This window comes from Lytechinus pictus, chromosome 16, assembly GCF_037042905.1.
Source record: "Lytechinus pictus isolate F3 Inbred chromosome 16, Lp3.0, whole genome shotgun sequence".
NCBI classification, from domain to species: domain Eukaryota; kingdom Metazoa; phylum Echinodermata; class Echinoidea; order Temnopleuroida; family Toxopneustidae; genus Lytechinus; species Lytechinus pictus.
Window position 1 is genome coordinate 15017350 of NC_087260.1, and position 68686 is coordinate 15086035.

At 36.6% G+C, this 68686-nt stretch overlaps 3 protein-coding genes across 4 annotated transcripts in view; 2 read left to right on the forward strand and 1 right to left on the reverse strand.

The window, feature by feature from the left end:
- The first annotated feature begins 9763 nt into the window (after window positions 1-9763).
- On the forward strand, window positions 9764-35633 carry LOC129278759 (protein ECT2-like). 2 transcript variants are annotated; one of them, XM_064111036.1, is made up of 20 exons: window positions 9764-9875; window positions 13776-13981; window positions 14670-14752; window positions 15754-15933; window positions 16468-16665; window positions 17758-17859; window positions 18571-18670; window positions 19217-19332; window positions 20939-21001; window positions 22909-23155; window positions 23816-23958; window positions 25441-25626; window positions 26172-26282; window positions 26828-27006; window positions 27564-27768; window positions 28408-28525; window positions 28959-29125; window positions 29608-29693; window positions 30232-30418; window positions 30814-35633. In XM_064111036.1, the coding sequence occupies exons 2-20, from the start codon at window positions 13894-13896 to the stop codon at window positions 30904-30906; spliced, it is 2652 nt and encodes an 883-aa protein (XP_063967106.1). In that variant the 5' UTR covers window positions 9764-9875; window positions 13776-13893; the 3' UTR covers window positions 30907-35633. The 2 variants fall into 2 exon arrangements, with proteins under 2 accessions (XP_063967106.1, XP_063967107.1); XM_064111037.1 differs by having other exon boundaries at window positions 9814-10233; window positions 30814-31738.
- Window positions 35634-36757: 1124 nt separating this feature from the next.
- Window positions 36758-51307, reverse strand: LOC129278461 (uncharacterized). Its single transcript, XM_064111330.1, has 9 exons — window positions 51076-51307; window positions 47569-47682; window positions 46986-47144; window positions 45830-45963; window positions 45272-45371; window positions 44555-44655; window positions 43745-43926; window positions 42110-42250; window positions 36758-40611 (listed from the first exon to the last, which is right to left on the reverse strand). The coding sequence occupies exons 1-9, from the start codon at window positions 51160-51162 to the stop codon at window positions 40493-40495; spliced, it is 1137 nt and encodes a 378-aa protein (XP_063967400.1). The 5' UTR covers window positions 51163-51307; the 3' UTR covers window positions 36758-40492.
- Window positions 51308-59785: 8478 nt separating this feature from the next.
- LOC129279143 (rhodanese domain-containing protein CG4456-like) overlaps window positions 59786-68686 on the forward strand; it is a 15119-nt gene continuing 6218 nt past the window's right edge. Inside the window, exons 1-3 of the mRNA XM_064111122.1 lie at window positions 59786-59940; window positions 63390-63587; window positions 65235-65432. Of these exons, the coding sequence (XP_063967192.1) occupies window positions 63410-63587; window positions 65235-65432 (376 nt within the window). The 5' untranslated portion in view covers window positions 59786-59940; window positions 63390-63409. The remainder of the gene's footprint in view (window positions 59941-63389; window positions 63588-65234; window positions 65433-68686) is intronic.

A 68686-nucleotide genomic window follows, 5' to 3' on the forward strand; every position in this document is an offset into this window, starting at 1 on the left:
AAAGATATTTATTATGTGACTCTCAAAAAAGAGAGGGGCACACTTGTGTATGAATGAAAAGAGGGCATGCACCGGAAGTGCCCCCCCCCCCCCTCTGGATCCGCCCCTATATGATACAATATTATACAAGATATTTCTTCTCTTGTGAGTTGTATGAATTTTACAGAGTAACACGACACAAAACTCCAATTTGCATATCTTCTTTCTTCGTATACTTCCCTTTTCTTCCTCTCTCCCTCTTTTCTTTCTTTCTTCTCATTTTTTTTTCACTCATTGGAAAAGATAGGGGCGATTTATTAATATTAATATAAGTTGGAGATGGTGAGCAAATTTTCAGGTGTTAGAAGAAGTAGTAGTAGCAGAAAAAAAGAAGAAGAGGAAGAAGAAGAAGGAGGAGGAGGAAGGGGAAAAGAAGAAAAAAGGAAGAAGGAGTAAGAAAGAAAGAAAGAAAGAAAGAAAGAAAGAAAGAAAGAAAGAAAGAAAGAAAGAAAGAAAGAAAGAAAGAAAGAAAGAAAGAAAGAAAGAAACATAATGATATTATATTAGCTTGTCATTCAGAAAAAAAAGAATCATAAGAACACATTTCAAGATGTACGGCTAGAAGATGGAGTTGTTTTCTAATTGTCTAATGCCAATTCATACAATAACCGACTAGTCTATTTTGGTCTACCACTAGTTCGCCCAATATTCACATTGTCTGATTGCAATTTAGTCCAATAACCATTTGGACCTACATTTGGACATAGACGAAGTGATGATTAGACGAAGTGGTAATTAGGACAAAATGGTTATTGGACCAAGTGTTTTTTTTTTCTTCCTTAGATAAAGGAAATGAAACCATTCTTGTACTGCTTGACTTTTCTTCAGCATTCGATGCAATTAAACATGATGTATTATTGCAGAGGTTGAAAGTGAGGTTTGGCATTACGGGTCTTGCCTATAAGTGGTTTGAATCATATTTGACACAAAGAAAACATAGAGTAGTAATAAACGGGTTAGAGTCTTCAGTTCATGAGCCTTATGTAAGCGTACCCCAAGGTTCAGTGGTAGGTCCGCTGTTATTTACCATGTTCTCATCTCCTCTATATGATGTGATAGCGTGTAATGGATTATCTGGGATGTGTTCCCGAGGGGGCACTCAGTATATAATGCATAGTGGGCAGTGTTGTAGTCAAGGCATAAACCTCCAAGGCCAAGGGTTTAATTCCCAAGGCCAAGGCTTCAATACCCAAGGCTGAGGCCAAGGCATGGAAACCCAAGGCCAAGGCCAAGGCCTGAAAACCTCAAGGCCAAGGCCAAGGCCAAGGCATTTCAAACTTTAATAGGTGAGAGCGAGCGAACTGAGCGAGCAAAAATTTTGACTTTTGTACATGAAAAACAAAAATAATTTCATGGTAGATTTAGACATTATTTTAAAATAATAATATAGTTACCTTTGTATATATAATTATTATTATTATGTTATTATTTAATTATTATTATAATTTATTATTTTTTATGTGATTTACATTGCAATAATTATTATTACCACGGTCATCTGATCCTGGCGTGCCCGTTCTCAACGTATGTCATTCTCCACTCCCTGGGACAGGGGTGGCAGAACGTATTTTATTTGGGGGGGGGGGGTCTAAACCAAAAAGGGTACTTATATGTCAAAATTGGCATTTGGTGCAAATGTTTTCAAAATGAGATTATCAACTACGTGAAGTAGTTGTGTATTTTGTGGAAATTAAGTTGACCAAAGCCTTTTTAGTGATTTCTCATTGATAAGACAGATATTTTGATTTAGTGGTTTAAAAAAAAATCAATTTTGAAGTTGAAAAACTTGATGTTTGGTCAATTACAGGGCTAATCACTTTTAAAAGGACATCATTGCGAGATGTTGCCAGCGCGAATCATAAGCAAAAACTTTTTGACATTGTGACATAAGAATTAAATATTCCGGGGTGTTTTTGTACTCATGAAAAAGATGTGCATCTAACTAAGAATTAAGCGCGAGCTGAAATTTTTAATATACTGACAGGTCTGCAAAGTAAGCTGTTAAGGACTGCATTTAGCATGTTTAGTGACTCATAAATATGACACATAACTCACTGATCAAATAATGCGAGCGCAGAGCGCGAGCTCAAAAATTTGTGATATTCCAACCTGAAAATTGGACATTCTAAACATTTTTTTGTAAACAGGAACATATTGAGTACCTTACATGTACCTAACAATAATTGATGCAAGTGCAGAACGCGAACCAAATATTTGTGATATTCTAACCTGAAAATTCTTAACATTTTTGTAACCATGAATAGGATTAATACTGTACTAAACAATAAATGATGCAAGCGCGATCCAAAATTTGGCGATTTTCGAACCTAATTTACTATTTAAAAAAAATAAAAAAAAGAGGTCGGGGGTTCAAACCCCGGCCGCGTCAGACCAAAAGACGTTTAAAGATGGAAGTTGCTGCTACCCTGTTTGGCGTTCAATAATTAAAGGGATAGAGCCTTGTCGATCTGGCGCTGCACAGCGGCTGCCGGGCCCACGATCAATTGGGCAAAACAAATTTTAGGAGTATTTCATTTCTGGTGTCTATTTCGAACAATAAAATATGTATTGAAGGAGTAAATGTGATATTATTTTCTTAACATATTGTCACAATCTATCACAAAAATTAGCTTTTCTTATAGTAAGAGGGTGAAAAATTTTGCTCGCTCACTTCAATTGCTTTCAACTTTTTTGGCAGAAATTTTGCTCTATATATATGCCATGCTTGGCCCCTCAAAACTTTTGGTTCATCATGCCATTGACATAACCCATTTGGATATGATAAAATTGAAGATTGTGTTCAAGTTTACCAAATCTTTTCAGAATATCATTAATACTTAAAACATTCTTCTTGGCCAAAGGAAATAATACAATGAAAGTCCTTGTTATTATTCTTTATGAAAAATTGTTGTCAAAATTAGCTGTCAGATCTGTCAGAATTATTCCTGTCATCAAATCACTGTAATCTTTATCATAATGAATATTACCATCATTATCATCATTAGTCATGATTACAACACGTTACCAATAAATAATGCTATTTTTCATCATTACTGTTTTCTTTGTCACATACATGAATATGATGATAATTCTTGATGATGGTGATAATCACAATTTATGGCACTGCTAGTACACTTACTACTGCTGACTGGAAGTAGTGCCATTGAATATACAGAACAATTACTAATAACATAGTAACATTTATAATTACTTAATTATTTAAAAACAAATGAAAGTACAAAAAACAAAATGCCTTGAAAAAGCCTTGAAAATGCCTTGAAAATTCAAGGCTCAAAATCCTCAAGGCCAAGGCCCTCTCAAGGCCAAGGCCAAGGCCCTCTCAAGGCCAAGGCTTGAATGTTCAAGGCCAAGGCTTTGAAAAAGTAGGCCTTAAGGCGCCTTAAGGCCAAGGCCGAGCATCAAGGCACTACAACACTGATAGTGGGTATGTGCCGCGAAGGGGACCCCCATTATTACACTCAAATTTCCGTTCCAGGGCATAGCATTTTCATCTTATTAAGAAAAAGAACGAAAAAAGCCGCTCCGAAGCATAGCATTTTCTTCTTATCGAGAGAAAAGAAGAAAGAAATCCGCTCCAAAGCTTCGCATATTTTTGTTACGCCGTTCCGGTCGCATTGATCCGCCACAATGAGCTGCAATTTTGGTGAAAAGCGGCCGCTGAGCGCTGTCCGACCATCGCCTCTGCGCGAGCGCACCCCGCGCCTGGGCCTCTGAGCTAGCTGCATACCCGTTCCATTGGGATGCACACGCAAGCGACCCGTTCCAACCCAGAAGGAAAAACCAGTTCCACTGGACCAGTTAGACCAGTATAATTTTAACTGGTAACTCTGGAAATTGGAACATCGGTTTACTGGTCTAACTGGTCTAACTGGTCTAACTGGTCATACTGGTCCAGTTAAAATTTTACTAGTCCAGTTAAAAATTAAACTGGTCTTGAATTACTGGAATTTTATACTGGTCTTGTTTCTGGTGGTTGTTACTGGTCTCATTGGTCTTTATACTGGTATCCAATTCAAGCTGGTCTTACTGGTATTTTCTACTGGTCCTCAAACTGGTCGAACTGGTCCTCGTACTGGTCTTACTGGATAAATTTATTACATGCATTTGGTTTGTTATATACCATTGTCAGTGAAATGTGATGGAAAAGATGGTTAGTAATTTTTTTTTTCTGCTGTTATTTTAAATGTGATATATGAAATTACACATTTTCATTGTGAATTAGTTCACACACTTATTTGGAAAGTTTTTAAACAACAATGAGTGCCATTGCAAGGATATTCCATTCTAAATCCTGATTTTTCTTTTTAAAATAGGAAATATGCAAATGAGGAGAACCACGTGATCAGCATCATCAGAATTACTGGTCTTGGCCAGTTTAATTTCAAACAACGAATTACTTTAGACCAATTGACTATATCAGAGGAATATATATTGCTTTGATCTTAATCATAATTAAAGGAAATAATTATTTTAATGATAATGTTAATACTTGATAATTATGATAATATTAATAATAATTATTACAATATCGATAACAATGATAACAGTAATATGAATGATGACAACAATTTTGATCATAATAATCATAATAATAATAATTATGATAATTATAAGAAGAATGATGATAACAATGATAACGATAATAACTTTCTCTGAATTGCAAAATTCATTTTCCATAATTCGTCAAATGATCTGACTTGAAATAAAGTCATTATTTATTGGACCAGTAACACCAGTTTGATGAAAAACAATTTAATTGGTATTACTACTTTGCTTCAACTGGAATGCAATTGTTTGAACTGGTCTCCAGTTGATTTTTACTGGTCCAGTTAAAAATCAACTGGTCCAGTAAACATAATACTGGAAACCAGTAAAAATCTACTGGAAACCAGTAAAAATCTACTGGAAACCATTTATTGGACCAGAAACATCAGTTTGATGAAAAACAATTTAACTGGTATTACTAATTGCTTCAACTGGAATGCAATTGTTGGAACTGGTCTCCAGTTGATTTTTACTGGTCCAGTTAAAAATCAACTGGCCCAGTAAAAATATACTGGAAACCAGTAAAATTCTACTGGAAACCAGTAAAAATTCTTACTGGTCTTACTGGTTTTTCCTTCTGGGAAGGACCCCCGTTTTCACCAGCATTTGTAGTTCCGAAGCCCGTTCCGAGGACCCTCCTTTTTACAATAAGTCCGCTCCAAGGCCCCCTGTTTTTGTCTCGCCCGCGGCACACACCTACCAATATTTTGGTCGAGTGCCCACCCCCCCCCCCCGGATGTGTTATGCTGATGATCCGCATGTATATGTTTCTTTTAAACCATGTAACATTGATGATGCAATCTCCCAAGTAGAGAAATCTGTAAGGGAGATCAAACAGTGGTCCATAGCAAATTGTCTGAAATTGAGTGATCAGAAAACAGAGACCTTACATCTGTCATCTCGATCGTTTTCGCAGAAGTATGAAACTTCCAGTGGTTAAGTTTGATACGTCATCAATTATGCCCACGTCAACAGCCAGAAACCTAGGTGAGATATTTGATGAAAATATGGTCATGAACAAGTTTGTTTCTGCAAAATGTAAATCAGCATCTTTTGTTCTATGTAAACTTGGTAGGGTTCGGCAATTCTTAGATGCAAAGACTACCAAGCAGCCTGTCCAGGCTCATGTAATATGTCATTTAGATTATTGCAATAGTTTACTCTATATAGGATGCCCGATTTCCAAATAAACAAATTACAAGTAATTCAAAACTCTGCAGCACGACTAGTCACCCGTAATATAAAACATTCCCACATCACACCTGTCTTAAAATTACTACATTGGCTCCCAGTCCAGTCGCGTGTAATGTTTAAAGTACTGCTTGTAAAAAGGGGTAACTTATCAGTGCCTCCATGCAATGGCTCCAAAATATCTTATTGATTGTTTAGTTAAGTATGTGCCATCTCGTAATCTTCGATCAGCTCAGAAGGATCTTTTAAATTGTCCTTGTGTTCAGACCAAGTTTTATGGAGAACGATCCTTTGCCCATGCTGCCCCTTCACTTTGGAATACACTCCATCATATGTAAAGAACTCTTCTCCACCCAAGTTTAAATCCACTTTGAAAACATATTTATTCAAAAAGACTTTTAAATGAGTTTAATAGTGCCACGATTTCCAGCAAATTTCTCTCTTTTTTGGGGGGGTGGTCACGGCATTGGGGAGCACCATCAAAAAATTGAGTCACTAAGTGGGCGCGCGAAGCGCGCTCAATTGCCACGTATACTGACCTAACAGAGATATTTTAAACGGATATGTATCTAACTGATCAAATAATGCAAGCGCGAAGTGCGAGCTGAAAATTTTTGATATTCAGACCTGAAGAGGAGCATTCTAAGGCTTGTTTGTAGCAATTCACTAAGACCATACGTATTTCACTAACCAAACGATGCGAGAGCGAAGCGCGAGCTGAAAAATTTTCAAACGTAAAAAGGGAGCATTATAAGCACATTTTTGTAATCATGATACGTACATGTCTCACAAAACAAGCAATGCGAGCGCGAAGCGCGAGTTGACATTTTATGTATATATTGACCACTTGAAACAGGGACATTTTAAGGGCTTCATGAGGAATTCATGAAGAGCATACATGGTCATCTAATGCAAGCGCCAATCGCTTGCTGATTTGTTTACACCTAAACACATGAGGCACTTGTTGTAGTCATTATCATGAACATGATACGTACCTCACTGATCAAATATTGCGAGCGCGAAGCGCGAACTGATTTTTTTTTTATATTCAGACCAGAAAAAGGAACATTTTAAGGACTATTTTTAGGAATTCATAAAAAGCAGACATATCTCACCAATCCACTAATGCAAACGTAAGCACGTACTAGAATTGTTTTATATTGAGGTGGCAATCATTTTAAGTGTGTAGACATGATAAACGGCATATGTCACTGCAACTCGAAGTGCGAGGAAATATACAGTGCGTATAAAAAAACGGGACAGTTTTGAAAAGTCTATAAAAAATTATGATATCTATATTTTGATGTTAATAGATGCTCTGAAATCTTATCTTTGAAATGCCATTAAAAAAAAATAAATTTTGTTCATGCTTGAGCGAACACGGGACCTTTTTTGTCGGGGGTTCAAAAAGAGGCTTGTGCCAAAATGGCAGAAATGAAAAATTTGATGATAAGACTTCTTGCTAATCAGCAAACTTCCTCTTAACCTTTTCATTATCTTTGCTATGATTTTTGAACTATGCTGTCAAATTTCATTTAAAAATTTATCTATTTACTTGAATTATTTTGCTTTTTCATTATTTTTTTTTTAACATTTGAATTTTCCTTCATTAATAAAGAAAAGAAGACTTTTTGTCAACCAATGCAAGAATATTTGCATTATTAATTGTGATAACTTGTAATTATTCAAATTGTATTTATTATGTGAAACAAATTATGTTATGGTACCTAAAAAAACATGAATCCTATTTTCAAGTGGTTTGAGCAAGTTTAATTGTGTGCTTGACAGGACAAACAGGAAATAATTCATGTCTTTCAATGGCAATGGTGTATTGAGTCAATTTTGAATGAGCTAGATATGGCAGATCGGATAAAATGCAAATAAAAATGTGAGCGAGCGAAGCGAGCAAGCAAAAATTTCCACTTTTTTATTAAAATATCAAATTTTGTGATAGATTTTGACATAATATTCAGAAAATAAATCATATTTCACTTTCTATCTTTACTTTTATTTCCTTTCCACTTTTTTTATTGGGGGGAACACCCCGAGCCCCCGCCCATCTGTATGCCACTGTTCAAAGGCACCATAACCTTTGTAGCACACAATAAAAGGATTTTTGAAAAAATGTATACGCTCTTCCATACTTCGGTTGAAAATTTTTTGTTTTTGCTTTAGAGTGATTGGTTAACATTGGTTTGACTTTTTAAAAATCTGAGCTAGAAGGTCACACTTGTCACCTGTGTGTGTGATATGTTACAAAAATGAAGCCCAGAAAAAATTGCGTTCGAAAATAATTATTTAGTGCTTCAAAAATTGAAATATAAAGTGACCGAAAACACCATCTTAATTTCATCCCATACACTTATGTGTACTATTTAGGCGTCTTGTAGACGCCTTTTTACAAAATCGGGGTTTGCCTTGTAGTTTTAGCTTTTCATTCTCAATAATGGTTGTTTTCAGGGTTTATTAGTTCTAATACATGCACTTGTACACATGTTTCATCTTGGTTTGAGAATTTTTTAAATCGGCTGCTCACAAAGTTAAACAATACCTTTAAGAAGGAATATTGAAAGCTAAAAGAGAACATATTGAAAGAAACAACAACAGAACTATTCAAGCAAATGAAGATTTGAAAATGAATTTTAACCGTATGATTCGAAAATTATGGCAAAGATAATGAAAAGTCTGCTGATTAGCAAGAAGTCCGATCATCATATTTATCATTTTATGTCATTTTGGCGCAAGCCTCCTTTTTAGCCCCCAGACAAAAACATTCCGTGTTCGCTCAAGCATGAACGAAACTATTTTTTTTAATGGCATTTGAAAAATGAGACTTCAGAGCACCCATTAACACCAAAATATAGACATCATAATTTGAAACAAAAAATGTATAGACTTTTCAAATCTGTCCCGGTTTTTTTTTATACGCACTGTATATTTGGTGTATATTATTGACTTGTCCCGATTATACCGACTCAGTGGCGGATCCAGGGGGCACATCTGGCCCGTGCCCCCCCCCCCGCCCCCTTGAGAGCCATAATCAAAATTTTGATGTAAATATGCCGTTTTTATACGTGCCCCCGGCTCCCTAGCTTTTTGAAAGTCACAGCCGCATGGGAATATGTCATTGAAACATATTTAGTGAGGACCCTTTTTTTTTTTTTTTTTGCTTTTCAAACTTTACGTAGGCGAAATGAAGTTCATTTTTTGGTGAAAACCTATTTTCTTTTGTTCTTTTGTTTTTCGCTTGTCAAATTTTTATTTTATCTTCCCGTATACTGAACGTTTTCCAACGGCCGGTGGGGGGGGGGGGGCTGGCTGAGTCCTTTAAGGTCAAGTTTACCCCGACCAAAAGTTGATTTGAATAAATAGAGAAAACCAAGCAGGCATAACGCCTAAAATTTTCAACCAAATTAGATTTGAAATAAAGTAAAATGACATATTGGATTTGTCAGTTTGTAAAAAAAAATGTTATCATGGTCGTATAGCGCAGGGGTCGTGGGCGAAATTTTACACAGAGAGAGTTGATGATGTTCTTGGAAAAATCAAGTTATGTTTCACATTAAGATATGGAAGCATTCATATTTCCCCTAAAATTTGGAATGACAGTGCGAATAAAACTTCACACCCCGTGGCCCGTATTCACAAAGGTCGACTAAAGTTATACCGGGGTTAAATTTAGTGGGGGGTTAACTAACACCCGGGTATAAAGTTAGTCCACTGCGCTATTCACAAACGGTGGACTAACTAATCCATGGACTAACTTTAGCACCCGGGGTTAAATTTAACCCATGGTTGAGTTATACCCCGGTGCTAACTTTAGTCCATGGATTAAAATGACGTCAAATGACGCGTTTTATACCCCGGTATAACTTTAGTCAAGGAGCTTAGTCGACCTTTGTGAATTCGGGCCCCGTGTCTTTGTTATGACTCATCGATTCGGTACGTCATGCATAAAGAGCAGTCATTTGTAATCAGCCAATCAAATCGCTTGATTTCGGGATTAGCGGCGAGTTTGAATGCGGAAAACATGGCAGCAATCGATGCGTGCAAAGGAAAGAGTTGAAGGCGATTGACAGGTTTGTCTTTGTTTTATCATTTACGTCTTACTCTTCCAATATGCATTATGATGGCTGATGAATAAGTGTTAAATACATTTGTAATTCATAATTTAAATGAGTTTTAGTTCACTTATTTCACAGATGTTTGTCTGAATGAAGTGGCAATGAATCTGATCTGGATTTTTTTTTTACGTGTGGGACCGGTCGTTTGTTTTTGTGTATTGTGGTTGGAATAACGTCGCCATGGGCATGGCATGAATGATGTGAATGAACGTGAGCACTGGGGATTAAAACTTGGAATTGGATAACATGATGCCTGAACTTGAAGGCCAAATGCTGTAATGTTTTAAATCGGATCAAATTGAAAATCGCATCGGTAGGCAGTTAATTAAGTAGGCCTATATAGGCCCTAAGTATTATAAGTTTAGGGTGTCTGAAGCCACACTGAAAAGTGTCACTGTCGGCATAAAACAGGCTAATTCAGGGGAAAATATGGCACATTTTTTCGGGGAAGTTCTTCTTCTTCAAGCTACACTGCCTCCTTCAATCCTGAAGATTCTTGCAGTATTGTAGTACCGGGGACCGGCAGGTGCAATACACCGGGTGAACACCCTACTCTTTGACGAAGAGTGTATTGGTTTTAACGTGCATAGGTTGTGACTCTCCTATACACGGGACCAACATTTGCGTCCTTTCCGATGGACGGAGTGTTTTCCAACTGCATTCACACCCGCACTGAACACAGCGGTGAGGCACGCTAACACACAACGCTAGCATCAGTTTTATTGTTAGACGTCTTCCGGCATGCTGCGGGACTCGAACCCACGCACGTTGAGATCTACGATCTTTTCCGGAACAGGCGCCCTAACCGACTGAGCTACACTGCCTCCGTTGGCTACTACTTACTAGAAAAATGTGATCTGAATTGATTATTAACTTGTGTTTGGCATGTATGGAAAGAGAAAATTCAGGGGCTTCTTTTGACAGTAAGGACAAGTTTATATGATCATTTTAAATAAGGATTTAGAGATAAATTGCAAACCCTTATTTTTGTGTGTGTAGAGATTGCCATTTCTCCATGCATTTTCTATGGGAAAATGAAATTTCTGTTTTGCACAATTTTTTTCACTTTGTCGCAATTTTTCATTGTGATCTGGTTTCCAAATCTTTATAAAAATCATACCATCAGATAGAGCATAAAAAATCCTATTGGACTCTTTATGGACAAGTTTTTGGCATTAATAATAAATTTATAACAGCTCTCGGAAGCTAAAAATTTGGATTTGTGTGTGTCCATTTCTTAACTACACAGTCTATGGCAGAGAAATGCTGAAAATTTACCTAATTTCATTCTTCTTTTTTGCAGCCAATAATTGGATTTTTTTCAAAAATGTTACATTTCTGTCAGTCTGAAGGTCATTTCTCTTCAAATTCACAAAGAAAATGTGATATTTTCTTGAAATAAGAAAAAAAAAAATTTCTCCAGACACCCTAATAAGTTATTAAGCTTCTTGTTCTAAAATCAAATTGGAAATCACTACGTCCGACAAAGAAAGACAAGTCAACAATAACCGTGAATTACCTCAACCCAGGCGATGGTTCGTGTAGTCCCCACTAACATTACAAGTTAGACCAAAAGCTTCGGTCTCTGTAGTGTTATGTTGGTTGTTCCGCTGAACTCGATCCGTTGGCTCCACTCACCAAATACAGAGACCGAAGTTCTAGCGCGATCTGTACAGCCAGTACAGGGGACTCAATCGAGTCAATGGCCATGGCATATGTTTATGTACTTAAGTTCGGATAAAACAAGGAAGTGAAGTTGCGCGACAGCCGAAGTATGTCAAAAAACAGAATAATCTCTATTTTTATTTGGTACAAATTACAATTCTTTTTCAATACTTTTATGAAATAAAGACAAAAATCGATGAGCCCCGTCGGGGGGATTTTGCATTGTAAGTCCCCTAATGGTGGCTGCACGATAGCGAGCCGTCTGTGTACAAGGAGAAATTTAAAAAAATAAAAAAATGTTTAAAAACTCCTCGAAACAGACGGCTGCCAGCTGTCTTAGTCCCCACAAGACCAGGAGAAGTCCGTGTAATACTAGTCAAACATATATACTCTCCAAAATGGGGTCGGAATAGCACTTCAAATAAAAGGGGAAAAGTAAATTATGCACTTACCTGTACCTCGATTATAATATGGATGAAGGTCTATCGTGACACAGCTATCCGGACATCGAGGCACAAACTGGACCCTCAAAAAAAGAAAAAGTTAGACGTCTATGTCCCGTTCGTTTTGGTATCGATCGGCCATATTGATTTTAATTTTGACAGAAGGAAAACGAACGAGAAACAACTTTTCCTTTTTTTGAGGGTCCAGTTTGTGCCTCGATGTCAGGATAGCTGTGTCACGATAGACCTTCATCCATATAATCGAGGTAAGTGCATAATTTATTTTTTCCCCTTTTATTTGAAGTGCTATTCAGACCCCATTTTGGAGAGTATATGTTTGACTAGTATTACATGGACGACTCCTGGGCTCCCGCCCGCTTCGCGGGCCGGAGCTCCCTGGGTTAGTCACTTAGTGTATTGTGTGACTGACTATGAGTGAGAGCATTCTGAATACCAGCATTTAGATCTACAGTACTAAATAAATGGCAGATAAAATGGGTGATATGAATAGATGGTGTCTACCGGGGGGCTATTCGAAACATGATAATAGTGTGCCACACCAAAGTAAAAAACATGGGGCTCTTGAACTAAATGTTGGCCTTTAAAAATAAAATGGGGGTCTCCGGAACTGCCCTTGAATCAATAAAATAGCTAAAAATGCATTGCTCCGGAACTGACCACATTAAACTCACATGACTCCTCGTCGATCGAGTTCGCCGTCCTGACCGGCTGAGTAGTTCATGATGGGCGCACACTGGAACGAGAAACCACAAATTTGAGGGTCTCTGGAACGGGAAAAAATAAGAATTTCTATGACTTTCTAAATTGGTGATGCTCTGGAACGGAAATTTAGGCTGAAAATGGGGGTCTCGACTGCGGCACATACATACATGTATGCTAAGCAGCCTGGAATAATTTTCCTGGTATCGCATCACAATTTTTGGAAGACTGTTATGCATAAAGTCTTTTGTATAGCATATTTTTACATACATGTAGGACTGTACATTACTTAGTTGAGAACTTTTCTCTTATGACCAAAAATGCTATTCAAATTTGTAAAGCAAAATTATTCCCTGCTAAGTATCCCCCAACCCCCCAGTCAAATATATTGCTGTACACATGCGTGACCAAAGAAAGTGCGTTTAAAGGGGTGTTTTTTTAGTTTTGGACAAGGGCCGCGCGTGCACTCGTTAGTCTTTGAGGGTATCAAAAACACCGATTAGAAAAAAAAGGTGGTTTTGAAAGACTGGTCAATGGTCAATTGCGGGGTCAAACGTATTTAAGGGTATGTTTTTTCCCCGGGGCTTTTACCTCCTCATTTCTGAAAAGTGTTTGGGCCCAAGACAAAACTTGTTTAGGCATTAGGGGTCATAATTCTGACGACAACTTGTTTAGGAGCCAAAATGTGTAAATGAAGCCCGCAAAAAAACTTGTTTAGGGGGTTATGTTGCAGACAGGAAAACTCGTTTAGGGGGTGTTTGAAAATAATTTGGTCAATGGTCACTCATGTGTACAGCAATACATTCGACTGGGAAAAATCAGGGAATTTTGTTTTCTTGAAAAGCATAGAACCGTGGTACGTGTAGTTGTTTAACTATGATGACCAACAATGCTAATCAAATTTGGTCAACAATATTATTTCCTGGATTGTCAGAAAAAAGTTTGGTTCTGTCTTTTCTGCTCTTACCAACATATGAATGACATGTTTTAATTATTATAAATATTTTCTTTGATTTTTTTAATCTAGGATTTTGACACCCTGATTACTGTTTATATTCCGAGTAAAAGGACATCAAGGATTTCCTGTATCTTGAGCCTTGAAGTTTAATTTAACATCATTATTTGAAGAAGAACTGATTTGGACAATGGCTGGACCCATGGAAGTGACAGATTCTCAGCTGAGTTGCAGTACGACATTCAGTACATCAACCATGAATGATACCACAAGAACAAGTGAGTATGAAGATGGCAAGGTGGGGTTTCATTGCTTTCATAAAGCTATTCGTAAAGTTACTCACAATTGGAACATGTTCATCGACCTGTGCTAAACTGCTAAGTCAGAATAGGGATATATCATTTGCCATGTAGCACAAGAAAGGGTCAATTATATTACAATTGTGTTGTGTAAAAATTGATTTTAAAATCCAAATGAAATTTGTGGTGTACAGGTTCATTTGTAGTTATAACATTTTTAGAAATGTGCAGATTTTCTTGTAGAATGTTGACACTCTTCGGTTCGGTACAAATTATTAATTTCATGAATAGAATTATTAAATTCACAATCTCGCATTAATTAATCAAATTACCCCATCCCCCACCATAAAGGGGTGGTTTGTTATTAGTATCCTTAATGTAATAAGATATTTGAATAGCTCTATTTTATTCACATTTATAAAGAAATTTACCACCTTTCTTTTAAGTTAGATAGATGCTGTCATTTGAAATAACAATTGAATTGTAATTTTAAAACCTTCATATTTGCAGGAAAATACACTGTATACTTGTGGAGTACACCCTTGGCCCACTGACCAAAATACAGAATTGGAAATCAATAGCCATAGTTTTCATTTATTTTCATGCAATTCAACTTACAAATCTATAAATTTATTTATTTTTCTATGATGATTTTTTTCTTTATTAGGTTCATTGACTCCTGTGGATGTAAGGTTTTGTTTGATAGGAGCCAAGCTAAAAGATCATACCCAGCTACATCATGCATTACAAGTGAGTATGGCATCTCTATCTATGAGATAAGTATGTACAGTTGAGGCCAGAAGTTTACATACACCCAGGAAATTCAAAGAAAAATTGACACTTGTCAAAAATGAAATTTACTGTATATAATAAAATATTTGAGCTATCATGATGAATTTGATATCAAACAAATAAGTATGTCATGCCCCTTTATCACATCGCTTTGTCATCAGGAGCTCAAAAACATTTAGGTGTCATTTTTTGCCAAAAAAATCATATTTTAGACAAATTAAAAATAAAAACTAGGACAAAAACCTTTCATATTTGTGCTAGTTACTTTCAACACAAACATTTCTGATTACACTTTTTAGTTCAGTGGTGACAAATCATGATAGAAAATATGATATACTTCATAGATTTGACATAAATATATTTCTGTGAAACGATGTTTGAAAATATAACAAACAATAGAATATATTTGGCACGAATATTGCCTTTTTTTTCAAAGGAAATTCCACCTAAAATATACTTTAGTCCCAACGTCATCCCTTTCATGTGAAAGAGCTTAATACGCTTTTTCATTTGATACCAAATTCGGCATGGTAGTCTTGATATTTCTGAAGATTAAGTAAATTTTATTTTTGGCAAGTGAACAAATTTCACTGAATTCCATGGGTGTATGTAAACTTTTGGCCTCAGCTGTTTGTGAGTAATAATAGCTGGATTTTCTAGCACTTTTCCCCAGAGGATACAACGCAGCTATTTTTACCCTGGCTTTAACTCAAGTTGCTGTTTCTTCAGCTGCGGCGCTCAGTGAATTCAAAGAATTAATCCTGCCAGGAACCCATGCCCCTCACCTGGGTGGAGTGCAGCACAATATGGATAAATGTCTTGCTGAAGGAAAACAAGCCATGGCTGGTATTGGAACCCACAGCCCTCTGTTTAGTACCTACAAACAAATGACTTGGAGATTTGCGCTCTTTTTGAGATTTTATCTGTAAAGAATTCTTGCCTATTTCTCCGTTTTGCAGAAAATGAAGATGCCTTACGTGTTCTCCGACACCGGGCAAGAATATACCGTCCAAGATGAGCAGGCGGAGACCGTCTTCGTCATGTCAGAGTTTGAAGGAGAAATTTTTGAATCGTTGTCAAATAAAAACCGTCACATTCTAGGCAGCACGGCAATATTACAGAGTGCAGCTACAGATGAGGTTGGTTGGTTTATTCCTTTATTGTAGTAATATTTAAAATGCTGTCTAATTAAAATAAAATTCCTCAATTTAGATTGTAATCATTGAATTATGATCATAAAAGTGGAAACTTAAATGAATTATATCAAATGATGTGAATACTAAATTGTGATATGTTTTTGTTTAAATACCTTGATTTTTAATACTTCTATGTTGGTTGTTTATATGACTGCTGAAATACCAGAATGTTTGAACTAGAAATTGAAACTTGACAGTCTAATACAGAATCATTTGTTTTAATCACATTTTGTAAGGGACTTTTGCCAAAGACATGTGGTATGTCATTTTTACATGAATCCTTATCCCATGAATACAAGATGACTGGAATTTACAACATCTTTTCTTGTTAAGGTGAGATTATATTAAGTAATCATTATTTCTGTGAGTTCATTCTTGACTTCTATGATAAAGAGTTGATAACAAAACATACATCCTTGATGTGCAGTTTGCAGCAAATGCAGTACTGTAACCATTCTTTTTATATAATTTGTTCAGCATCTTCCCTGTGTGACGAGACCGCTGTTCTGTCGGCACATGGACAAGCTGGTCATCTGCTTCACAGGGTTCTTGGACAAGGCTGAAATCAAGCAATTGGTCGTCCTGGTTCACAACATGGCCGGTAGCATCCGCAAGGACTACGGTCCTCGCGTCACGCATCTCGTGGCTAACTCATCCAGCAGTGAGAAATACAGGGTAGGTGGAATGATGAATTGTGCATCGGTGCACAATCGCCGAAAACTTACAATTGATTTTATGTCGGACCGATTTTCATGATTGATTCCATAGGTGAATCTGTTTAATCATCTGTAAAAACATCTGACAAGTCCTTTCATGAAACTCGTCCTGGGTACACTTTTTATGAAGATTTGACACTGCAATCAAATCCAATCAGTTGCAGTTTTGAAATTGATTTGTGTCCTGTAATATTTAAAAATACATTCAATTTCTCAATTGATTGCAGACGGTAAGTGTTTTTTGCAATACATTTGCAAAAAGTTTGAAATTATTTTGAATATTTTTTCTCTTTAGGTGACAGGTCCTTGAATACATACTTAAAGCACACAATTGGAATCAACAATTGTGAAATGTATTTGCAACTTTTTGTTACAAGACCTGTTCATAAATGGTATCTGTAAAGTCCGGTAATCAGAAAGTCTTTTTTTCACACATTTTGAGTTTTCTAGGATTTTGATTTAGAACGGTCTCGGGCGAGACAAAGACAGACCAAAATTATGATCATCAAGACTGAGACAAAGACAGAAATACTTGTCTCCAGAATCAGCCGAGACAATTCATCACACAATCTTTGTCTAGAGATAATGTCTCAAAACACCCAAACATTGAGGGATTAAAGTAAAGAAGTGAGATTAACTCGCCAAAATTTAGTTCCTTTTCGGTGTCTTGCCGATATCTTGGCCTCTGAGTCTTGTAACATTTCGCTTTGAGACAGAGACCAAGACTGAGATGAGACTCGTGTCACATAAGAGAAATGCCTCAAGACAACCATCATTTGAGTGTTATCGACACGGTCACAACTTTTGCAGCTCAAACGATTCTTTGCTTTTAAAGATCCCATCTTTCAAAGCGAAATTAATACTTGGTGATCTTGCATTTTTTTGTGCTGTGTAGCCCCAAAACACCGGAATAGTTAGCTCTGGAAAAAAGCAAAGCACCATCAATGAACAATTAAGAATCAAAAACTGAAAACATGGCTATTTGATTTATAGTTCCTGCGCTCTTAAAATCTTTGATTTCATTATCTCTATACTCTCTGCTTATTCTTAGGTTGCTGTTAGTTTAGGCACTCCGATCATGACCAAAGAATGGATCCACGCTACGTGGGATAGACGACATCAGCAAGATTGCGGTGCGACATCAGAAGAAATGGTGAGTTTCGTGATTTTTTTTTTTTTTTTTTTTTGATTTAGTTTGATCAGTAAATTGCCACTTGGGTCTCCACCCACTATGTCTATTTTCCGTTTGTTCTCTTCCCAAATTGACCAATCCTAGCTCATCTACAATCGGTTTGTCTACTATTAACCATTTGTTCTAATTGTCACTAATCCCATTTACCATTTTATCTAATTTTGTTCAGTGCGACTTATATCCACTTAGTCTAGTATCTGCTTGATCTAATGCAATAATCAACTGGTAAATGCTCTGATGAACTGTTAATGAAGCAAATATGTTCAGTGTATATGACAAAATGCAAAAAAAGTTTGTGGTCAAAGTGGAAGTAAGACTATCTTGGTCCTTTTACACAAAAGTTAGAGATTAATTGTAGGCTTGATTCTCACGGTTGATTGTACTTTGTAGTCAATGTAGTCAATCATTGAATAAATTATCAATGATCATTGTTGAGCTTCGTGTTAAGGGCCCCAGGAATTTAGACCAAGTGACAGTTAGCCCAAATGATGGGTTGATGAAGTGACAATTGAACCAAATCGATAGTAGTTTTTAAAAGTCTCCAACCATTCAAAGAGTAGATGAAACACATTTGAGCATTGCTTTTTTTTCAGGAAGACGAGATACAAATAACCAAGCAACAAAACACATTCAATAAGTTTCTTTGTTATCTTCCTTGTTTTATTTTGCCAGTTGAAATATAAGATGCCTCCGTTCTTTGGATGTACACTTGGTTTTGTTGGCTTTACGCAAGAAGATCAGAAGCACATGGAGGAAGTTACACAAACACAAGGTAGGTTGGATGGTATTAATCCTAACCTCTAGTGACAGTAGGTCTGTGCTCAACTGTGCAACACAAGCAGTCATTAACATTATTAATCTTCAAAGGGTTATTCTGGTCTGAAATTGATAGTGTAGCATTTTTCTAGCAAGGTAAAAATTTGAAATGAACCGCAATGACAAACTATTAAAGATAAATAAAGAATAAATTTTTCATTAAAAAAAATGATATGTCCTACCCCAAAGTTTTGTTCCAAATTTCTGCTCCAAGAAAAAAAAAACCACGGATGAATCTTCATGTGTAAATGAGAATTGTTGCTGTAATTCACTTGTTAAAATACAAGAGAAGTTTTTTCACACATATATGAAAAATGTGAAATAATAATAAAGATCAGTTTGTGACTTTGAAACTTTTCAAGAAATTCTCTCCTATGTACCAATATAGTCATTGATAACTAAGAGTGCAATAATCTCTTTAAACCTTCTTCTTTCTATCCAATCTTCTACAAAAAAATGGTCACTCGTTCATTTCTCTCTTTTGTGTTGTTGTTCATCCAAGGTGGAATCGCAGAATCGACTGCAAACGATTCCTGCACACATATAGTCGTTGACGAGAACACAGTGGCTGAACAAGCCTTGGACTACCCAAGCAAAATCAAAGTGGTCAAGCAGGAGGTAAGTTCTTACAACTAAGTCAGACCGAGTGCTCCGATATCAGACAAAATATTTGCCATCATTTTCGATGTGATGATGATAATTCTTGTTAGTTTTGTATCGAGGACAAATTATCCATGATATTTCATGAAAAGAAAGTGATGTATTTTGAGTGTAGTTTCAAGGTATACCATGTATTCTTTCATGGACGTATATTCATTCTCCCGGAGACGACAAGAACACACTTATCCAAACATTGAGTTTAGGTTGTCGTTTACAGGACCAACACCATGCCCCCGAAAGAATGCATTGTGTACCGTGAAACCCCTACACTCTCCTTCTTCGCCATGAAAATTTTTAGAAGTTAAATGATGTATTTTGCTTGTTAACACATGTTGACTTCTAAAATTCTGTAATTCTGTCATTTATATGGTCAGCAACTTAGACTAATTAACTAAGATGTAAATTTTTTTCCAATGTTGTTGGTTATACATAAACTAGGCGTTTATATGGTGGGAAGCTGTGTGCCGAGTACCTAAGGGAGTTTACTTTGACAGAAACAGAATTCTCATTGACCCTGCTCAGGAGCCTTCCACAACCGTCAGATGATAAAACGGTCTAACTCGAAAATTTGACTTTTTGACGTAAATTCACTCTCCTTGTAATGTGAGGGCGCTCTTTCCAATGTTGCTATCGAGTACCTAAGGGAGTTTACTTTAACAGAAACAGAATTCTCATTGACCCTGCACAGGAAACTTCCACGGCCGTCAGATGATAAAACGGTCTAAATCAAACATTTGACCTTTTTGACATAAATTCACTTTCCTTGTAATGTGAGGGCGCTCTTTCCAATGTTGCTATGGAGAAAATCCCATCATGTCTTGATTTAGAGATATTTTCCGCTATCTTGGTACTTTTTTGTATTTTTCCTTCAGATTTGATGGTAAAATGTTCTATCTTTGAGTTAGCCCATTGTCGGTAATATTGTTTGGAGGTAAAACGAGCTATCTTTTACATAAACCTTTTAACCTTCTTAATTGAGATTTTTTTATCATTGCTGTCAGATGGTAAAATGGTCTATCCTCGAGTGAGACCAGTTTACCGCCACGTCACATGGCCGTCAGATGGTAAAACGGTCTATCTCGAAAATCGCTGAAGAATGTTGTGCATTGGGGTATGATGGTAAAATGGTCTATATAGAAAATAGACCATTCTACTATCTTATGATGTGTAGTATGAGTGTATACATGTGCTGTGGTTAAACAGTCTATCTACACAAAAATCTCATTTATTTAATAACTAAAACCCCAAATAAGCTAAAAATTCTTCAGCTATTAGTGTTTATTGTGCTTCTTCTTTTCCCATTGCTAAAAATGTATTATTTCCGTCTCATAAAAAAGCTCAAACCTCTACACTTTAAAGTCATTTTTCTCAGAACAGCGATTTTCGAGATAGACCGTTTTACCATCTGACGGCCGTCCACTTCCTGTAAGAAAATGCTGGATTGATAGTCAAAGTGTAACTTTTCACTGAATGTTTCACTGCATAGAGACATCATTTTGGTAATTTTTTTACCCTAATGAATGAATTAATGTTTGATTTGTTTATGTTCCTTTTTTTTTCTTAGTGGTTCTGGGCCAGTATTCAAATGGACGCAAGAGCGGAGGAAAATCTATATACCTTCAGAATGGTAAGTACTTGAATGAATTTCATTCTTGATTTCAGAAAAAAATGATAATAATGATAATTAGGATAGGATGCGAAAGATATTGTATGTTTGAATTTGCCAGCGCCATAATGAGGCTGCGATGAATGCAAGGAATGCTCCCCAGGGAGTGCAGATTGTGCACTTTTCGTGCAGGATTGAAATGAATCCAATGACCGGGGTAATAATATGCTGTAACGCGCTTTGAGCCATTCTGGGAAAAGCGCTATATAAAAATTGGCTATTATTATTATAATGATTTTTAGGTCTTACTCAAGCTTTTGCTCAAGCAGCCTTTGCAATTAATCGTATTTTTACATTGTAGTCCCATTTGGTGCAGGCCGCCGTATTTGTTTAGAATTTTGCCCCTTAATTTTTCATCATTCCATCGAGCGGTGATGTATGGGGTTCCTACGCCATTGCTCCAGTCAGGACCCAATTTGCAAAAATTACCTGCTTATCAAATGGTAATATGGATCCTAATCAAATGATTGGCTGGAATCTATCACATGACCAGTCATTTATTTTAGCTAATAGGCCAATTTGCTAATGACTGGTACTAATAACTTGTACTATTGTATTGACCAATCATGGTTTTGGAGATGAGGATGAGTTATCAAATGATATGGATCCACGTCACCAGGTGGGTGTTTCATAAAGCTGTTCGTAAGTTAGGAGCGACTTTAAGAACAACTGGTGATCCTTTCTTGTGGTAAATGGTATATTCATTGGCGATGGTTTAGCGCATAAGAAATGATCACCAGTCGCTCTGAAACGGCCCCCAGGCCTGCCAACTACTCCTTTTTTTCCAGGAGTTACCCCGTTTTTGAGATCTTTTATCAACCAAAAAGAGGAGCACTCCATTTTTCCATTTATTTACGATAAAAAATAATTAAGCCCATATAATTATGTATCTGTGTGGTGGGGTATAATGGGTGTAAGACTAATATATTTTTTCAACATCTCTAATTTCTCAACGTTTAAATCAGACTTGCCAACCAGTACGTTTTTGGCGTATTTAGTACGTTTTTGCAACCAAAATACGGCAGTACGTTTTTTCTTTAAATTTTTTAAACACAAAATCGTAATTTAGTGAGAAAAATCATCTCTATATGTCTCTATTTCATAAAAATTACACAAATATGGTTATTAGATCAATGTAATTTCAGGTAACTTGTTTTTTTTTCAATAATTTTGTTTAAAACCAAGGTGAGATATACACATGTTTCAATGTTTTTTTTTTCATCTGCAAGAGCAGTGCGCATTTTAGCTTGCATGCAGCTTGAGCACCGCGATGAGCGAGTGCGCCACGCATTTTATTATGAAATACACTTTTTTGGGGGAAAATACAGTTTGTATTTAATCACAGAATACAATTTTTCATTCCCTGAGGTTGGCAGGTCTGTTAAATGTAAATGAAAATAAGTGAGGGAGACACAACTGACATCGAGCAGAAAAATTTGTACCGTTGGAATAGGACTCCTTTTTTTTCTTTTCAAATGTTGGCAGGCCTGCATCACTATCCTATGAAATATATAATACACACCATTTTGCTCTGGCATTAGAATGATTACCCAACGCCAGTGTGTTGTTTTAGTATTATAATGATGATTCGATGTTGTAAGGGCAAAGTGTAAGTGCACCACCTTGTGTTGGTCTCTTGGCCATGGTGCACGTAGCCTGATAGTTGCTTAGTTTATTTTCTTTCTTTTAACATTAGTTGGGCCTTATTAACCCATGGCGCAAACTTGTTACCTTTGAAACAGTCCAAAATGTCCTTGGTGGGTTTGAACTGTTCGATTGATACCTTGTACAGTGTATATTTTTTACTTATGCCCTCGATCCTGTGTATTATTGTCTACTATTGACTGGACATTATTTTTTTCCCACAGCAATCCACCCCGGCCTCTCTCCATGGCACGCCCACCCTAATGTTCAGTGGACCCAAGTCCACCCGCAAACGTCGTCTCAAGGACAGTATCGCCGCTCTCAGCTGCGACACCGACCACATGGAAACTCCCACCATGCCTGCGCAGAAGAGACGATCCAGCTTCAATGAGGGCGCTAGCTGCATGTCCATCTCGGCCTCGTCCATCCTTGACTACAGTCAGACACCTAACAGCTCAGCAGCACTAGCAGGTATGATAGAACACTTGTATTGAGGGTTAGGAAGCTTTTAAACCATGATTCAAGCAAGCAGTGTCTGAATTAGTAATAATTTTCCAATCATCATAATGGGTAGAGTTGTATTGATACTTCAGGTGATTTTTTTTTTTTTTTTATTCAAATATATTTTGAAATAACATATATGTATCATTCTTAGATGTTTATAGCCACTGGAAGTGGGGTAGAATGCTTTTTGTTAACTGTATCTGCCCCTTGCATTCCTGTGGTTAATTTCTATTAGGTTTCGTCAAGTCTCTGATTTGTAAGTATTTGTATTATTTCATTTGCAGAATGGATATAAAAAATGACCCTGAAAAAAATCAATATGATTGGTTTCTGATATTTTTTATTTCCATTTTTTTTATAGCTGAACCATTCTCTTATTGAGCCAGGACCCCCCCCCAAAAAAAAAAAAAAAAATATATAAAATAATAATCATGAAGAAAAATCAATTTGATTGATTTGTGATATTCCTTATTTCCATTTCTTATTTTTAGCTGTACAATATACTCCTATGGAGACAGAACCCCCCCCCCCAAAAAAAAAAAAAAAACAGCCAATAATCATCATGAAGAAAAATAAATATGATTTTGATTTCTGATATTCCTTATTTGTCAATTTCTTGTTTTGTAGCTGAACCATGTACCCCTATGGAGACAGAAACCCCCAAGAAGCCAGCCGTACCAGCGCAGCCCCTATCAAAACGACACATGACAGTCATGGAGTTGCTACAGACTGAGATCAACTATGTGAAGATCTTAGATACCATCATCACTGTAAGTACTGGGCCCCGTTTTACAAAGAGTTACGATTGATCCAGTCAATCGTAACTCTATGGAAATCCATCAGTGTCATAATTTTTTCTACAGGAAATGTGCAAAATGTCATTTGTAATCAAAGGAGAACACACCGAACTGTCAAGAAATCAATGAACTTATGGATATACATTCATATCTAGAAATTTTTTTGAGCAAACATGCATTTTCTATGTTGACTTTGCTGGCTTTCCATAGTTACGATTGATCGGATCAGGATCAATCACAACTCTGTGTAAGACGGGCCTTTGGATGCTTCTTCAGGCTCCCTGATATCCCAATGATTATGACACTCCTAGATCTGGGGCCTGTAACACAAAGCTTAGCAATCATCGTAGAACATTTCTTTACAATTGATTGCATTGACTACAATTTACAATTGTGAAAAATCAAGCAATTCAACTTTGGAAAGCTCTACACCAGGGGCCCGTCTTACAAAGAGTTGCGATTAATCCAATCAATATCATCTGTATGGAAATCCATTGATGTCATCATTTTTCTACAAAAAAATTGCACAATGTCCTTTGTAAACAAAGAGAAGCACACTGACTTTTCAAGAAATCAATGAATGTATGAACTTACATCATATCTCGAAAATATTTTGAGCAAATATGGTTCATAGGTGATGACGTTGCTGGCTTTCCATAGTTATGATTGATCGGATCAATGGCAATTCTTTGTAAGACAGGGCCTAGGAATTTTTCTTGGTCACGTTCACTAATGAATAGAAATGCTCATGAAATTTTCTCTATCCATTTTTGCAGACTAGACATTTTTTTCATTCAATTGTTCAACCTAAACATTGCTCAGTTTTGTTTGTATACATTAACAAATTACTGGAAACAAGGTATCGTCTTATTTTTATGTTAAATTTAGTGTTAATTGAATATGCAATCAAAACTTGTTAGTACGTATTTATCAAAACAGAATATAAGACCTCTCATTCTGTCAAAAGATAATTCCATTTTGAATACCTGGGCCCCCGTCTTACAAAGAGTTGCGATTGATCCTATCAATCACAACTATGGATGGCCAGCAAAGTCAACATATAGAATGCATGTTTGTTCAAAAAGTTTTCTAGATATTAATTTTTTAGAATTTGGTGTGTTCTCCTTTGTTTACATAGGACATTTTGCAAATTTCCTGTAGAAAAAAATTATGACACTGATGGATTTCCATAGATTTAAGATTGATTGGATCAATCATAACTCTTTGAAAGACAGGGGCCCTGCTATGCTTAGGTTCAGACTACCCTAAGAGCCATGTATGAAGCCATTGTGAATCAAATCGATAGTAAGTCCCCTCGTCATGACTTAACTTTTGGTTGATGGAATTTTCTAACCTCGTTCTCTCACTCCCTGTTGGAATAAAGTTTGCTAGATGATGTTATACCTGTGTATATCATGCTATGAAGGTAATCTTCTTGGAACTCTTGCACCTCAGGTGTTCAAAGAACCGTTGGAGACAGAGCAGACCGGTGGCCCCATCCTAGCCCAGGAGGAGATCAAGACCATCTTCAATCGTATTCCAGACATCTATGCCGTTCATTGTAGGCTCAAGAACGACATCCAGGCTCTCATAGACGACTACTCGGAGGACAAGAGCATCGGTCAAATATTCCTGAGACATGTGAGTGTTTGAAGATGCCTTGACAGAAGTCTGAACCGCTCTCAGTCGCTTCATTGAGCAGGAATCCCATTCAGCATCTTTTCTCGTCAAATCCTTCCGTAGCATTTGATAAGCAACAGGGCTTTAGAAAATCGAAACATGCAGAAAAGCTTCTTTGAAGATTCTAATAGATGCAACTTTTGTGAAGCTGCCTATTAAAGACACAGTGCAACTTTTGTTTTGTAACTGATATACTACACAAATATACAATGCCCGAGGATCTGGCTAAAACTATTCGTTTTCTGCTTTCTGTACACTCTTAATGCAACAATCGTAAGACAAGGGATATATATATATGCTAATAGCTGGCATGGGATTGGATTACCATTTCATGCAGAATAGATGTCAAAGATTTTCAATATTACAAGGGTCTCAATATAATGTAATTTTCATTATGTTTCATGGAAAAAATATTCAAATGAAAAGAAAAGTTTTTTTTTCTTGGAGGGGGGTGTCATTCTAATTCATCATGGAATTAAGACGTCAATTATTTTTTCATGCTACAGTCCACTGATATGGGGAAAGCATACCCACCTTTTGTAAACTTCTTTGAGATAGCCAAGCAGACGGTGGTGCAGTGTGATAAACAGAAGCCTAGGTTTCATGCATTCCTCAAGGTAGGGTAGAATACTGGTGGTGGTGGTGGTCATGATGATGTTGATAATGCATGAGCGCTGAAAGGCAGCTCAAGCTAAAGCCGGGGTAATAATAATAATAAGAACGCACCTCGGAATAGAATATTTCTAGATAGATGGCGCTATATAAATGCCTATTATTATTATTATTATAATGTGATGAAGATGATGATAATGTTTGTGATGGTGGTGGTGGTGGTGACGATGATGACGATGAAAATGTTGATGATGATAATGTTGATGATGATGATGATGAGGATGAGGATGATGATGATGATGATAATGTTGGTGGTGGTGGTGGTGACGATGATGACGATGAAAATGTTGATGATGATAATGTTGATGATGATGATGATGAGGATGAGGATGATGATGATGATGATGATGTTGGTGGTGGTGGTGGTGATGATTTATGTATAAGTTAACCACGTACTAAAAAGGCATGAAATAATTCAAGTGATAACTGCAGTGTTACAAGCTATCTCCAAATCTGATCAGAGTCTCCCCTTTTCTGTTGTTTTGACCAGATTTGTCAGAGTAAACCGGAGTGTGGTCGGCAGTCCCTGACAGAACTCCTAATCCGTCCAGTCCAGAGGTTACCCAGTATGATCCTCCTCCTGTCTGATCTGTCAAAGAGAACAACCGACTCGCATCCAGACTACAGGCATCTCAAAGATGGGCTTGAGGCTCTCAAGAAGGTCACAGAGTAAGTGATTCGGGGGGGGGGGGGTCGCACAAGACAGGCACCTTTGGCACCAACTTTGGAAGGCCTTCCTTCACCTTGCGATGGGCTGAACATGGCTAATGATGATGATGATGAAGATGATGGTGATGATGATGATGGTGATGGTGATGATGATGGTGATAATGATGACAGTGATTCACATCATTCTGCTCTGGAAAATCTTGAAAAGGAGGAGCTTTTATTTGTTCCCCATTTTATACATCAAACAACATGTAGATATGAATTATACTATAAAAGCAAAGCATTTCAAGATGATTACATATTTTACATGAAATATAGAATATGAAAAATTTTGAGCCTAAATAAAAAGCAGATATAGAACAATTAGGCTCCCTGTTCATATCCAAATGTCAGCACTCGATTGCTTCTGTCAAAATTTCCAGCCATATTTTTCTGTCAGAAACAAATGTAAATGAGTTTCCTTGGCACTTTCCCCCATTTGAAACCTTATGTATTATAGAATAGTGATTGCAAAGCAGACTTGACTTATTTAAGAAATAAAATGCATTTTCCTCTAGACAAATTAACGAAGACAAGCGGAAAACGGAGGGCCACACCCAAATGTTTGACATCATGAATGAGATAGAGGGCGTCCCAGCTCACCTGCTTTCAGCGCACCGTCATTTCATCACGAAGATCGACGTATCCGAGATCGGGAAGGGAGACTCGTTCGGCGAGAAGGGCATCTGTATTACCATGTTCCTCTTCTCCGACACACTCGAGGTGAGTTCTCCCGGGAGTTGCTCTCAGCCAATCAGATGCTAGGATTTCAGTAGCTTATGACAATTGTCAATGATAATCACTGACCGTCTCGTTACATGAAATGCTCCCAAGATCGCTGTTCCGAGTAATGGAATCCGCGAGGCACACTATTCCCGGCTTTCACTTAGAGTTTGTTTCAATTTGATTGTATAGTTAGATGCCCCTTGTCTGCACAGTTTGTGCTTACTCATACACTGTATCTGATTCTAATGTCACAATAGATGCAAGGAACACAATCATCTATAAATTAATTTAATGATATTTTTTACTGAAAAAATAAGGAAATCTGGGGGGAAATGCATTTTTTTGTGTATTTCTATTCATTTGCACTGAAAATGCCACTGTCGGCTTCCCTTTGGAGTGGGTTTCAATTTGCTGACAGCAGGCTTAGTGAAAGGCACTGGAATTTTCTGCAGTTGATATCAGTTGGAAGAGAAATAATATCTTTATATGAAACTGAGGTAGTAATATATCCATAAAGCGCTTTAGTGATGTTGTTTTTGATGTGATAAGCATTATAAACACGGAATATTATCATTAGTAGATCCAGACCAGAATTTTGAATGACTGATCTCTTGTTTACCATTGTTATCGTTACAGATCTGTAAGAAGCGAGTAAAGCATGGTAACACAAAAACATCTCAGAAGACCTTCAAACACATAGAGCTCCTAAATCTGTCCTATATCAGAAGAGTTCTCGACATCACTGAAACGGACGGTAAGGAATCACATCTAAGAGATTGGTAGGGGGATATACTCGGAATTTTTAAAGAAATAGAGCCTTTTGGTTTGAAAGTTTTTAAAATCAAGTTACATTGTAGGTCTGATTTACATATCCATAAATTTGTGAAATAATGAAATAAAAGCTGAAAAATGATCACACTGAAGATTCCCAACATGAATAAGGACATGTGGGGCAGTATATTATTATTGTCATTGCTTGACAAAAGACCTAACATCTGGCCAGAATGTCAATCTTATTTTTGTTAATATCTCAGCATTCACACACCTACCACCAGAATATTTTGGCACATATCTTATACATGTATTAATGTAAACAATGCAGGGTTATTTATTAGATTCTGTTCCAACTCATGATAAAATTATTACCACAACTAGCATTTTTCTTTAATTTTCTTATTTCTAAATAGAATGCCATAATGCCTTTGCCTTGCTGTGTAAGCCGCCCATGGTGGACGTCCTAGAGAGGACGGATCGTCTCTACATGTTTGCTGTGTCTGGAGATGAGAGCTGTAAGACGGAATGGCTCAAGATCTTATGTCAGCATATGGCCAACACAACTTGTAAAACAGATGCTGTAAGTATACGTAATCATACATATATTGACTGTTGCGCGTGTCTGCGAGGCATATAGCCACTTGGTCTAATAGCAGATGGTCTAATTATTAAAACATCTTACACCATCACAGCTAAGCCCACTTGATCTAATAGCAGATGGTCTAATTTTTAAAATATCTAACACCATCATGACTTCACCCACTTGGTCCACTGGCAGATCGTCAAACACCATCATGACTAAACCCACTTATTTGCAGATCATCTAATACCGCCAAGGCTAAACCCACTTGGTCTACTGACAGATGGTCAAATTCTCAGATCATCTAACACCATAATGGCTAAACCTACCTGTTCTACTAGAAGATCTTTGAACACCTTTATGGCTAAACCAACTTAGTCTACTAGTTTATTGTCTAATTTCTCAGCTCCTCTATTAGCTGCCTTTTCCAGTGATAAAGTATGCATTTCCTTTCATGATATTGTATTTTCATTTTTTTACAGGAGAATTTTCTGTGCAAGATTTCTCCCGAGGACCTTGAGCTTTCTAAGAGTGACTTTGATGTCAGCAGGAAGAACAAAGCTGTGAGGTAAGGAGAGCTATGTATATTATACAAATGTAACCAGTCACCCTTAAATCAATGATAAGTCACTAGGGAAGGTTCTCTGTAAATAGTTTAAACAGAAAGTTGGCCTTTGAGAACTACAAATTAGAAAATTAGCTTATCCCCGAAAGTACTCATCTTCTTCATACTGGGCAATTCCATAAAATTTTGTATGACTGACCCCCCTTTTTCTCAAGTCTTACTTCACTTCATAAACTGACCAAGTAATGGTCCTTAGAGAGCATTACAGACTGTCAAAAGAACAAGAAATCAGAGATAGAAAATTTCATGAAGGTCCCACATAGAGGGGGTCGGGCGTACATATTTCATGGAATTGCCCTACTGTAAAGATTTGAATTGTAAAGTAAAATAAAAGATAAGCAGTTAGTGTGTAGGCGCAGGCCACGTACATTGAGTTTTTGGTCTATTGCACTGCTGACTCTCTTGCTCAAGCGTGCTACGGCTGATTCCTCTGAATGTCATGTGTCCTGTAAACATGTATTCCATTTTTTATCTTGTATAGAGCTGCAAAGAGAGCCACCAAGAAAGTGTCGAGGACATTCTCTTTCAACCGGACTCCCCGGCGGTCAATTCAGAGAGCGGTCAACAGTGTATCATCTAACTTCAGCCCAATGGTCAATGGCGAAGGGGTCAGCCCTCAGCAGTTTAGCAAGATGGGTGCGAGGTTAGCGGGTACTATGACACTCAAGGTGAATAATGATTGAGACATTCGCTGGTCTGAAAAGTCAACTAACTCATTCGTTATTATAGTGCTGAGCTTATTTATTATTTTTTTACAAAATTGATTCATGATACATATTTACTATAAATGATTTATAATTATTTCTCTAAAAACATAATTGAATCTTTAATTATGAATGTATTAAATTTATAGAAAAAAATCTGACATTGTAATAAAAACAGACAAGCAAAACTGAACAAGATTTTGATCTTCTCTTTCTCTCATTTGCACAGACAATCCTATTTTTCTGTTTGGTATGATATTTTGGTGACATATGATCAATTGCTAACAAAAGGCTTCACTTTAATTAATTGTGTCTATTTATTATACCTAAATCTCTCTATATCTTCTTGTTTTTTGTAGGCACTTTCACCTCTGGCAAGGAGAACACCGCTCACCCCGCGTCACTTACAGAAGAGTCTTACAATGGGACCGTCAGCTAGTAAAAATATGTGAACTTGTCAAATTCAACATCTAAAGTAACCAGGCTCATCACTCACAGGGAAGTTGTGATATGAGACCGTAATCTAGTAAAAAAAAATGTTTAAGTCATCAAAATGACATCCAAATTAATGAGCCCTGTCGTATCAGTGAACACCAAGCTGATACATGTACACTTACCACCGACCAGGCAATCAATTTGAAATCCATTACAATGAAGGCAAGAAATGAATGCAGATTCGTGACTTCTGATTGGTTGTTAAAAGCTTTGAGTCACATGATTCCGGAGGAAGATTGGATGATCAATGTAAATATCACAAGTCCACAAGATAATGACATTACGATAACGTGCCCCTTTCAGTAAGTATATATATTGGTTTTTTGAAAAATGTGGAGTTTATATATGATAGGAACAATATTCCTATTTTTAAAGTGTAAGATTCAGATAAAAGAGAATTTAACTCATTCATCTGCATTGTATAAAACAAACTAATTTCTTATGATAGGTTTGTATTCAATATTAAGTAACAAACATTCAAACTATGTGATATATGGTGGATAATTGTTGTATACTTTATTTGTATTCAGTATGGGCTAGTCCATTTTAACTCTACGGATCATATCATCTGGGCATAGAGACAGTTGTACTGAATATAGCGCTGAATACAAAAATACCATCTCCATTTGAATTACATAATATCATTATTTCCTGGCTTATCAGACTCAAATTAAGAAAACAGGTATATTGTCACAGAGAAAATGATGTAAACATAGCTCTTCCTTTAAAAGCTCTTCCTTTAAAGGAGAATGAAACTCTTGGAGCAAGTTAGCTTTTGTGAAAGCAGGTAAAATAAAAGAATAAGATCAACAAAAGTTTGAGTAAAATAGGACTAGCAATAGAAGAGTTATGAGCATTTGAATGTCGAGATCACTAATGCTATGGAGATCCTCCCATTGGCAATGCGACCAAGATCTATGATGAGACAGATGAACAACTCTCCCCTTTTGGACACTGAAAATATACCCCAAAACATCTCTTTTTGCTCATTCTAATCATATGACAAACGATTCATCAATGATATAATGTTGTGAAACCTCTGTACTTGTCCTCTCATAAAGAGAACACCTCACCTTGTGATAGACTCTATAAAAGTGAGAATATAAGTGAAATTAGTACTAAAGTAATGAGGGAGTTGTAAGTGTGTGACATCACAGATCTTGGTCGCATTGCCAATTGGAGGATCTACATGGCATTTGTGATCTCGACATTTAACTGCTCATAACTTTCTTATTATTTATTCAATCTTCCTCAAACTTTCAACAATATGTTTCTTTGATTTTTCTCTTTGATATGGATTCAGCTGGTTTCAAGGGTTTCATTCTCCTTTAAAAGCACAAAATGGTGATTGAATCCAGTCCCATGTTTCATAAAGCTGTTCGTAAATTACGAATGATTTTACAAATGACTGGTAAACCCTTTCTTGTGTTAAAATGATATATCCCTACCATGCCTACATAACTGACCTAGCACCAGAGAACATGTTCCAGCCGTATGTAACTTTACGAACGTTCTGCTTTATTAAAGGAGAATGAAACCTTTGAAACAAGATAGCTTGTGTGACAACAGAAAAATCAAAGGAACAGATCAACGAAAGTTTGAGAAAAATCGGACAAATGAGAAAGTTATGAGCAATTGAATATTGCGATCACTAATGCTATGGAGATCCTCACATGGGCAATGCGACAAATATGTGTGATGTCACTTGTGAACAAATCTCCCCATTACTTTAGTATATATTTCACTTAAATTTCCTCTTTTATCACATCTATCAGTAGATCATGTGTTCTTTCTATAGGAGGGCATGTAATACAGATTTTTAAAGAATACATCATGGATAAAGAGTTTGTATCACCCTAGGAAAGAGCAAAAATATACATTTTGGGGGTATTTTATAGTCCATCAAAGGGAAAGTTGTTCACATGTGACATCACACATCCTAGTCGCATTGCCAATGTGAGGATCTCCATTGCATTAGTGATTGCAATATTTAAATGCTCATAACTTTCTCATTATTTGTCCGATTTTTCTCAAACTTTCGTTGATCTGTTTCTTTGATTTTTCTGTTTCGACACAAGCCTACTTGTTCCAAAGGTTTCATTCCCCTTTAAACTCCCACCTTGTGATTTATACATGTAGTTTGTTTCTGAAATATGCATGGCATGTCGTAATCGCTTTTTTTTTTGTTAACCTATAATTGATCGCTACCTTCATCTGTGGCTCTGCCTGCAATTGCAGTGATTTTTGCAGTCTATTTGGGCAAACGGAAATGTTCAATTCTTATTGGTTACACAGTACACCTATGTGTGTTTAGACTGCATTCCTGCTTTATTTACCCGGTATTTATTTTGCTCTTTGAATTTTAATGAGGCTTCATGCACTCCACTGCTTTTTGTCATTCTCTTGACGATTAAAAAAATATATATATTACTGACCTATCCACAAAATTGTCTATTACTCGTAATTCAAAAGACCCTTTCAGGGCAGCTATTTATTTGAATTCATTATGACTGATGTTTAAAAAATGTCAACTCCAAGTTCTCAAGATTCTTCTGTATCACGTAACATTAAAGTTGCAATTAATCTTACGATTCCTATCAGCCGTGAGTCCCTTGCAAGAGAGAAAGTTATAATTGAATTTAAGATTGGTTGAATTTCTGTTTCACCGGTAACAGGATTGAGTTTATTTGATCAGCCTCAATCGGCTTACACTGACTGGCCGCTGATATTTTGGAAACCCTTTTCATTTTCCCCATTTGTACTATAATATAGAATGTGCCCTTTTGGAAATTGGCATTGCCCTAAAAATATATTGAAATCTAAAAGGTGGGGTGGCATTTCATCTACATGAAATAAGCTGATATTGGTAATTAAATGAAATGTTGAACTATATTGTATTCATTTACAAGGAAACTATTTATTATGCATCTTGTCAGATTAAAGAGTCACAACTTGAAATGTTATTATTTTAGTTGGGCTCTGGCAAAAAAAAGGGTTTTGTTTATGATTTATGCCATGTATATTCTATCTGAACATGATTTCTCTAAGTTAGCTCATTCAATCAGGCATGATTACATGTACAATAGAAGTTTGTCATAACAAGATTGATAGAGGTGAGAATAAAATTATTAGTGAGGGATAATTTACACTTATAGTGTGAACATCAATGTTTCTGTGATTTTAGTAATTTATTTCCCAATGTCGGGTAGATCATAGATGTTAAGGTATCAGTTAAAAGCAAAGCTTTTAGTAATCGGGTATATTTTCTCTTATTTTCCTCCCTTTAGAAACATGTGTGTATCATTCTACTTTTATTGATTATATTCATTTTTGTTGTATTCATTCATTTCCTATTTCCAGCTTTGAGTTTGTTTTTACTCTGAGATTCTTCTGCGCCAAAAACTCATGTACATTTGTAAAATAATACATTACTTGCTCCTTGTAGATATAATATATTGGCCTTGATTAACTTGCAGTATTGAATGGTCAACCTGTTGTGACAGTGATGTATAAAAATGATGACGGCCATCTTTGTTTTGACCAAGCTTTCTAATAATGTACTTAGATTATCTTCCGTTTTTATTTGCTTTTTATACAGTACTAAAACTTCTTCATGTTATATGCTTTTTTGCAGACTTCTCCTTTACCTTTTTTGCTATTTTTTGCCTTTCTTTCACTTCTACCTTGCTTTTCCTGGTTCAAATTGACTTTTCTTTCAGGAAATGGTGAAACCAAATTTAGAAAGTTGATATATACATAGATATTTTTCTAGTGTCCTAATGTCTTTGTTTGGATCTAAAAATGGCATTGTAACATTTGTGATAATTTTTTGTGGGGCTTAAAAGAAATTCATATTTTGCCAGGTCTTGGAATTTCTAATCAATCACACTTCTAAAAAAGTTAGAACTTTGTGAAGTCAAATATTAATCCAATGTATTTTATGTTTTTTAATCAATATTTTGCATAAACTACTCTTTTGGGTTTTCTCTTGTAGATCAAACAGTGATAAGGGCTATTTACCTGTATTTAGTCTGGTTTTTCAGCATTTTATTTGGTCTTGATTATGAATATATGAGCAACAAATACTCATGTATGAAGATATGCAGATTGGCTCCAGTTATATTAATATAAAACAAACTATTCTATGACTATTAAAGAAAATTAACTTGATTTATACTCAAAAGAGATTTAATCATACAAAATATTTATTGCAAATTGTAACTATTTCAATGACACACTTGTAATTTGCCATTTATAATGGCTGAAATTTTAAAATGAAAAAAAAATGCTGAATAATTTACAGTGATGTACATGTGGTGTAAGTATTTTTAGTGACATTGTACTTAAATCAAATTTTAAGCTAGATATGGGGGAATTAATCATCAAATATTATACACTTCTAGACTACCCTTTTCCCTATAACCCCCCCCCCCCCCAGTCATTTACTTTATAATCATTTCGTTAATCCATTCTATAAAATGCTTTACTATGACCCTATGACAATATACTGAAATACATTATAACTGACTTCATTTTGTACTATGCTTATTATCTTCTGAATTGGTTTAAAATAGATGGTCTCTTCATTTGTTTTTCATGTAGATGTAAATTATGTCTTGTATTTCTGTTGATAGTATCTACATTCAAATGTAATTAAAATATGTAACTGTATGTAATAATGTGATTAGGTCATCTCTGTCTTTTATTGTTAGTGAGTTTGTCTTTGTGTTGATGTAGAAATGGAAAGTCAAATCTCGCACAATTACAGATATAGTTCAAGACTTTTGTGAAATTTGACTTAGAATAGGCATATTAGTTGTGGGAACAAGTTATTCAGTGGAGGGAAGTCTTTGGGAGCAAGTGATAAGCAGATCTGCCAACCAGTACGTTTTTGGCGTTTTTACTACGTTTTTGCAACCAAAATACGGCAGTACGTTTTTTATTTTTAAAATATGTTTTTGTAAAAAAATTTAAAAAAAAAAAAAATTCTTTACAAAATCGTAATTTATTGACAGAAATCATCTCTATGTGTCTCTATTTCATAAAACTTACACAAATCTGGTTATTGGATCAATGTAATTTCAGGTAACTTGTTTTTTTTCAATCATTTTGTTAAAACCAGGGTGAGATATACACATGTTTAAATGTTTTTTTTGTCTGGATAAGTCGAGGGACCAACTTAGTAAGTCGAAGGAAGAAGTAACTCAGTGGAGGGAAGTCTTTGGGAGCAAGTGATAAGTCGAGGGACCAACCAAGTCATGGTAACGAGTTACATCTCAAGGGAACAACTAAGTATGTCGAGGGAAGAAGTGAAAGTGGAGAAAACAACTTTATTATGAGAAGGAGGTATGAAAAAACATGTGCTTCATCGGCAAGGAAGTAGATGCGACTTTGCCCAAGACGAATCTCTCGGTGCCACAGAAATATGTTTCACTTGGGCAAAATTTGATGTAAAAAATATTTTTATAAACACATGTTTTACATATTCTGGTCTGACATTATGCTTTGAGTTAGGCGATTACCTATGGATGGTTGACTTATGCAGTCTATTCGAGCGATGATGATGATGATGAAGATGATGATGATGGCGATGATAATGGTAATGATGTTGACTATGATGATGATGTTGACGATGATGATGATGCACTGTTTCTCTCCAAATCCCTCCCCCTCTCTCCCCTCCTCTCTCCCCCTCCCTCTCTCTCTTCCCTTGCCTGCATTACCCTACATAATCTCATCTTTCTGTGCAATGCTCATCTGAAATCCATTCTAATATTTAACAAAAATTATAACCACAAACAAAATAAGTTGTTTTGCAAATTCAATTTGCTTTATAGATTTATTTATTAGGAATAAAGTGGTCGACCCATAAGCCTCTCTTGATACTGAACGCTGAGGGCACGTGTATTAGGAAATGCATAAATTGCAACTTTGCCCTACCAAAATGGTGCAGACAACCCACTTAATGAATGATGAACGGAATAACAAAACTGCTGATGACAGTGTACATATTTCATATGCCTAAATCCCACACACAGATACTTAGATAAATAGACTTTGCTTCCAATATTTCAGATATATCAAAAACAAATTTAAAGAAAACATTTGATAAAACATTCACAAATCTAGTTTATATACATAGATAAAAGAGTAAATATGGAAACGGAGAACACTGATATATTCCATATCTTCATTCCCCCTTGTTTGAACTATCATTTGATAGATATACCTGATACTACAAGTTATATTTGAATTGTAAAAATAGAAGGGGTGACTTGGCAACAATGAGCTGAGCTTATGGTGACACGACATTTGCTCTGGCGACAATTGCTCCGGGCTTTATTTCGTTTAGATTTAGGGTAAGGGTTAGGGTTGCAACAGGGTCTGATGTAAAGTTTAGGGTAAGGTTTAGGATAGGGCATAGTGTTCAATCCACAGTTGAATTTGGTCATCCCATTAGTGTGTGGAATCTACAGCGGAGCAATTGTCACCAAAGTAAATGTCATGGAACCAAGCTTACAGCTATCATAAAAATAATAAACCAAGGAAATTTCAGCTTAAGTTATCAAAGCACAATAAGTCACACACATTTGGTCACGACAAGGTAGACAATGCATGGGAATAATAGCGACTTCTTATAATGGAAGTTCACAAGTGAAATACAATGTATAAGGTCATCTTTTAAAGCTGGGCTGACGAGGCCCACTGAATTCTTTGGTTTCTCACAATCTCACAATTACAACACCGAACTCGGTGCACGGGACTGTAGTACAGTAAATGTCTTGACTGGATCGATACATTTGCTCAATACATAAGTACCACAATGGTGCAGGGGCTGCAGGCATTGGCTAAATACATTTGATTAATACATAAATATATCTATGGTTTCCCATGATTACAATACCAACAGTGCATGGGACAGTAGTACAGCAAATGGCTTAATCCACTAAGGTGGTTTGGAAAAACATTGGCATTAGTTGAGCCCATGGTTTACACAGATTTCCTCTACAAATTACACTTAATTTACTGTGCATATTAAAAAATATGTGTCGTGTGGTCCAGTGGTTAGAGCACTGGACTCATAATCGCAAGGTTGTGAGTTCGAATCCCAACTCTGCCATTGTCTCCACTTTGATCAAAAGGCCCGAGAGTGATCATGACGAAAAAAAAATCCATTTGAGAACACTATACCCCAGTTTCTCTTCTCATCAATTCTCTTCTCCAAGTACGACAAACCCTAACTGCCCCAAGCAAGCAATTTAAAGGGATGGTCCGGGCTGAAAATATTTATATCTTAATACATAGAGCAGAACTCACTGAGCAAAATGCCGAAAATTTCATCAAAATCGGATAACAAATAATAAAGTCATTGAAGTTTAAAGTTTAGCATTATTTTGTGAAAACAGTCGTCATGAATATTCATTAGGTGGGCTGATGATGTCACATCCCCACTTTCCGTTTTCTTATGTTATTACATAAAATCATAATTTTTTCATTATTTCATACTGGTGTGAATAATATATCTCCCTTATAATGAAATAAGTTGCAGCAATAAATATCTATTGCACTAAATCAGTTGTCAATCCAATTTTTCTAGTTCTTGGAGGAAAAAATTTGAATAAACCTAATTTCATATAATAAAATACAACAGAACAAGTGGAGGTGTGACATCATCAGCCCACCTAATGAATATTCATGACGACTGTTTTCACAAAATATTGCTAAACTTTAAAATTCAATAACTTTGTTATTTGTTATCTGATTTTGATGAAATTTCCAGCATTTTGCTTTGTGAATTCTACTCTATTTATTAAGCTATACATACTTTCAGCCCGGACCATCCCTTTAAGTATCAAAACACCTGTTTCTTGACGTCGGTCCGAAGATAACACAACAGCCCGGCATATACAGTCACAGCAGGGGGCCACACACGATGGGATGCATGCGCAGCGCTGAGCGCGGTCCCTGCAAAACATGCCGTCATTTTTATTCGCTTACTTTCCTTATTTCGAGGTCGATTTTCTTCGTTCGAAATCGAAAATGGACTAACATTGGATTACTGAATACAATATGCCTTTGAAAACGTGATTAAATATCGAATACAATAATTTCATTCCGAAGGTCCTACTACAGGCAGAGAAGTCTTACGTATTGGCACAGCTGTTGTTTATCTTTTCGTCCTTTGCTCAACGCTCATATACTGGCCTGTGGAGGGGATTACCCCTGGATTACCTGGCCAAGCGCGGTTAATAAGGGCTTGGAAATGATTTTTGGGAGATCCAAATGGAAAATGGGGTATAACACCGCAGTTTGCAATCTGAACTGCGGTCTTTCTCCAAACGGGCGTTTGACGTAATGATATCTGTCGTCTATAACGTCAGCCACTATGACTGATTAACCTAGACGAAAAATGTTTCATAGGTAATTGGTTATATACAAGCTTGGCGTTTACCAGCAAAATGCTGTCCGGCCGAGTTCCTACGGGAGTTACCACAAACAGAAACATAAATTTCCATTGCTGATGCGCGCTTTTGTCACAGGCAAACTGATGCCTGTTGATGTGGTTGAGCATGCTATTTAATTAATGAGTCCGCTGTCCAAAACAGAGGACTCATCAATAAAACATTGTGCAGCGCCATCTCAAGTCTATTCAGGTACAATGCAGTGCAAGTTATTAGCCAGTGTTACCATGCATGGTGTGCAACTGTGCATGCAGTGCTCGCGCTATGTGCACGCTCGTTAGCGCTCACGATCACAAGCGCACTATAGTGGCTAGCACACATTATAGCGCTAGCTCCGACATCCCAGGGCTGAATCAGAACTTGATTTTATTGCACGTACCCATTCCTCTTCCTAAGAAAAAAAAACATTAACATTGTGTCATCGACATTGTTACTGTCAAACTTTCAAACTTAGAAAATGCCATTGGTGGCTACCGTGGCTGACGTAATGATGGAAACAGAGATTTACTAAAAGGGAAAGGACCTAAAAGACAGATTTCAAGGACCAAGAAAGCTGAAAAAAAAGCATGATCTCGTACAATACAGGATTTGGGGGATCTTTTTTTCACTAAGAAGGGGATTGACAGGGGTAACAAGGGTAAAGCTGATAGTGTCATTATGACCCTGCCGGCTCAAGCTCTCTCTCAAATCGGCATGAAATAATATCAATAATTTCAATTCAATTCAATTTAATTATTAGGTGAAAATCACATAAGTAGATATATACATTGTAAAATGTGAGAATCAAACACCCTAGGAAAGCCAGTGGATTGAAAAGCCGGGGATCCATAACAGGTAAATCATAAAATTATTACTCTTAACATGTCATTGAAGTGTTGAATTGCCCTTTAAACAAGCTCAGTTGAATGTTAGATAATCATGTAAGTGTCATAGCATGAGGGCAAGTTATATTGCTTTCTTTTTTTCTGAATATATTAGTACTAAGCTTAACTTAACCACTCCTCCCAATAAAAAAATACCCCATGTATACCCACAAACAGACCCCAAAGTAGGAAGGGCGATATTTATGTTCTCTTGACTCCTATTGGTCAAAGGGCAATTTGTCAGTCATTTCCATCCAATCGTAGACCTTGTTTTCTGCAGAGCTCTTGCCGTCGATAGCAGACGACATCACACCGCTGAAGAGATCGAACCATCCTCCTGAATACACAAAGGTACCATGATCAACAATAAAAACAAGGCGTAACAGGGGTACCGTAAGTCTCCTTCAGAATTTCATTCTCCCATTCAGAGTGAACTGCTGATTGGACTACATCTGCTCAGTCAATTTTTCATCTGGGTCCCGTAACACAAAGTTTAGCAATTAATCGTACCCTTGAGTTTCACGATTGATTGTACATTATAGTCAATGCAATCAATTGTAGAAAAATGTTCTACGATCGATCATTGCTAAGCTTTGTGTTACGGGCCCCTGGTCTCATCCCACGTGGTTTGATCCTCGTCTAAAACAAGTACATCTACATTTGGTTTAATTGGCATTTAGCCATTGGAATTTAGCCAAATTAGCTTGCAATTTTATCAAAATTTCCAGTTGGACTATACAAATTTTGTCTAATGGCCATCTCACACCTCATGATTAATCTGGGGACTGTTTCATCAACATTTTTGTCTGACAACTTGTCAGATCTGACATATTTCCTTGATTTTGATTGGCAGAGCTGCACTGTTACTATAGTAACTGTCGGATAAAATGGGACTTGTCGGATAAAACGTCCAAGTCCTTTCATGAAACGCTCCCCTGTTTCCCAATTTTGGAATAAAACGAAATGCATTTTGATGCAAATATTAAGAAACCAAACATCTTACTACTTCAAATTCCTAATCATCGCACTAATACTCATTTTCAAATCTTTTGATAATGCTACCATCCTTATCAGAATAAAAGCAAATGGAATATCTAGTCGTAATGACGTCATAGCAATTTGACGATTATCAATGAATTGAAACCAATTTGGCCTTTACTAAAAAATTACAAGTTTTCAACCATCCAAAATTGTAATATTAGTATTCTTACTGTTAATCTGAACCTCAAAAAATACTTTTCATTGACATTTTCAGAAAATAATCAAAATATGATTTGTTCCATAATTGGACTGTGGACCAGTCATAAGGTGTGGGAAGGCCTCAATTTCCATTTGGTCAAACAATGTTTAGTATATGGTTAGATGGACTCTTTAATGAATCAAATTTTCATTTGACAAAGTGCAGTTAGTGGACAAAGTGGTGATTATATCATATGGACAATTTCCCAAATGTTTGGTAGACCAAACTTCAATTGGGCCAATTAAATTGGCAGTATACCAAATGAGTTTTAGCCGAAGTGATACTCGCTGGGTAGAAGACCAACTGATTGTATTCTAAATGAATATAAACCAAATATTTCATTCAAATAACTTTTACACTATGGCCTCTATTGTAGTCTACAACAAAGTTTGTAAGAACATGTGTGTGCATATCTTAGTCCCAGTTCATCCAAATTGCAATATATAATCATCTTTACATGATAAACTAGTAAAGCTTATCAAAATTGCAGAAATCGTAAGTCAACGGGTTAACCTATTGCCTACTGTAATTGGGTGCTCCCTGTACATGGTTACAGGAATTACAAAATTAAGAACTCAAAGGGTTAAGCACTTACCTGTATGTATAAATAGGACCTTCTTCCCCTTGAACCTACCGGGGTTTTCCTTCATTAGTTTCATGGTGTGGTATGTAGCCTTCCCTGTATAGCATGGGTCTACCAGAAGACCTGTTGTCATGGCAACCTCTTGAATACATTCTAAAGATACAAAGTGAAAGCAGTACCTTGTGATCATAGGTGGCCCAGTGGATTAGTATGTGGAGCGTTGTGGCCCAGCGGATTAGTATGTGGAGCGTTGTGGCCCAGTGGATTAGTATGTTTAGTAGATTAGTAGAGGGTCGTGGGTTCGAAACCCAGCCATGGCGTAATTTCCTTCAGCAAGAAATTTATCCACATTGTGCTGCACTCAACCCAGGTGAGGTGAATGGGTACCCGGTAGGAAGAAATTCCTTGAATGCTGGAGCGCCTAGGTAGCCTAGCTAAAGCCGGGGTAATAATATCCAGGTCCTTTAGAAGCACATAGAGACGTTATTCATAATGTATTATGTGCTATACAAGAACTATTATTATTATTGTATCTGTGCTAGTTTCTTCTTAAATTCTGGAAATATATCTGTTATTAAAATGTCAAAATTATACAAATTCATATTACAATTGAAGGGATTTGCATCTTTTTACAGGCTACCACAGAAGAAAATAGCACATAGTAGGGGCATGTTATCCTATTTAGACAGCTGCATTTATATCTGTAAATTAACTTTTGTTTCATATACAGATACAGTGTACAATAAGTTACGATTAATTGTAGTGTTGTATTACATGTATGTAATTATGCCATAATGTGTTAATGACATTGACTGTAAAAACACAGAATCTTTACAGTAAAAAGATAATGCGCATCTCTGTACGTCAAACTCCCCTACGTACCTTCTTATCTTGGAGCCCTGTTGAATTCTCTTTATAAGTGGTTAAGTCCACCCCAGAAAGAAATTGATTTAAATAAATAGAGAAAAATATAACATGAATAACGCTGAAAACTTCATCAAAATCGGATTTAAAATAAGGAAGTTAAGACTTTTAGGAGTTTCGCTTATTTATCACAAAACAGTTCTATGCTCAACTCAGTGATATGCAAATGAGAGAGTCGATGATGTCACTCACTCACCATTTCTTTAGTTTGTTTTTTTGTTTTAATTATACAATATTTCAATTTTGACGAATTTGACAAAATAGGACCACCTTGCTTGAACCACAAAACGTTAAAAGAATGGAATTCCACGTGTTCAGGGAGGAATGAAACTTTGTTTCACATGACAATGACAAGATCAAAATATTTCATATTTCATATAATACAATAAAAAAGAAATAGTGAGTGGGTGATGTCATCAATCCCTTTATTTGCATACCAAACAGGATGTGCATATAACTGTTTTGAGAAATTAAGCGAAACTTTAAAATGTTATAACTTCTTATTTTACATCCGATTTTGATGAAACTTTCAGTGTTATGCTTTTTTGATTTTTCTCTTTCAATTCAAATCAGCTTTTTGTTGTGCAATTGTTCAAGTTCAAAACTGATAAATGTAATAAATGAATTAAATGAAATGAGATAAAACATCCAATACACCAACACGGCAACTTCATGAATTAGGAAAGACAACTAAGATGCCCAGTGAGCTATCATAATGATTACCTAATTCCTCTGGCGTTGAGAGACCGTAGCCAATGCCCTTCACTCCCTCGACGATGTCCATGATGTCCGCAGCCTTGACCCCCGATGACCCATCACTGCCCTGCAAACCCAGGTCTCTCAAGATCGCATCCGCTTCCTCGTGGAAGTAAGCGGCATCGGCGATGACCGCCATACCATGAACTCTGAAAGATAGATGATTTTTAAAGAGAATGGCCCAAGCCTAGGTTTACCGCTATCCGATCAGAGCTCCAAATATCTTAGCTTCCGCCTCTCTTCATGTTTCATGTCTGATTTCACTTTCTCTTTTTTTAATTCATTCTTGCATTTGATCTTGATAGGTCAAAGATGATGAAAAGACTGAGCAGGGGCGGAAACAGGATTTTTTCGAAAGGGGGGGTGGGCAAATTTGACAAGCAAAAAAAAGAAAAAAAGGTTTCAACCCAAAGAAAAGGGGATTTCGTCCACACAAAAAAGGTCTTCACTTTCGAAAGGGGGGGTACACTTCTGTTCTAACAGCATTTTACATTACAAATTCTTAAATTGTGCCTTTCAAAAGGAGGGGCACAGGCCGGCTGTGCCCCCCCCCCCCCCCTGGATCCACCAGTGAGACTGAGCATGATTTTCCTTTCAAAAGCAACCATTTCAAAAAAATTATCACTTTGCTAGTCTGCTTTGCAAACAATGACTTGTGTAATGAAGGCAATGAAATTGAAACAGCAAGTTTTATATGTGCTGGTCTTCTGAGAAGAACCACTTGATGATCAAAGTTTCAAACAGGGTCTGTGCCCGTAGACTATCAATCAAACTTACTTGACTTTGTTACCTGTCAGGTGGTTTCCTATAGCAAGGCCAGTAACAGTGCCAGTGCTCCCTGATGCTACAACAATATCAGTGAACCTCTCATGTAAACCCTGTATAGTAAAAAATATGTATGTTCTAGTAATATAAATAAAATAATAAAAAATATGTATTTTCAAGAAATATAGATAATAACGATAATAATACTAATAGTTACATTTATACATTTATATAGTTCATTACTTGCTACACAAACAAAATGTTTCTCTACGTGTTTTACAAAACTGGAAAATTAAAAAAAAGTCTATATAGGGGCCGTGGAACAGTTTTGAAAGTTGGTGGGGCCCGAGCAAAAAGTGGGAGGCTGACCCTGCCCCAAAAAAACTACACAATCAAATGATCATTTTTACGTTTTGGTAAACGTTTATTAAAAAGAGAGAGGGGCTGGAGCCCCTTCCCCCCAGTTCCGTGGCCCCTGCTATGTAGGCCTACTAGATCAATATGAACTTTATAGCACTACTTAGATATAAAAGAATTATTTGACCACACAGGGGAACAAATCAAGGGATATATCTCATTTGCCTTATACAGCAAGATCATTTAAGGACCAAATAGTGCTTCTTGATGCTAATCAATATGAGGAAAGCGCTCCCAACAAACCAGTTCATAGAGGAAAATATCTACATGAATTTGAGGATAGTAGAAATTGATTATTGAGGCCCTATTTACCTGCTTCATGAGTTCATTAAAACAGTCTATATAACCCCAAACACCGATGGAGCTTGAACCACCAAGAGGTATGGAGTAACACTTCTTCCCACTTGTCTCCCTGTAAATATAATGATGAAGGAAAACATTTTAATGAATAAATCTTCAATAAATTAATTCTCTTTAAACAAAAAAATATTGAAAAGAAATTGTAAAAGCATGTTGCTTCAGGAAAATCAATCCATGATTCAAACTTGAAAGAAAAGGGTATTTGAAAATTGTTAGAATAAAGAAAAACACTAGTAAGAAAAACTCTACATCAAATATATCAAATCCAGCAAATCTGCCAATGTATGGAGATATCATGTCGGATTTCTGCTGTAATATCATACATTTTTAAACAGACCTAATGAACAATTTAAAAAAAAGACCATTATTTATGACTAAGTAAAGGAAAAATATGGTCAGAAAATAGCGTAGCAGCCCCAAGTGTTGAAAATCTTGTTACTCTCCAAAATTCCATAATGCTCTGGAATAGTGATATTCTGGCTTTAAAAGTACAAGTGATTTAATACTTACTTTATATGTTTTTGAAGCTGTTGCATTCTGGGATAGATCTCATTCTGAAATGAGCACTCCGATGGGACAAGATAAAAGTTAGCTCCGACCATCCTATCTAACAGAGTGTTCCCTGTAAACTGACCTTTGAGGTTCTAAAGAGAGAGAGAGAGCTGACTTTAAGTGATTGTTTAACTTCACACAGAATCTAAAAGTATTTTTTCTCTAGCAGCTAATAATTGCAAACCTTACCAAACATACCAAGATTCCCTCCTTTGGGACTCTTGCTCATCCCCCCCCCCCCCCCAATCTCCTGACACCTGTTTTACAGCCTATCATCACACACATTATACATAATGTCTGCGATCTCAAGCCAAGTCACAGACAATCTCACGCATAGCTGGTCTCCAAGGCTGGTCTTTGAATAGTCTGCAGGCACAGACCCTAGGTTTTCGCAATTTGCATAGTGCATAATGCAGAGTCTGAAGCAGTGAGACTAGATTCACTATGTACTGTACCTGGCTCTACTTGACACAGACAGAGTCTTTGGCATCTAGTCTTTACTCTAGACCTGTTATTAGTTGAAGTGTCAAATATGAGTCTGTGCTTGCAGACTAGTCTTTGAACTTGGCACCTCTGTAAGTCAGACAGGAATCACCCTAGAATTTTAAGCTATTGGTTTCTTAATTAATGCTATAATGATGATTACCTATCGTTGATTGTGAAAAATGTTTATGATCAAAATGCTGTTCCGCACTGCTTTACTCAGAACTTTGCGAGTTGGTTTGCCATATTTTCAAGCATTGTTTTGCTTACATACAATGGCAATCCATCATCTGCTACTGACTTTATGCTACATAATATATGCCTGGTTTATTGTCAATATATATTTTTTATATTTATGTTATATTACATTGCTACGTAGAAGAAAAAATAAATCGTATTAAATCAAAGTTTAATACCTTTTCATGGACAAGCACTGATAAAAGCCTTACTTTCATTTCCCCCTTTCCTGCTCTCACAGCTCATAATGAACACATACAACAAATTTTTAGGCTCAGCGTTTTAAGAGACCCGCTTCTTCCTGCAAAACCCAAAATCCCTCCCTTAAAGATGAAATTAAATTCGGGCTTGCCATTGCTTGGGGCAATCATGACATACATGTAGATAGACATACCCGTGTCCTGGACCATAGAAATAGATGACAGTCTAATCCAAGCTGACGGGACGAGATGGCCGTCGCTCTGCAGTGATTGGACCGGACTCCTCCACATGTCAGGATGACCTCACACCCTGTATCGACAGCATCGGCCAACAGGAACTCAAGCTTACGGATCTATCAAGAGATATGAAATCATTTGTAAAATTAGATCTAGTGAATTTAATATAATGCCGCGTTTTTCTTTTTAAATAATCTAAAAAATTGAATAATCAAAGCAATAATACATTATTAATGAGGGAGAAGTATCTGTCAAGAAGTTCCTTTATACTTTCTAGAAAAGCGAAATAAACCCCTAATTAGTCCGACATACATCATTCCCATGGTACACCTTGGGAGTAGTGAAAAAGAGAAAAGATAAAGGATCAAAGTTTTCAAGGAATTCAATCGAGAAATACAGTTTGAAATTTTCAAATTTAGATCTTATGGTGAATGTACATCAACAATAATCATACTGGGTTTTTGTTTTGAATGATTTAAGTACACATCAATACATATTTATAATAACAATGATTTAAAAAACTAAAACAAACGACCTTACTTTATTGCCGGAGAGAACACTTCCTGTCATGTCATCCCTCTTGACGAAGACTTCAAAGTCATCGGGTGTCCTTGGGAGACGCCATTTGTGGATAGGGGTGTTTAGGTTAGCCAACTGGAAAGAAAAATGCATGAGAGTAAATTTGCACAGTAAATAAAAAACAAACAATGTAAAAGAACATTGTGAGAATGTCAAGGAAGTACAGATAAAATTCTGCATTCTGAATATTGGTAAATCTCATTAAAAAATGAACCCTGATAGTAATACCAGCCGCAAACCCTGGGGCCGTATTCTGAAAATTGTCTGAAAATCTTCAGAGTTACAATAAAATCCATATTCTGAAAACTCTTGTATCTTTTCTTGTAATTTTTTTTGTAACTTTTAATGAGCGCATATGACGTCAGAGTTATGATGCGTAAAGTTTATAATGGCATATGAAAATATCTCTGTGTGCAAGATAACATATCGAGAAAAAATTATTCTGAAAATTCTCTTATCTTTGCATTCTGTTAACTTCCTTGCAAAATATAAGAAATTTACAAGAGGTAGGGGCTATTGTAACTTTATGCCACATGCAATATTTATCAGTAAAAAATAATAATTTCTTGCTGCATCCCGCAAGAACGTCTTGTTTTACAAAATGAGACATTCCAAAAACATTACAGAGACTGATTGGTAGACTTTTCAACAATTAAAAATTGATATTCGAGTTGATGAATCTTTTCAAAGAAAATATGACTCGGAGAACAGCCACGTGTATTTTAGCACAGTAGCGCATAAGCATAAGCGTCAAGGGTGCAAGGGTAATTATGCCTCATGCCAACATTGCGCTTAATTATTTTTCAGAGAAAACAATTCTTTAGGTTGACCTAAGCATATGAAAAGTTTAATGATTGGTTGATGATAAATTATTGGGCGTGTCAGAGATCAAATAGGGGACGTCCTTACAGAGACGACAATTTTCAGAATACCAATTTAAGAGAATTTTAGCGAGCTGTTATCTTGCTGAGTTACAAGAAAAGTTAAGACAATGTTCAGAATACCACCCCAGGATTTTGTTGAAAATACAAAATTTGACATCAGCAAAAAAGTCTTCACTTCCACATGAAGAATGTTTTGTCTCAAAAAAGTTTGAAAAGCAAAAAAAAAGAGTAATTTTTCCTGTTTAAAGATATTTTTGGTTCTTCTTTGATGGGGGGGTTACAATTTCAGAGGGTGCACCTGCACTTCCCTTACCCCCCCCCCCCCTCATGGTACCCAACCCACAAGAAGATTTTGTAAATCTAAATGGCAAGGTAGAAAGTTGAAACATTCACCCCTCCCCCTTTTTAGACTTCAGTTAACTAATTTCTTTGATTACTAGTAGTTAATGTGACCAGGGCAAAAACTTAAAGATAAATGAAAGTAGTTGCAGTAAACACTGATTTGACGAGAAAGTGTGTGAAACCAGGCTTAATTGTCAGTATATCGAGGATCTAGATCTGGTAGTTACATAAACTGAACTTTGTGAAATCTTGAAATCTACGCTGAAAAATGTTCACACTGAAGATCACCAACACAGATAAGCGCATGTGGGACAGTGTATTATTATTGCTTTGAATGTCAGCCCGACGCTTGACCCAAATCCCGTGCCTATTTGCTAATTTTTCAGCAATTACACAATTTCTTCCAGAATCCTTTGGCACATATTTTTTCTTTATACAAACAGACACTTTGGTGGTCATTTCATTGGATTCTGTACAAACTCATTTTGAAATCTTTACCAAAACTGGAATTCATCTTTAACTGTGTGATATACGGTTGAAGGGCATTAAGAATGATTTTGGTCAGAACATTGGTCACATTTCAGTTTTCTTATTATTTCTTGAAAAAGTACACATTTTTCCTATTCACTTTAAATTGATATACCAAACAAGCCTGTTAAGACTGTTTTGACAGTTAAATAAGACCCATGATATTTTAGGCCTATTATCTTTTTGGGGAGTTATGTTGCAATTTGTTCTTCCTGAAAACCAATTCCCTTTATTTTGAATGTTGATCAATAAAAAACTGGATAACCTCTTGCTTTAATATTTCTCAATAATCATAAACAGGATGTGCCTAATTAGTTTGACAACTTTGGAACTAATTTGATGCCACCTCTTCTGGGAAAGTTTTGCATGAGTTTAATCCTTTCTTTGTTCCCTATTGCACAATAGTGTGAGGGCAAGTGTGCTTCATTAAAATTGTCAATCAACGTCAATCTTTTCATTTTATGCCAGTGAATGTTAATTTTTTTGTAAAGAGGGTTGGACCAACAGATCAATAGTACTGTAATAGGGAGTCATTTTAATCCTTAAAGGACAAGTCCACCACAAGAAAAATTTGATTTGAATAGAAAGAGAAAAATCAAACAAGCGTAACACTGAAAATTTCATCAAAAATCGGATGTAAAATAAAAAAGTTATGACATTTTTAAGTTTCGCTTAATTTCACAAAATGGTTATATGCACATCTCGGTCGGTATGCAAATGAGAGGACTGATGACATCACTCACTCACTATTTCTTTTGTATTTTATTATGAGAAATATAAAATATTCAAATTTTCTCCTCATTGTCCTGTGAAAAAAAGTTTATTTCTCCCTGAACATGTGGAATTATCATTGTTTAACGTTTTATGGTTGAGTCAAATTGGTACTTATTGCCAAATCTGTAAAAAATGAAATATTGTATAATTCAAACAATAAAAAACAAAAGAAATAGTGAGTGAGGGACATCATCAATTCTCTCATTTGCATGTGACTGAATTGTGCATATAACTATTTTGTGAAAAATAAGCGAAACTTTAAAATGTCATAACTTTCTTATTTCACATCCGAATTTGATGAAATTTTCAGCATGCAGCATTATGCTTGTCTGATTTTTCTCTATTGATTCAAATAAACATTTTCCTGAGGTGGACTTGACCTTTAACTTCTCCTCTGACAAACTGATATTTAAATGACTGAATTTAAAAAAAGAGTGATTTTTGTCATTTGATAGGATTAAATTCCACAAAATGCCATAAATTTAAAAGTGATTTTATTTGTGGGGTCTGGGGTGGATCTATCCATGTCATTTCATAACCCATGCACTGGACTTCATCATGTTCCATAATTTAAAAAGAAAACATTTTGGAATTGTATACTAAAAAAAGTACAGATGCCAGAGCTGCTCACAAATACAATCACATGTGACTTAGCTTAGCTTAAATTTTTAATTTACTTATTTAGACCTTACAAACTCTAAACCTTTAGCATAATTCCCCCCCCCCTTTTAGTTTTATTAAGACTGAGCAACTTTTTGTCAGGCTGTGGCTGAACCTCCCCTTTCTTCAACTCACTCAGGATGCCACTGCCATTACAGCCACGTGCCATTCTCTTACACACATATCCAATGGGGTTCTCACAATTGTGTGAGTCAATCGTTCAAATTACCCAGTAGCTAAATCCCGGTTAAGTTGTGCGAGCTTGCATACAATTACAAACCTGAAATTTATACTTTGGAATCAGGGCCAAATTTGCAGCCCAGCTTGGAGGTTCGTACGGTAAGAAAGGATAATCTGACTTCTGCATGATGGCAATGTATCTCACTTCTTCCCAGTCTTGTATGCTACTCACGAAATTAAGCAACTTAGCTACGAGTACAGTTGCAGAGCTGACTAGCAGAGCTCGTTGACGTTGTCGAGACTATCTCTTCAAAATTCCCGGCCTTTACTCCCGGCCGCACCGACCCGCGCTGCACTGCAGCCCGGCGCGGCCCGGCCCCGCGATCGAGCGTCGGGTCTCCGCTTCATGCTGCTCGTGCTGCTGGTGTGGGCGTGTTGTAGGCGTGGTACAAACGGAATCCGCTTATTGTGTGTGTGTATTTGAGTTTTGTCAGACGTGTATCAATCAGATATGATTATTTACGTCTGGACCGACCTTTAACGTCACCATCCGAAAGACGTGACCAGGGGAGCGTTTCATCAATATTTTCGTCCGACAAGTTGTCAGGTCTGACAACTTTCCTTGATTATGATTGGCTGAGAGGCACTGTTACCATAGTAATTGTCGGATAAAACAGTACTTGTCGGACAAAACGTCCGACAAGTCCTTTCATGAAACGCTCCCCAGGGCTCGAACCTCGAACCTCTGCATCAATTTGTAACTTCCCCACAGCTTGGATTACAGGCGCACGCCACAACGCCTAGTTTATTGGTCAGATACGGTAGGTTTATAAAGGTGGAATCTTGCGATTAATTAATCATCCAAAATTGGCTCTAAAACAAACTTTCCACCCCATTCAAGGATTTAATTTGCCATTTCTAATTATATGCCTGTGCTGAAATTTTCATTATCATACATTGGCCAAGACTGAACAACATTCCTTTTTAAAATTCAATAATTTTAATTTTTCATTTCATTGTTTTATTTCCAATCTCAAATTCAAAGATAAAAACAAACATAATAGTCAGCAAATCACAATAAAATATAACAAAAGATTGGCCTACAATTATAAAAAGAAAGAGAAAAGAAGAGCTATAAAATTCAAGACTCGAATTGGTATAGTAAAGACCTTTTCTTTTGCTTGTCAAAATTATCCTGAACAAAATGCCCCCCCCCCCCTTCCCTTTGGATAATTATGTCAAAGACAGGGTAAATGAAGAAAAAGAGAGTAACAGGCCTATGGAATAAAGGGTGGGTATAGTAAAATTGTTGCAAAACAAATTGAGGGTGTTTTCCGGATATATAGGCCTATGAGGAATTAATTTCTCTTAATTTCATCATTAATTTTGACAGGCACGGATCTATGGGGGGGGGGGCGTGGGTCGGATGACGCGCGGTGCACCCCAAATTGATGAACCTTTTTTCTGGAGACCAAACGCGTCCTTCATTTTTTAGTGATGACCTATCTGGGACAAAATAAATTAATATTTCCCTCTTAAAAACTTCATCATATTAGAATGAAACTTATTTTCAAATCAGAGAGAGATCAAATCCTATAGCGACAGCAGTTGCGTATTGGGGGCCCTTGATAGGAGCATGGACCAAAAAAAAACTTTTCAAAACTAAAAATGAGGGAAAGTGTGAAATATGTTTTTTTTTTAATATCTATTAAGAAATTTGGGCCCGTTTCATAAAGAGTTACAACTGTTGCAACTTTGTCATTTTGGCAACTACCATGGTAACCTTGATTTTGATTGGCTGTTGAGACCTGTTGCCATGGTAGTTGCCATTATGGCAAAGTTACGTTGAACTCTTTATGAAACGGGCCGCTGATCTTTGTATCAAAGGGTTCTTTTTGTTTGCTCGCTCGAATTTTGCACCATTCATGTCTGACCACATTTTGCTTCATAACGCGACTGAGCGACCTGAAATTTGTCAAATTAGAAGGGTAAGAAGTATACGCAGAGCATGAGATGGAAATAAGATGGTAGGAATTATAGGCCAAATACTGGTACACATTATAATTTTTTCAGCCTTCAAAATGTTTACGTGGGCAAAGATTCTGACTTGGAGTATTGCCGTATGGGTTACATTATTTTAAATCTGTGTATCGCAGAGGGGCGGCGCTAAAGGAGACGGGGTAACGACCCCTATAAGGTTTTTTTTATAATAAATAAATAATAATGTAGGATTTGTATAGCTCACGTATCCACCTTGCTAGGTGCTCAATTAAGGCGCTCCTATATTACCCCGGCTAAGCTAGTCTACCGATTCCGGTGCACATAGCTTTTTGAGGAATTACTTCCTGCCGGTATACCCATATACCTGACCTGGGTTGAGTGCAGCACCGTGTGGATAAATTTCTTGCTGAAGGAAAATACGCAATGGCTTGGAATCGAACCCACGTCCTTCAGATTGAAAGACGAAAATCTTAACCACTAGATCACGACGCCCCCAGATAGTGAAAAAAGAAAAGGCCGTGAGAAAACGAAAGAAAGAAGAAACAAAGAGTATTATAAGAGAGTTATCTTTCTTTTAACTCTTTCTTAATGGTCAATTTAGAAAAGGGAATATCCTGCCTGGCGCATGTGCACCTTCCGTATATATCAGGGAATACTTTGTACGGTGGGTTATCAATGTATAACAGGCTCATTTTAGCCAGCTTTTTTTTTTATAGGAGTTAGATCCCTTCTCTTCTCTTTTCCTCCCCTATTCCTTGCTTTTGAACATTTTAGGGAGTACGGGTTTGGCTTGCATAAGAGATGGAAACTGCATTCCTGCGCATTAAACTCATAAAGGAATATACAATTACTTTTATCAAATATTCACGAGGCCTTCTGTTTTTACTCTATATGAAATGATATAATGACAGAAATGGAGGAATGATGGAAAAAGAGGGGTAAAGGTGGCTGGATTGAGCAAAAGATAAAGGATTTGTATCAAAGAGAGTGATCGGGAAATAACAGAAGATGAAAAGGTGAGGCGTATAATGATTATACGCCTGACCTTGTAGACTTTGAAACAGAGGGTCGTGGGGTCGAATCCCAGCCATGGTCTTCAGCAAGAAATTTATCCACATTGTGCTGCACTCAACCCAGGTGATGTGAATGGGTACCCGACAGGATTAATTTCTTGAATGCATGAGCGCTGAAAGGCAGCTCGAGCTAAAGTCGGGGTAATAATGATAACAACGCGCCTCGGAATATAATATTTCTAGATAGATGGCGCTACATATATTATATTGTATTATATATGCCTATTATTATTTTATTATCTATATTCTTGTTTATTTATTCATTCACCTAATTTTCACTTATTTTTCTATCTAATTATTCATTTATCTATCTATTAATTAATTACTATAATTGTTAACTCATTCATATATTTATTCATCTATTTCTATTGTCGTTACTTTTTATTCATTTATCTACTCATTCATTCATTCATTTATTCATTTATTCATTTTCCCTCTTCATTACCACCACACGACACACGCAAAAAAAAATTGTCCTACAGAATATTTTTATATTATTCATTCAGTGATTTATGGCGTTTTTATCGTTTTATGTTCACTATTTCAAATCGATTTACATTTTGTTACCCAGGCGTGTATCTATGTGCCTCCGTCAAAACATTTATAATGTTTATATTTCGATCTAGTCTACAGACACAGGTCTGTGCTTTTCGCAATTCGCATAGTGCATAATGCAGAGTCTGAAGTAATGAGACTAGATGTCACTATGTGTTGTGGTTGTCTCTACCCATGTCTACCATAGCACCAAAGACACAGTCAGAGAATTGGAGTCTAGTCTTCACTCTAGACGTGGTATAATCTGTTAAAGTGTGAAATTTGAGTCTGTGCTTGCAGACTAATTTTGATCCCTGCTCGCTACGGTGTCAAAGTCCAAACTCGGACCCTGCGGATTGTTCATGATGTAGTCTATATGCTTCCCGCTTTGCAGACCCACAATTTAACAGGCATTATGAATATATCGCCCCTTTACCCATTACAAGAATGTGACGTCATCAATTTCTCAAATTCGATAGTGATGAACGAATGAATAATTGAAATCAATAGATGAATACATTTGAAAATTGTAAGAATGTAAGATGTGATATCTGGGGAGTGTTTCATCAACATTTTCATCCGACAAGTTGTCAGATCTGACATCTTTCTCTGATGTTGATTGGCTGAGAGGTACTGTTACTATGGTAACTGTCGGATAAAATGGGACTTGTCGGATAAAACGTCCGACAAGTCCTTTCATGAAACGCCCCCCTGGCTCGAATAAATACGTAAAAAAAATAATGTATAGATTGATAAACAAACAAAATGGATTTCCTTAATCCCATACTATCCTTAACCCCGGACTATCCTTAACCCCATACTATCTTTTTTTCGATTCACACTATCTGCTCAGCCGGGGATAATGCCTTAACCCCGGACTATCCCTCAGCTCATGAATATTGATGATTTTACCATACAGAGCGTGATTAACGTAACCCTGCTTTTTTTGCAGGGCCAAATAGTACCCAGTCAGTCCGCAAGCCCCTGTGTTAATGAGCAAATGAGCAAGATTTATCCAAGTCCTCTCGTGGCTGAATTCATGTCCCTGCAAAATCTCGTGAATTGTGAGACTTTCTTTCTCAAAGAATTTAGCCACTTTCTCCTTGAGTAATATTGATTATTTTTGTACCATGGGCAAGAGTAAATGTTACCCTTTTATATTGGTCATTTCTTTTGAATGAAATATTTTGATAAATAAGTGAATTTTTTACCTGAAAAGATGCATCAAACATAATTTTCTTCCTCTGTTTTCACTTGCAAATTGTGCAACATTTTGTGTTTTAGGCACCAACATTATTTATATCATCAGAAAGCTCAAACTCTATACTTTCTTACAATGTCACTGTTGATATGTGGCATCTTTTAGATGGGTCAGCAGCCAGTTATTTCCATCAAGATGCAAGACGAGATTTCTGAAATTTCTGAGTAACATAAAATCCAGAGTTCTGATTGGCTGAATACTGTTTTCAAAACAAACAGGCGCGGGTAATTTGAAGAGATTACCACATGGTGAAGGTGACCTTGCAGAGGCCCAGTGTGGGGAACATTGGAATTTGCGTGGGTGTGTGGTCACTATGACCAATCAGAGCGCAGTATTCTTGTTTTTGAGCTGCAAAATGTACTTGGCCTATGAAAAGCTGGCTGCTGACCCATCTAAAATACATCTTCTTATAAAAATTATATCATATTAAAGCTTAGATCTTCAGCTTTATCATGATTTAAAAATCCTTTGTGCCCAAACAGAAATTAAGTGTGAAAACAGCAACTTTTGTTGCATGAAAAAAAATATTTTGTTTCATGTTTTAGATCAAAAGTTTTTCCTATATTACAACATTCTTTTAAAAATCCAAACACATGACCTAAGAGAATGATTCTTCCTCTTTACAAAGATACCAAAAACATGAAATTTGGTCAATATTTAGAGCAGCAATGGCCGAATAAAAAGAGGTATTTTGGTTCGCACCAAGCTCATTAACTATGCAAAAACCCTCTTGTCATGAATATCACTTGGATAAAAGAAGCTACTTTTTCAGGGCTTGCGGACTGACTGTACCGTACTATTTACCGTGCTAGCCCACTTTGCTAAAACGTAGTGTGAAAACGAAGTGGGCTAAGCTTAACCCCGGAAAATTGGTGGGGCAAAGACCCCCCCCCCCCTTAGCCCCACCAATAATTAGGACAAAAAGTGCAGTGTGAAAAGCATATTATAGTAATTTATTGATGTACAGATTGATGCTGATGTACAGATTTATGGAAAAGTTTTTATTTTGTAATCATTAATAATCAGGTCAGGATCAGTGCCTATCCGTTAAGTGAACCATGAAGGCGCAATGACACTGCCGAAATCCGCTCACTGTAAAAAAAAAAAAAAACTAAACAAACAACATAATATTCACACATGAACCTTGAATCCGATCATTGTAATGACGATTGCATTTTCGTCCTTAGAATCATCGGACCTTTCACACGCTCACTCGAAAGCTGTGATTTGAATTCGAATTCTCGAGCGAAGGCGGTATGTGTCCTTGGTGACTTGTCAATCAAAGCACTGCATCGCAAATACAAACTACGATGAGTGATCTGGGGAAGTGCCTGAAAGGTCACGTAAGTCCTCCCCCCCCCCCCCAAAGTCAAGCCTTTCACACGCAAAATTCGTACCGTAATTTGAGTGAAACTTAACTGGCCGCTCTTTCAAACGGTAAAAAAATGGTAATTTGAATGATGATTCCAGTAAATAAAACGGCTATATTGACGAATATTAAGCACGTGTGAAACCAAACTAGAACATGATTAGAAACACGAACGCTAATCAGTGTCACAATAACAATAGCAAATCATCATTACAAGATTCAAGTGTGAAAAGGCCTATAAATTCACCTCCGGAGTTAAATTTGAATTATGATTAGCGTTCGTGATTCTAATCACGTATATATATATAAATAATATAAATACATATACATACACACACACACAAACATATATATATATATATACTTCCTCTCTATACTGCAAGGGGTGGTCATCCCTATAGCTATAGCTGCCCCCCCCCCCCCGGCGCCGCCCCATTGAGCGATCAAATGACCTTCGATACTCGCAAACTTGACCATCTATACTGATATTGTACGGGCAATGTCAAGGGCAAGGGTATATAATGCCGTGTACATAATACAGGGGCGGATCCAGCCTTCGCCAATAGGGGGGGGGGCGGATTTTTTTTCAGCCATAGTTTCCCCGATCGATTGTTTCTTTGAAAGGGTAGTCCTAATAGTCACTTTTTAGCTTTATTCTTATTAATCAACATAAATGTATAGTATCATAATCCTTATTTACATAATGCGAGCGCGAAGCGCGAGCTAAATTTTTGGAAATCTTATATATTTTTTCCTAAAATTTGAACATTCTGGGCAATGTTTGTTATCCTGAAAAAGATGTGTATGCAACTAAATAATTACTACGAACGCGAAGCGCCAGCAGAAATGAACTGATGGAAAAGGTACTTGTTAAAGACTGTATGCAGTTAGCCATGAAGACTTTACATATTTTAAAAATCAAATAATGCGAGCGCGAAGCGCGAGCTGAAATTTTTTGACATTTTTTACCCAAAGAATGGAAATTCTATGCACTTTTTGTAACTTAAACAGAATAGGTATATAACTAATCAATTGATAGAAAATTTCGAGATCTAGTATACTGAACGAGACATTCTGTTCATGTTTTGTAAATCATGAAAGGATGAGTAATTGGGGATTTTCCTTACATTAATAATGCGAGCAGAAAATTTTCATATGCGTTTTGAACTGATCAAAAAGGTACCTGTTAAGGTCTGCCACTTAGCCATGAAGACGTTACATATTTTAACAATCAAACCATGCAAGCGCGAAGCGCGAGCTGAAAAAATGGCATTTTTACATAAAGGATGGAAAATTTTAATCAATTTTTATAATTGTGAATAAGATAGCTATATAACTAAATTGATGCGAGCGCGAAGCGCGAGCGGAAAAAAAATCGAGATTTAGACCTAAAACGGGACACTCTATTCATATTTTGTTAATCATGAAAAGAATGAGTAATAGGGGATCTTCCTACATTAATAATGCGAGCACAAAGCAAGAGCAGAAAATTTTTGATATTGTGATCTGAAACTGGATAATGATAATGTTCTTAGGACATGTCATCATGAAAATGAAGATTGTCTTCCTATTCCTCTTGCTAACTGCGAGATGAAACAAAAGGGACAATTCAATTATTAGATTGATATCTTATTCATGAATGCCTAATGAGGGCGCGAAATTTGATGATATGATGGCCTGAAAACTGGACATTTCAAGCACTTTTAACTAGGATGCATCAGTTAATATATTATTAACCATTAATGCGATCGCAAATTGCTAGCCTAATTTTGTTATACACTGTCGGCATTAAAATGGGATTTTAAGTAGTTTGTTGTACAATATTGAGACATACATAACTCGCCAATCAAAATGTTAGCGTGCAGCGCTTGCGTAGCTGATACGTTTTGACAATCAGACCTGAAAAAGGATATTTTGAAAACTTTATGGATTACACGAAAATAATAGGTACCTGAAAATGTTAACATTCTGACCATAAAACTGACATATTTACAGAGCACTTTTAAAAAATCAATTTGTAAATCACAAAAAATAATGAAAGTTCGATTTCCGAGATGAAATATGATTGACTTCCAAACTTGATATTTAAACTCCACAATGAACAAGATATGTAAATCACCTAAAAGGCAATGCGAGCGCGAAGCGCGAGCGAAAATTTTATATAGTGACATGAAAGATTTTCTTAATTATTTTCCTAGTCTTCCCCTCACCTTATTCACTCGTCTTCTTCCTCTTATGTTTCCCCTTCTTTTTTTCTCTCTTCCCTTCTTTTTTTTTTCTTTCTTTCCCCTTTTTTTCTTTTTTTTGCTCCGCCAATAGGGGAGGCCCGGGCCCCTCGCCCCCCCCCCCTGGATCCGCCTATGCATATAGGCCTACACTATAAACTTACACCGCGCCGCGTGCAGATTGCGATCAGTAACAAAACTTCAAAGGGTCTGTTCGATGAAAGACTAAAAACTCACATTATCATAATGTTCTGGCATTGTTGTTATCGGAGCATGCGCGCCACATCTATGTTTGCACGGTCGACCGGCTGCCCCGAAAGAATCAATAAGGCATCTAAATGTTCTATATCGCATCAAACAGCAGACTTCAGTGTCGTCATTATGTGCATTCAACCCAGCCCGGTACAGAGGCGATTTACAGCCATGTATAGGGTATAGGCTGCTGTAGATACTCGATAAAGGGTCTGCAAAAGGGGTTATTTTCACCAGGGGCTGCCGGCTGGTAAGAATATGATTTTTTATTTCCTGAACATTTTTTTTAAACGTAATTTATTTCAAGATAAACCCATTTATCATCCCATTTTTTTCGAAATTAAGCTTAATTCATATCCATTATTAGACGACTGTTTATGTTTAAATCATTAATGTTGTTCTATGGAGAAGTCAATGCATATAGGGGCACAGCTATTATTTAGCCCCCGCCCCCCTTAGGCCTATGCCCTCGTCCCTTTATTCCGTTTGCTTTGCTGATGATGTGGTCACTGTCTTAACGATGCATGTATAATATATTTTTTTATATTTTAATTATATTTATATTTAGGACCTATATGTAATTTTCTTCCCACTTTCTTCAAGGGGGGGGGGGTCTGTAAAAAGTACATCGGTCTGTGTCAGATTTTTTGTAGGCAGGTACTACCCAAATAAATGGAAAGATTTCACCTGAACAGTTCTTTTTTCCAAACGGTGTCCGAGTTCGCCCGCCGCCCCAGACTCCCCCCCCCCCCCCCCCCCGATGGTGCTGCCCCTAGCTGTAAATATAATGTTTTCGCTCTGTGCGACGTATAGGGTTCAAAAATCCCTACTTTCTACAAAATATGAAAAATAACTGGAATATTATCATGATATACGGATAGAGCATAGTCCTCCCCCAAAATTTTCCTAGGGGCTGCTGCGTGTATTATATTCCATATAGGCAGCACCCCCTGGAATTCTGGTTCTGGTTGGTATGACAAATTGGAGAAATGTCTGAGAAATGACAAACAATTTGCGTTGCTTGACAAGTTCCTTCGGACGACCTTATAGTGCACTGTAAAAAAAATTGTAAAAAAATTGTTAACCATAATTTTCAAGAATGTGACCTTAGTATTTTACTATTATCTGTAAGGGGGCCACTATATCACTATATTTCTATCTATATATCTTTTACTCTGTATTATATCTATTTATATATTTATATAATGGATTTGTAACTCTGTGTTTCACTGTAATTGTCCATATTATATTTGTTTGTAAAATTGAAAATGATCCAATATGTGTGGATTTTAGTTTGAAACTTGAAACTCTCCCTCTCCTCCCCCTGTTTTCCCGTTCTCCCCCTCTCTCCCTCTCTTAATTCCCATTTTCTCTCCACCCCACCCCCCCCCCCCTCTTTGGTGGTGGGGCAGGACTCGGAAAGGAGATACCAGTGCAGTAAATCTTTAGTATGGTCTCAAAGTGTGCATATAGCTATATCGATCTCACTCAGGCATTTATAGCCGCGCATTCAATCAATTCAATTCAAGAACCGTGAAAATAAAAGCTCCGGCTTCAGTCCCGACCCAGAATAACAAAACAATAAACGAAACAACAAAAGTATAGTACGTATCTCTGTCTGGTCCATGTTATAGGCAAAGTATAGGCTTCTCTTGAAAGATTACGAATGGGTGATTTTAAGAATACACAAAATAAAAATTGCATGGTTGTAGCACCGTTGTGGTATATTATGTGAATATAGGGCCTACATTAATTGGGATTGCTGAAATAGACTTTTGGATATATAAGTTGCAACGGGCAATAAAGCAGATCATTGTGTATATATATATATACGTAGGTGTTTTTCTTTAGTAACTTCAAACCTGGACTATAAACACAAGAGCCCGACCATCTTTAGAGAAAGAAACTGTACGGATAAACACGACCGCCCATAGGCCTAATTATGCTCAGAAAGGGGGTTATGGCAGAGGGGCTCGCTGTTGCTTGGGCCATGATAAATTTTCAAAAAATGCTATTTCGTTGCAAATTTCCACACTAGAATCTTATAGTTTAATATAAATATATATCAGGGGCCGGGGGAGCTGCAAATGGAGGGGGCTTCAGTCCCCCTCCACTTTTGCTGTTTATGCTATAATAAATCAGCCTTGTCATGTCAAACGTGCATGTATGTGTAGTGCCATCGTTATTTTTGTTTCGTCTTGTTCAGCATAAAAATGTTACCTTTCAAGTACACGACCCATTCCAACTGTCACGTATCATACAATCGCTGCATATTATTGAAGTCGTAGGGTCTTGTCAAACTCAAACTGGCTTTTCTCAGATTTCATGCGCTATAATAATATGTCCAGGCTGTGTAGAATGCAATTCAATTTCAATTTAGAAGGTGGGGGGCAATCGGGTGGTAATTTTTAAACTAATTTTGTACATGGTTTTGAGAAAAAAAAAGGTGGGGGCTGAAGCCAACGCCCCCCCCCCCTCCGCGGTCCCCGTTGGGGTGCTTTGGTTTTAAAATTTTGATAAAAATTCGAAATTTTTTTTTTACTTTACACTGATCGTTCGATTGTACCTTTGCGGTATATGGATACCACAAGAGGTAAGTCATTCGAGAGGGGGGGGGTTCTCCCTCAAATTCTCCTGGAGCGACGGCATTTTCTTCAAAATCCTCCCATCATTATTGTTTTTCTGCTGCATTTATGGAACAAGAGAATAACACGGGAGCGTTTCACGAAAGGACTTGTCGAACGTTTTATCCGACAGTTACCATAGTACCAGTGCTTTTTAGCCAATCAAATTCAAGGAAAGTTGTCAGATCTGACAAGTTGTCGGACGGAAATGTTGACGAAATGCTCCCCCGGTTTTCGTGGATTTGTATACATCTAAGTTTCACTTTCAGCGAACCTTCTTTTTAATAGGTAATAGTGAACAAGAAATTTCCGAAATTAAACTGACTTTTCCATCTTTTTTACACTTTAAAAAATATTGGGTAAAAAACGCTCCATGGGGGTAATTATGAGTCCAACCAACATTGTGCATTTCTTTTGGGCATTTTTATTTATCCAGTGTGATGAAAATTTTGCCCATTCTAAAGTAATTACTGCTTATTTTTTAACCTTACTGGACAATATGCTTCCCACATTGGGTAAAATACTGCCCAAAATTGGTTGGACACATAATTACCCTCGTGCTGGTTAAAATTGTACCCAATATTTTTACAGTGTATGATACTCGAGTATATTCAGGAATGGCTTGTTTCTGTATTGCAGTTGTAAAGTTTGTGATCGGTGTACGATGTCGTCATTGGTGTTCTTATATCATGTATATGGTGTTTTAAATCAGTTTGTAATAATGATATAATAATATTTCATTCTGTGTGATACTGTTCATTTCAATATTGTTTGCATAATTTGTATTTGTTCAAGTAATTGATTCGAATAATTTCAAAGTTTTGTTACTTGTAAATTGTATCGTATGAATTAGAATCGAGAGAAAAAAAATCTTCAAAAATATTTTATCTTCGATTAGAACCGCGCAGATATACGCGTATGCGCAGACATTTTTAACATGTTAAAGGGGCACTGCGCAGACTATCGGGCAGCACGGCGGCCCGCCATGATTAATATTCAATGAATGGCTTAATACTTAGGACTGGCTCATACTAAGTCATAGCATTTATTATACATATTTTGACATTTTATTTAGCTGGAAGTGTGAGGCTGGAGATGAGCGGTCCCCAAGGGAATATGTCCTCGCTGGCAGAGGAAGAGATTGACCCTAGGAACTGCTACCATGATGAGATGGTGAAACTCGTTGAGAATGGAGGTGCCATCATCATCGAAGTGAGACGACCTGATGAGATCGCGGCAACGGGGATGATGAACAGGGCTTGCCATATTCCTTGTGAGTTGGAGTTCTTAGTAAAAAAAAATCAGGGCCTTGGAACTGGGGGGGGGGTGGGTCTTCGGCCTCATCTGATTGATTTTTGCATGGTCAGCCCACGGTCAGCCCCCCCCCCCCCCCGACACTTTCGAAACCGTTCCACAGCCCCTTCTAGTTTGTACCCAGTTGTTGTGTGTCCGGACGATCAAGTTTAGAAATTAGAAACTCATTTTGAACAATTTACAAGCGAAGTTTCATCAATTTTTTGTACAAAATGTTAGGAAATATTATAGAGAACAAAATAGAAGATGATTACAACTATTGAATTCATACTTTTAGTGTAATCCAAAGACAAAAAAGAAGGCTTCAAAAATATAAAGTGTCCGCGGACATCCGACCCCCCATCCTACTAGAAATTGATGAAACTTCGCTTATTTTTTTCGAAATGGCTGTTTAAGATTCGTTCGTCCGGACACACAACAACTGCAAACACTTCTTTTCTATTAAAAACAGACAAACAAACAAAACAAGTTCTGGGGCCCTTTCATACAACTATGAAAAAGTGTCATTTGATAGGGTAACTTGACCAGGGAAACCTGTTCGGAAAACACTGCGGGATTTTCATATTAGTGAGTTTTGAGATATTTTCTTCTTGGTTAAGGAGCTTTAGAATATTTACCACAAAATAGGTCCCCCATCATATTGTGATTGGCTGTTAAGCCCTATACCCCAATTGATGTTGTATGTTCGGAAGGGTTGTACATTCGTAATTCCGAAGGTTCGTTATTCCGAAGGTTCGGATATTCCGAAGGTTCGTATTTCCGAAGGTTCGTGTTTCCGAAGGTTCGTAATTCCGAAGGTTCGTTAGTCCGAAAACGAAGTGAGGTTCGTAATTCCGAAGGTTCGTTAATCCGAAAAAGAAATGAGGTTCGTAATTCCGAAGGTTCGTTAGTCCGAAAACGAAATGATTAACTAACCTTATTTTTTTTTCGGATTAACGAACCTTCGGAACAACGAACCTTATTTCGTTTACGGATTAACGAACCTTCGGAACATCGAACCTTATTTCGTTTTCGGATTATCGAACATTCGGAATAATGAACCTTCGGAATAACGCCACAAATGTTCGGATTAACGAACCCTTTTACGTTTTCGGATTAACGAACATCGAGGTATAGGCAATTTACGTGTTTCTGAATTACGAACCTTCGGAATTACGAAGTGTAACCGTACCGTTGTACGTCGGCTCCGGATAAGATGTCGTCATTGGTGTTCTTATATCATGTATATGGTGTTTTAAATCAGTTTGTAATAATGATATAATAATATTTCATTCTGTGTGATACTGTTCATTTCAATATTGTTTGCATAATTTGTATTTGTTCAAGTAATTGATTCGAATAATTTCAAAGTTTTGTTACTTGTAAATTGTATCGTATGAATTAGAATCGAGAGAAAAAAAATCTTCAAAAATATTTTATCTTCGATTAGAACCGCGCAGATATACGCGTATGCGCAGACATTTTTAACATGTTAAAGGGGCACTGCGCAGACTATCGGGCAGCACGGCGGCCCGCCATGATTAATATTCAATGAATGGCTTAATACTTAGGACTGGCTCATACTAAGTCATAGCATTTATTATACATATTTTGACATTTTATTTAGCTGGAAGTGTGAGGCTGGAGATGAGCGGTCCCCAAGGGAATATGTCCTCGCTGGCAGAGGAAGAGATTGACCCTAGGAACTGCTACCATGATGAGATGGTGAAACTCGTTGAGAATGGAGGTGCCATCATCATCGAAGTGAGACGACCTGATGAGATCGCGGCAACGGGGATGATGAACAGGGCTTGCCATATTCCTTGTGAGTTGGAGTTCTTAGTAAAAAAAAATCAGGGCCTTGGAACTGGGGGGGGGGGGTGGGTCTTCGGCCTCATCTGATTGATTTTTGCATGGTCAGCCCACGGTCAGCCCCCCCCCCCCCGACACTTTCGAAACCGTTCCACAGCCCCTTCTAGTTTGTACCCAGTTGTTGTGTGTCCGGACGATCAAGTTTAGAAATTAGAAACTCATTTTGAACAATTTACAAGCGAAGTTTCATCAATTTTTTGTACAAAATGTTAGGAAATATTATAGAGAACAAAATAGAAGATGATTACAACTATTGAATTCATACTTTTAGTGTAATCCAAAGACAAAAAAGAAGGCTTCAAAAATATAAAGTGTCCGCGGACATCCGACCCCCCATCCTACTAGAAATTGATGAAACTTCGCTTATTTTTTTCGAAATGGCTGTTTAAGATTCGTTCGTCCGGACACACAACAACTGCAAACACTTCTTTTCTATTAAAAACAGACAAACAAACAAAACAAGTTCTGGGGCCCTTTCATACAACTATGAAAAAGTGTCATTTGATAGGGTAACTTGACCAGGGAAACCTGTTCGGAAAACACTGCGGGATTTTCATATTAGTGAGTTTTGAGATATTTTCTTCTTGGTTAAGGAGCTTTAGAATATTTACCACAAAATAGGTCCCCCATCATATTGTGATTGGCTGTTAAGCCCTATACCCCAATTGATGTTGTATGTTCGGAAGGGTTGTACATTCGTAATTCCGAAGGTTCGTTATTCCGAAGGTTCGGATATTCCGAAGGTTCGTATTTCCGAAGGTTCGTGTTTCCGAAGGTTCGTAATTCCGAAGGTTCGTTAGTCCGAAAACGAAGTGAGGTTCGTAATTCCGAAGGTTCGTTAATCCGAAAAAGAAATGAGGTTCGTAATTCCGAAGGTTCGTTAGTCCGAAAACGAAATGATTAACTAACCTTATTTTTTTTTCGGATTAACGAACCTTCGGAACAACGAACCTTATTTCGTTTACGGATTAACGAACCTTCGGAACATCGAACCTTATTTCGTTTTCGGATTATCGAACATTCGGAATAATGAACCTTCGGAATAACGCCACAAATGTTCGGATTAACGAACCCTTTTACGTTTTCGGATTAACGAACATCGAGGTATAGGCAATTTACGTGTTTCTGAATTACGAACCTTCGGAATTACGAAGTGTAACCGTACCGTTGTACGTCGGCTCCGGATAAGATGGCAATCTCAGAAACTTTGCGATCAATATCTCATAATCGATCGATTGAAAACACTTGCGGATCAAGCCGGCCCGTGCCTCCCCCCCCCCCCCCCTTTGAGAGGCACCATTAAATTTTGTAATGTAAATATGCCATTCTAACACAAGCGTGCCCCCTTTTTGAAAGCAGGGACTATTTTTTCATTTTATTCAATTTTTTGTTATGCTTTTCAATTTAGATGGTGGACGAAATGACCTTAAATCTTATGTGAAAACCTTTTTCTTTCTTTTTTCGCTTGTCAAATTTTCCGTTTGGTAAATCCTGAATCTGCCCCTGATTTAAAGTAATATCAGACAATATTAGATAGCACAAATTTTCCAAAAATATTATTATTTTTTTGCTATTCAATGCATGAATTTTGGGATTTAATCCAGAGCAAAGGATAATGTTTTTATCGGCTTTTTTTAATGTCCGGACATCGGAGGGCCAATCCTACAGGTTGAACTTGAATATTGCTGTGGACAACTGCAATTTTTTTTTTTTTTTTTAAACGTTTTTATTTAATATAATCATCTCATACACATATTACAAAACAGGTTTAATAACCATATAAAATAACAGTGAACAGTATGGATAGGTTACATTTTGATTTAAAAAAATACATACCAAAACAACAAAGGGAAAAAAAGAAACATAGAGAAACAATACAGGTCTGTTCGTCTACATTACCCAAAATCTAATAGACTCCATTTTTTAAAAAATCTATACATAGTAGAGTCCCTATAAGCAATACACTTTTCTGTTTGGTACACTTGTTTTAATTTACTGGTAAACAAGTCAAAACAAGGAAGGATATTAATATATCTACACAAATATAAAGTTTTCTTTGCTACAATAAGGCAATGATTCAATAACACATCTTGCTTGTTTTTAATTCCAAATAAAATCTCTTCATCCTTTACTTGGATAATTTCTTTTTTAAATTTAGTATGCCACCATCTTAGAAATTCATTCCAAAAATCTCGAGTATGCGAACATTCTGCAAACAGGTGTTCAATTGTTTCCTGTTCTTGTTTACAAAAAGAACACATCTCATTATCTACAACTTTCATTTTCTTTAACTTTGCATTTACTAGTAAGCATCTTGTATTTATTTTATATTGAAATATTCTTGTTCTTGTATCTGGAATAACTTTAAAAGGCAACTCGTAAATAAAACTAAAATCATCTTCACTTATATCATACCTTGATCTCCAATATATTTCAGAAGTAGGGGTTTGGTATTTATCTTCTTTTAATATCATATTTATGATCTTGGTTGACAATTTTGATATAAATATTTTTTTATTACCAAAAACTATATAAATATCTAACTTTTTAAACAGATGTCGCCTCTCCAAACAACGAGCTTTAACTGTCTGTGGAATAGCAGAAACAATTGAACGCCAAAGAAGATAGTTTTTAAAGCCAATTTGTTGCCACTTTATAAAAGGGATTAATTGACCATTTTCATCAAATAAATCTTGAATAAACCAAACACCAATATTGAACAATTCCTTCACAAAACAACTGACACCTGCTATTTTTATTTGTCTATTATTCCAAATAATACTTTCATGAGAAAATGCATCATGGTTACTCAGATCTCTTAACTCAAAATAGGCATATAAAACCTCTTTATAAAAAGAGGGTACAAATCTTAGTTTTAGACAATCTTTTTTATCAAAATTACAATAGAGTAAAAAGTGACCACCATATTTTCTTATAAAATGATTAAAATATATCTTCCATGAAGAAAGTCCTTCATCAAAAAATCTTACTATCCATTTTATTTTGAGTGCCTTAAACATTGAACGAATATCGATCATATTCAGTCCCCCTTTAGAATAAGGGGCAATCAGTGTTGACTTTTTTATATAGTTCTTTTTTCCATTCCATAAAAAGGCATGTATAATTTTCTCAAGTTCTTCCACCACATGTTCAGGGACAGACAAAACTGAGGCACAAAATATGAACTTTGACAATGCAAAAGTTTTT

Excerpts from the sequence above, each read along its gene's own strand:
- LOC129278759 (XM_064111036.1), top strand. The coding sequence starts at position 13,894 with ATGGCTGGACCCATGGAAGTGACAGATTCTCAGCTGAGTTGCAGTACG. Across the intron at positions 17,860-18,570 it reads GTGCGACATCAGAAGAAATG|TTGAAATATAAGATGCCTCC; the intron begins GTGAGTTTCGTG and ends TTATTTTGCCAG. Across the intron at positions 25,627-26,171 it reads GTCAAATATTCCTGAGACAT|TCCACTGATATGGGGAAAGC; the intron begins GTGAGTGTTTGA and ends TTCATGCTACAG.
- LOC129278461 (XM_064111330.1), bottom strand. The coding sequence starts at position 51,162 with ATGCAGAAGTCAGATTATCCTTTCTTACCGTACGAACCTCCAAGCTGG. Across the intron at positions 47,145-47,568 it reads GTGTTCTCTCCGGCAATAAA|ATCCGTAAGCTTGAGTTCCT; the intron begins GTAAGGTCGTTT and ends ATCTCTTGATAG. Across the intron at positions 43,927-44,554 it reads CTGACAGGTAACAAAGTCAA|AGTTCATGGTATGGCGGTCA; the intron begins GTAAGTTTGATT and ends TCTATCTTTCAG.